General features: G+C 40.8%; 2 protein-coding genes across 3 annotated transcripts; one reads left to right on the top strand and one right to left on the bottom strand.

Annotated features, from left to right (window-relative positions):
- Nucleotides 1-8,252: 8,252 nt before the first annotated feature.
- RPL7 (ribosomal protein L7) lies at nt 8,253-14,991 on the bottom strand. Its single transcript, XM_032182902.1, has 7 exons — nt 14,912-14,991; nt 14,176-14,278; nt 13,422-13,588; nt 12,663-12,800; nt 12,217-12,326; nt 11,122-11,332; nt 8,253-8,318 (listed from the first exon to the last, which is right to left on the bottom strand). The coding sequence occupies exons 1-6, from the start codon at nt 14,923-14,925 to the stop codon at nt 11,124-11,126; spliced, it is 741 nt and encodes a 246-aa protein (XP_032038793.1). The 5' UTR covers nt 14,926-14,991; the 3' UTR covers nt 8,253-8,318; nt 11,122-11,123.
- A 1,500-nt stretch (nt 14,992-16,491) lies between these two features.
- RDH10 (retinol dehydrogenase 10) lies at nt 16,492-42,765 on the top strand. Of its 2 annotated transcripts, none has more exons than XM_032182801.1 (6): nt 16,492-16,807; nt 17,121-17,353; nt 37,420-37,518; nt 38,832-38,977; nt 39,331-39,462; nt 41,363-42,765. In XM_032182801.1, exons 1-6 carry the CDS (start codon nt 16,522-16,524, stop codon nt 41,484-41,486), a joined length of 1,020 nt encoding a protein of 339 aa, XP_032038692.1. In that variant the 5' UTR covers nt 16,492-16,521; the 3' UTR covers nt 41,487-42,765. The 2 variants fall into 2 exon arrangements, with proteins under 2 accessions (XP_032038692.1, XP_032038693.1); XM_032182802.1 differs by having other exon boundaries at nt 17,124-17,353.
- The last annotated feature ends 29,078 nt before the right edge of the window (nt 42,766-71,843 follow it).

Here is a 71,843-nt window from a genome sequence, read left to right on the forward strand (position 1 = left end):
CTATATTATGGAAGTAACTGACAATAGCACATACAAATAATCAAGGGTTATTTTACTGAGTATTACATTTGTACTCAACAATTTCCCTTCTCAAAAACAAGAAGGCTTTCAAGCATTGCTCTGTAATAAACTATCAATAACACCTGTGGCAACAGCACTGCTGGTGTTCTTAAAACTCTGTGTATAACATAGCTGGCAAGTGCTTTCCTAAAACTGTGCAGGTAAATGACTGGCAAACCAGACGTGACACCTTTAACACAGGACCAAAATGCAGTATGTATGACTGGCACTTGTCAATACTGAAAATTCAGAAAATCATTAACGCACAAGATATTTGAGGAGCACTATGAGATTATCATTCTGGTTTTGTATATGCAATGGATGCAAAGGTGCAGACTTAGTCTGAGACGAGGGATTCTATCATGCCACTGGCAGTTAATGTGTAGTAAAGTGCTGTGATATGTAATTGCATTTGTGAAATAAAATTGTTCAGACTATGAGCACTACAACACTCTTGGGTTTAAGGGCTTAAAAAATCAGAAAGAAACCTAAGTGACTTTCAGGTGCTTACAAAGATCATTGTGAAACTAGATGTTTTTTCATAGCTGTAGGTCTTTCAGTAAAAAATCTTATGGTCATTTTTTTGTCTGCAAAACTCACACATTAGATCTGTTTTGGCTCCATCTAGAGATTCGTTTACAAATTGACAGTGGTACAGTCATCTGCCATACCCATGTAGACTTTGTGTAAGACACCAAAAAAGTACAAGAAGCTGAGTACACACACACAACTATTTTTAATGCTTAGATTACAGCTGATTCAACAACACATGCCATCCCTTCAGACTCAACAAAACACAGTCTTAAAAGGTAGATTTTTTTGTCCAAGAGAACTTTTAGAAAGTGACTAAAACTTTCTGCAGAGGTTATAGCTTGACATACTCTGAAACATCCTACTTCATAGGTACTCAGCAGCAGCCTACACTGTAGATTACCAGAACCCTACATCACTTTTGAAGGCTCAGATGGATAATGGGTAGTTTTTGGACTGAGGCTATTCTCTCTTCCCATCCAAAGTCTTCTCTGGATGCAGTTCTACTGTACATCCACAAAACTCATAGTGTTTCTGGGTCTTGGTCAAGACACAATTGTTTAAAACAAAACAGTTTCAACATACTACAGCAGTTGCCTCTTTGTAGCCTTTGGCAATCTGTAGCTTTGTACCATGCTGTTACTGGGAGGAACATTCCCACATCATGTTAGCGCAGAAGGAGGAAATCAGCCAGAACTATCAGTACCATGATCTTTTCCATCTTGATAGGATCCTGAAGGTCTTAAAGACCAAGGAACGACTCATATAGTAGAGCAATACCATAAAAATACACATGGAAATTCAGCACTTCAAGAGAAAACTTTGCAGATGTTTAAGCAACACAAGTCCCTGACTGTCCAAGCTGAACTCTTAACTCAAAAAAATGATCTGTTGAGGTATAAATTCATTATCCTGGTTCCCAGACAGAGAAAAGTCCTGTCTTTCCTTAGGGATAAACAGACTTTTCCTACAGATCTCCCTTAATTTCCCATGTACAGCAACTGTTACCTGAACATATCTAATTGATATTGTTGAAGGCCAAATCATGTAAACAATCAGAAAAAAAAAAAAATAATCTCTAAATCTCTCTAATTTTTTCCCAGAAGTGACAGCTTACCATTGGGAAAAAAAAAAAAAAAAAAAAAAAAAAAAAAAAAAAAATCTATATTCACCTCAAAAGATCAGCTTCTGAGCAGCAGTTTAGAGAAAAGCATTCCCATTGCAAAATTTTAGTTCAGAAACACAGATTAAAAACATGATAAGAAACTAGGTAGTAGAATCAAGATTTACATTCTGAAAAGCATAGTTCTGGCAGAAATAGCCCCTTTTGCTCAAGCATGCATGTTTTGTGGGATCCAGTTTCTAAGAGAAGCAGACTGAATGAAATCAGTAATAATCTAGGCCTTTAACAAAACTGCATTTAAATGTAATTACACATAAAGGTTTTTAATGTAACGTGGTTCACTAAGATTGTATTTTAAAGATCAAAGGCCAATACTCAATTTATAAACCCCATTCATTTTAGTTTGTTTCCTCAGTACAATACTCTTCCAAGAAAGTGTTAGTATCTATGTTACAGCATTCAGAGCGAAAACTGCAAACTTGTCTGAGGTCCTGGCTACTCCCACAAAACTGATTGCTAATCCAGATTATTTGTATAGTGGGGAATCAATGGGCTTGGTGAAGAAAAGAAAAAAATAGCATGTTAATGGGAGGAATAGAAATTATTGCATTCCCTTTCCTTGTTTTCCCTGTTTTTTTCACAGCTTCAGTTTCATGGAACAGAGGAAAAACCTGCAAGAAAATAAGCCAATTTGAATAAAAACGATCAACTAGTGACTTTCAAGAGAGGGTCTTGCTCATTTGAACATATGTAAGAAGAGCAGAGCTAAGACGGAGTGCTCCAAGGACAGTGCTCCTCTGCCATTCCAGTCCAGCCCTCACTGCAACTGAAAATTTTGCTGACTCAGACCTAGTTCTGGATCCAGTCCTTTTTTGAAGGTAGGTGCCTGAACTGGTATTTAATGGGACTCACGTACCTACAAGCTCTGTCCTGTAGAACGGTAGCCAAAACCATCTCCTAAAATTCTCCTACTGTGCTTGTCCTGAATAACAAACATTTTGGCAGGACAAAGAAACTCAATATTTATATAAAGTTTGAATTTACTTAATGGCCACAATAGATGTCTATACACCAGAAGATATTCAAGCCAGTAAATTAACTCAAACCATATGTAACGCTGAGTTCAAAAGAAAGCATAACCATTACTCAGAAATACTCACTTTTCTAAGAAGTCATCTGTGCTGCAAACTGATAAATGTAAAATTGAACCTATCTCTATCACAGAAGATTACATGCATAGGGGCAAACTTTTTCCAGGTAAGTACACAAGACTAATCTGTTTTAAAAAGCACAGTCCTTTCCGGGTTCCTTTGAAAACCTAAGTCAGGCTTTCACGTTCAAGAAGACTAAATCTGGGACAGGGTTTTGGATGGTGAGCCCCAACCCTGCCTGCAAAAACAGTTCAGCTGGGGAGCTGTGGGGTGGGAGAAAGCATTCACAGCTTTATATTTTATAGGTTTTCAGGTACACCACCCCTCATTTGAGATCGTAGCTTCAGAGCCCTCCCTGGTCACTACACCAGCTGGCACAAATCCCTTTTATAGCCACAGCCACCTGCTCCCTGGCATCACACAGAAGCTTAATTCCAGGCTGTAGATTCCCCTCCAGCTCCTTTGGAATGAGTCTTGGCTCAGCTACTAGTCTGACAGGTAAAACTTGGCAAGTTGTTCTTTCTGTGTATGTCTTGCTCTTAGTAGAAAGAAGATGGTTGTCAGTAGTGAAGTACTTCAAAGTCTGATAAGAAAAGTACTGTCACACACAGGCTTTAGCAATGGAAGCTGTGAAGCATAGTTAGAAACACCTACCATTCATTTCAGAAAGCCAGTGACTAATTCAGGAGTAGAAATGAGCACCAAGACAGTAGAAAGCGAGATGTTAGGGCAGACAGGCTAGGAGACAGTTCAGTCAGTCCTTCCAGGTATTGGAAACAAGCTAGCTTGGAAGCACTATTCAAAATACATGCCTCTGGAGTCATTCGCTGAGCCAGATAATTTGTATTATATACGGTAAATAAAATAAATAAAAAGATTGAAGGTTTGTTTTTGGTTTTGTTTTAGAACTTTTCTCTACCAAAACACGTGTGATCAGTAGTTTCAGAGGGGGTCATGAGAAGTAAAATAGCAAAGATCATGCAGAAGTCCCCAAAGCCATGAGGCTGCAATCTAACAAAGCGATCATTAAAACAGAATAATAAGAAAAGTAATGCAATCTCCTGGTTAATATTGTACCTAAGGAAGAGCTAAGACCCCCTCACCTTCAACACTTCGGGTTGTAAATAAATGCAATGTTTACATCCTGACTCATCTAGTCTTCTAGAGTAAAGAATGTTATAGAGCTAGGCACTACCAAATAATTAGGTCAGTTTCTTCTTAACAGCTAACTAACGCTTCCTATGCCTAACTAAAACCAACCAAACTGCCACTCAGTACTTCGTCTGATTTCCAACTTGCTGCCTTCTCCTACAAAGGCTCTATATACTGACAGACTATCTATACAAAAAAAAAAAAAAAAAAAAAAAAAGCCTCACCTAATTTTCCTTTCACTAAAGCATATTCCGGTAGCAGAAGAGAATAGCGAAATAGTAGTAAAATTAAGATTATGATAGATTGAATAGATCGGCACACACACAAGTATAGTGCCAGTATCATGATTTAGCAAGTTAGACTTGTTCTGCAATTCGGTTGTGTTAAATAATACCTGGCAAAAGAAGCAAAAAGAAAAAAGGAAAAAAAAAAAAAAAAAAAAAAGGAGTCCACCTGTTTTTCAAACTAAAATTAGAGATGCTTGGAGCCTTGCTTGAATCCCATTTTCCTGCTTTTCTTGGCTCACTATAATGTATTTGTTTCTAACTTGGAGGCCTTATTATAACGACATGTGATATACAATATTAGTATCAAAATTTGAAACTTGCATTGTGAAGAAGCTATTAGATACTGATGTGGTATTCTATATATTAGATGTTGAGAGTGATCAAGACTTAAAAACTTGAGTTGAATTTTATTGTGAAGTCAAGAAAGAGCACAGTATTTTCGGTAACAGATGCCCTCAGACATGGCAGGGTGGTAATCCCCACATAGCTGCTAACAAAGTGCAGTAGGAGTGGACACACATGCCACAGGTAGAGCTCAGAGCACTGCTGCAGTGGTGTTGGGCACGTGTTTGCCATGAGATGGTGAGTGCCCTAGGCAGACTATGAGGCTGGTTGAGTTTTACCAACAACTCTGCTTGGTACCTCCAGAGCAGCCCAGCATGATGGGAAGCATGTAAAGCACATCGTGTGCTGATTTGTTAAAAGGGATTTACAGCCCCTCTGCACTGCCAAAGCAGTGCTAAGCAAGTAAAGTATAATACTGCTGCTTATACCTCCCTCCATATGCTCCCTTTTCCTCCTGTACCCTAGGTACTACTTGACAAGTAGTTTCTTCCCCATATCCATCACATGGCCCCATGACGGGCAGCACACTCCCTTATTTCTCACTGTTTTCCTCCAAGTTGTTATTTCATAGTGAAAGACACTTCGTGCAACGACCAGTTTATATGAAAACATACCAGATAAAAAACTGCTTTTGTGGAGTTTGTTATCTTTAGAAAAATAATTCAGGGAAAATTGCTTACAACTGTGAACCATGAAAATGTGCTTGCTTGCAACATGACCCAAGGTCACAAGTACTTCTGGTTTTCATGAATAAATGAGACTAGAAATGGCTGGTGTACTCATCTAGGGACAGGCTCAAAAATGATGGAAGCTTTGTGTGGAAAATTGTTTCTGAACATCTTCATTCTTAGCACCTTCAGTTCATGGGTTTAGCACTTGATGTTTCAGGCTCTTCTGTCATTAAAACTCCACCATATAAGAAGAGCCTGCTTCAATCAAAAGCTGTATTTAGGCAGATACTTTGGGGATCCTACATGCCTGTGGTAATCTGGTGTGGTACAGAAGCTTTGAAAAGAAACAAATGAGTGAAGAAGAATGGGAACTACACAAAAGACAACTGGAATGATCAGTTTAAACATCCCTGAAGATAAATTCCCACTGCAATTTGCACCTAATTAAACTAGTTGAGCAGACTATTTTTCCCAGGATTTATGAGACTTGACTGCTTTTAGATTCATATTATCTGTCCACTCTGTAGTTTCCAAATCTAAGCTAAAATCATGATCATCTCCCTGCCATAACTTTTCAATAAAAAGCAACGTGCAGATTTTCTCACCTGCAACTCCGTAGAAAGGAGTCTTGGGGAACGCGGGAGCAGGCAGCAGGAATGGAAATGGGCAGAGGCTGCAAAGCTTGTAAGAGGTACATGAACACCTACCCTCCCTCTCCTGAGCCCTGTCTATTGCTAAGACGTAGATAAGTGACTTCCTGCTGTGTGCTGCGTTGTTCCAAATCCCCTTGTGAAGAATGGAGCGTCCACCGCTGTAGTTGAGTCCCACTGTGGGTGGCCAGACATCTGAAAACAGGGCTCTAGTACCCTTTGAGTACCTAAAGAGCCTGCACTTAGTAACTTCTGCTGAGTAAAGAAGGCTTTGTCACTGCTGTCTACAAATCTCTTGAAAGTACAGCATATGTTTTAAGGGAAGGAAAAAAAAAATAAACTTCAATTTAGAAATGACCACTGACAAAGAACCTGGCACACGACTGGTTAAGTGTTCCAGCGGCTAATTACCTTCCATTAAAATTGCCTGCTTGAAGCCAAAAGTTATCTGGCTTCAATTGCAAGACATTTCATCCTATTATAACTTTGATAAAAGAATTCTTTGATCTAGCAAACTATTTTTCTCCATAAAGGTAATTATAGGTAGATAATCATTTCATAACGATGTCTGTCTTTAAACTGAATAAATTAAGGTCTCTTAGCGTTATAGGGCACGTTCTTGATTCTTGGCACAAGAACTGGATACTACATTTGGCACTAGTGTAAGCACTACTGGAACAAAAGTAATATTATCTCCCCCATACCATGATATTCCCTTTTTAATGCATCCAAGAATTGCATTTGGCCAAGTGGGAGCTTACGTTCAGCTGACCATCCATCACATCTCCCAACTTTCTCTCAAAACACTGATTCCTGGGATGGGCTCCCATTCTGTTTCCAGATGTATGACTTTACACTGGGTGATAGTGAAACAGGCTGCCCGAGCTGGACACCAGCAAAGGAATACCAATTAACTGTAAAGCCTATAAACCCTAGCATGCCTGAAAACTTTATAAGCGAGTTGTTAGCGTTTCATAACTGTCTCCTGTTGCTTCTCCAATAGCTATTAGGTAAAGCTTCTGGCTCCAGTTCTGAGAAAAAAAAAGGAAGATGATTGCCATTCTGAAAGAGGATAAGAGTTCACAGAAGTTTTATTCCAGAACGTGTCAGTCTCTGGCAGTTATGAAGAGTGAAAAAAATAACAGAACATTTGCAAGAACTTGAACTTTATCATAAAATGTTGATAAAGGATTTGCATTATTTATCGTTTAGGGACCAAGTGATTTTCTTCAACAGCTACATTTTTAACTCATATTACTTTGTAAGTGCTCCAAAACATATTATTCATGTGTTGTGTAAGTGGAACGTGCCTCATTTCCAGCGCAAATTGACCTCAACTATCCAATCATGAGCTGTTTCTATAATTGAATGCCATAGGACATGCCTGAAGAGCAAAACTAAAATCCTCAAAGTCACGCCAGTATAAAAGGTGATCAACTCTAACTACAACAAATTAGACTTTTAACATAGCTATGCTTTTAATACTGGTTTCCACACCATGTATTAACATTTTGAAGTTATCTGAAAGTGGGTTTTAGAGGCAGGTTAAGAAAAAGGAGTTGCTCAAGTACCACGAAAACCAAGTCAAGTTCCTCCTCACTCATGTATGTATTCTTTAAACAAAAATTGGGACCTAACGTGCAATGTTATTGGACAGCAGATAGGTCTGACAGGAGTGTAACTTCAGGAGACAATCTTTTATCCTCTGCTTGTACCTTGCATATGAAGTTTGCTGTCCATTTGTTTTGCTTCACTACATGTGTGCAATGCTCTTCTACTAAGAGGCTAGTATAGTAGAATGTGTGTAAGGGGAAAAAAATGAAAATAGTAACAGAAACTGTGTTGGCAGAGTTTTTTTGTTTAAAAAAAAAAATCTTAAGTTGTTCAGAGCTTGAAGTAATTACTATGATGTTAAAATCAGGATCTTAACATCTTAAGAACTGATCTAACCTTGACTCTATGTACAGAAATCTCGCATTAAGTTTCTAGGGCACTATAGTGCACTATATTCTAGTGTACTAGAAGTACAAATCTTATCCCCCACAGCATACAGCTCAGATAGCTGAGCTCTTAATTCACTCTACGTTTAAAGCAACAAAATTACTTGTTGGCACTCAAAAACTAATCCCTTGCCTGCCCAGGACCTTCACCAAATGAAGCTGAAACAGTATTACCTGTATAATGTGAATTCGAAGGCATTTAGAACTTGAAAGAGATTACCCCAAACTTAACTTAACAACTAACACCACTGTGAGAAAGCATCATAAAAACAACTACTGAGATGAGACTTTTGTGCAAGATTTTATTAACAGACCAGATTTTGAAAGACTGCAGCTGGGCATCTGAATCTGAAAGGAAAAAAATATATACATCATTAGACACATGTAGATCTGAAACTACTTTGGCCACCCAAAGAGTTCATACACTTCCATTTATAATGTGGGCTGAAAATATTGACTATTTCACCATATTTAAAACTTCACCAGTCAGCGTACAAGTTACTGTGTGCAAGACATTTCTTTACTCAAAACACTGATCTCCAATGCCAGAACTAACAGAATAAAACAGTTCTATTGTTAATTACTGGTACCTATTTCTCTATTTGTATAAAAGCTTAGCAGGAACGAACTCAGTATCTGAAGACATCTGAGGTACTACACATACTCTAACTCCTTCTGCAGTAACCCTGTTTTCAGCAAGTTTCTTTCAGGGTCTGTTTATATACAAGAACTAAAACAAAAAGCAAACTTGAGACAAGTTCCTTTTAAAGTTTGTTTGAGGGCTAATGGAATTCAGTATCTTGCCAGTTACGAGTTGTCCAAAAAATCAAAATCAAGCAGTATGCCCTGATTTTTTCCCAAGCTAGACGAAGGACTCAATTTATTTGAAATTACTGCTAACAAAGAGACAAATAGCAGGAAGTCATCTACATATTGAGAAAAATGAGTAACTCTCCTTCAGATAAATGGCCCTTCAGACAGACAGTGCCCAGAATACTGCCATTATCTCAGCTGAGTCTACCGTTCCAGTTTTCATAACCTCAGCAGAAGCTATAACATTCTTCTCTTCTCTACATACAGGCTTTTCATGTTTTAAGCACACTCAATTCTGAACAGCAGGAAAATAACTACAGTGGAAGTGCAGGAGACAAGACCAATCAGCACCCTAGCTTTAAACCAGAAGTATGTTTGTTTGCAGTCCAAGCTGAACAAGTGCTTATAAGCCAGAAACAAGAAACTACAAGCTCCAGTCTTAAAAACTGACAGATGTGGTTAGGCCCTGCTATCTGCTACTTACATGGGGTTCTGAGCTAGAAGTACAATGAAAAAAATACAAACAGCCATAAGTATTCCTAACTCTTCTGCCAACATACTACTTGTCATAGGAGTTTATAGCCACTATAATAGTCAACTAGAAACTGACCTCCTATGGAAAGGCTCACAAAAACTGAAGACCACTAGAAAACTTCAGATTCTTATCAATGGAGGGAAAAGGACCCACGCTGTCTGAAGAGCTGCCAAGTTTCAATTAGATACAGTAGCTTTCATCTAGTGCTCAAGAACCACATAGGAACATGCAGTGAAAATAGCTGTGCTCAATCTTTATCAAGACTCTTAAGGGAAGCATCTGCCAGCGCTGAATGTGTAGCAGTTTGTGCCACCAGCAGCAAAATTTCTACAGAATGCTAGCACAAGTAACATAACATCACCCCGGGCATCGAACACTGAGCAGCTTTGCTTCTCAAAATTACCCACTTCTTCCTGTAGACGAGCTATATAGCTTTATGGGAACACTGTCACCAGTAAGCAAAGATTTTCCTCAAGCACCAACTTTCCACGTGCCATGTAATCAGTGCTTTAAACTCCACTGCTTCACCCACAGAAACAAAATGGAATAGGTAAGAAGCTCAGGGGAATGGGAGCATAGCCTGCTTTATATTTCTGCTGCAACAAAACAACTCAGTCAAATGGAAAGTTATTTCATAGGTGGTCCTTGGACAGGGAGTAGACATGACTGAGCTGAACAAAACCATTAAAAAAAGGCTTAAGGAGAAAAAGCAGAGGCTTCCTTCTCTGAAGAAGGGTAAGTTTCTGAAAAAAATCATCCAAACAGCTTCTATTCATATTTTAAGCTCTGAAGTCTCATGACTACCTGTTGCAGCATTAACCAACTCTGGAAGTTACTAATTCTTAAGCAAACTGAACATGTCTGATTTCTGCAGTAAAGCCTTTGGAGGAATCAGTTTGAGAAAAATTGCTTTTGCTCACTGTTTTTTCCAAGCATCCTAAAACAAAGCTTTCTTAAATTCCAGCATATTTGTCATAACAAAAAGACACTTATCCTTGATGGAAAATTGATTCAGGCAACACTGAAGCTAGTTTAGTGCAAGAATGCTGGAAAAAAAAAAAAAAAAAAAATCAATGGGAGGTCTGAGAACTCTGAGGTTAATTAAAAAGTTTTAGTTTTGTCATCAAATGGCACAGAATTCTCAGAACAGGAACAGCAGGAGTGACAATAGAAGACATGACATTGTTTGAAGCAGATACTAACTTCAGGACTCAGTTGTCACTCTCAAATTGCTTTAGGTCAAGTGTCAACTTCACTTTCCCATTTCTAAAGGATAGTTTAGTCAAATGGGCAAATTTGACTTTCAAAATGACAATCTTACTTAACAAAAACTTCAACTGAATTCTTTTGAATAAAGATCAAAAAAGCTGGAACTTCAGACCATTAAAGTGACTTAAGTTGAGAATTTAGTTTATCCCAAACCTTTTTTTTTTTTTTTTTTTTTCAGAAATCAGATGGTCTGGAGGAATATTGTCCTTACAAACATAGACTTCAATTATATGAAGAATTCATAAATGACTTAAAATTGTAGCCAAAAATCTCAAGGCTTACCATCATAAAACATAAATGTTTTGAAACAAGTTATCAGTGGAAATGGAAAATAAACTACCAGGAATGCTTACAGGTCATGAAAGCATCAGCTGTAAACAAGATTTAACTCCTTCACAAGTATCTAGGCTGCTCTAAGTACCACTCAAGCATGAGTGAATATATACTAAACATGAATCATCAACCACTAACAGCTTCAGCTTATATACCAGAGACAGAAGAGGGGATGCTATTAACTAGAAAGTAAGATCTTACCATTAGTTCATTCTCCTTATGAGTCTGTTTATCTGATCTTCTCTGTTACCAGCATCTCCACCCTCCACAAAGTGGATCGTTTTCTTCTTCATTCCACCCCGAGGAGAGGACAACTTGAAGGGCCAAAGGAAGTTGTTCACAACTTTGAAGTTCTTGCCAACAGTGTAAATCTCATGGACCACATCTTCCATGCAGATGATGCCAAGTTTTCCTAAAATTCAGAAAAGTTGTTTTCAGAAGAGCTACGCAGTCACTACCAGTGACTAATAACGATGTTATACCTATTTAGCTTGATTAACTTCAAGTAAGAAAGCATCCACTTTATCTAGATATCCTATGACCAACTTTTCCAATTAAAATTCATCAGCTGCAGCTAACTCAACACTATTTGATATTTGTACCTGAGGCAGCAAGAGGAACAAGAAAATAACTATCTAGTGGACCTCAGGATAATAAAGCTTTTCTTCAAAGAACACAGCAGGTTAAACATACTTAAATACTAACTACATGTAGCTCAGGGAAATTCACTCAACTATTTATGCTGTTCAGTAACATAGTAACGCATTTTCTTAATGCCTTCCTAGATTCTTCATTGACATGTTACAAGCAAACTGTTTGTAAAATACGATACTAGAAAGGTACATCCTTGTACCATAATGCTTGTACCTCTACAGTCTGAAAAAAACAAACATGACAGTCTGATCTGAGATTTAAACAAGAAAGATCTGCTTTTATTCCCAGCATGACTGGCCAAAGAGGAGCCTCCTAGATCAGTCTGTTTCCTGACAAATGACTGCTGTATTTTGCTTTTATGAAGTAAGCTCTTTACTGAAGGATCTACTGTCCTATTAAAGGTCAAGTTCACAGTAAACATTTGGAAGTGTAAAATCCTAGAATTTGATTCTTGACATTTGAGTTTTTATACTTTTTAATGAAAGTTACTTCCAGTGTGCTTTGCATTAAGACCAAGATAGATTTAATTAACTAATCACTACTATTCTCCAGAGACAGATAAGGAGAGACAGCTGTACAACTTAACACTAATCATACAAATGCAACAAAACAGGTTTGGTTTTTAAGCGAAGTTCTACTTACCAAGGCATTTCCGAATCAGGGAATTATCAGTCAGAGCAATGCGCTTCTTGTTGATCTTGCCATAACCACGCTTGTAGATCAGCTCATGCACAGACTTCAGGTTTGGGTAACTGAAACAGTCGAGTAAAAATTAGCAACCCTTAAATTCCACGAACTGCACTCCAAATGAAGTTTTAAACAACAGATAATTTAAGATCATTTCAGCATGTCCCAAGCATAAACATAAAAGCAACACAGGAGCAAACTTTACTCATACTGCACTTCCAAGAGCCTACTGCAAGATCATAGCAAGCACTGCCTCAACCGTGTTTCTGTGTCCTTGTACTTTCCCTGCTTTGCACTGAGAACACTTTGAACACAGAAAAACCTGCACATCTGGGGTAGCAAAACGCAAAAGATACTCAATATTTGTATCCCGACTTGATGGAATTGACTATTTCACTCACCCCCATGCAATATAGGGTTCAACAATCCGCAGCATGTTGATAGAAGCTTTGTTGAGCTTGACGAATGTGCCATTAAAAATCTGACGCAGGCGAAGAAGCTGCAACACCTTACGGACCTTGGGGCTGACACCATTGATGCTAGGGAACGCAGAAAGAGACTCAATTATCAGTACCCCAGAAAACACAGGTATCACCAAAGTAGTAACAGGTAAAAAGAAAACAAATAGTATTGTTGTCCCATCTTAAAGGTATTACTATTTCACCTATTCCACAGAGCAAGATTATTATGTTATTTATTATCTCTATGTATTTCAGTATTAAGGCAGATCTAACACCATGAATCACACTGAAACAAAAAATACACAGCGTAGAACTAAATATCCTTGTGCTCTCCTGCATACAGTTATTAGTTTTAACTCTTTCACCAAAGCACAGTTAAACAAGCACTTCTGACAACATTCAGTACAGAATAGCTGCATTCAAAGTTAAGTGAAACAGAACAGTCTGTGTATATTTGCAGTCTTGCCTTAAAAAAAAAAAGATTCCTAAGGCAGCAGACATGCTCAGAATTAGTGATTTTACATTTAAGCCTATAGTGCATCCAAAATATTACTGTCAGTAACTTTCAAAGCAACCAGCTGAAGGCTTGGATTTATTTATGAAAATTTAAGCCTTCAAAACATGCAAGTGACTACAAAGGGTATTTTCAGTGCTTATGAAAATAAAAACGCATTATTCCACATCTGTATTAATTCTTACCCTCTTATCCTGATCACAAAGGCAAGCTTGGGTTCAGCTGGAACGTAGTAATTGCCGGCTTTTCGGGCCATCCTGGCCATGCGGATCTCCTGCCTATACATGTGCCTGTACTCCTTGTGGTAAGCTTTGGCTCTTTCATAGATGACTTTTCTTTGTGCCTTACGGAACTGTAATTAATCAAGCATCGCTTAAGACTATATAATGCCTTTTAATACATGAAAAACAGATTCAAATAACACAGCCTATTTTCAAACTCCCCAGTTACCACAGATTACAGGATCATCTGCAATATGGACTTTAAAATAACTATCAGTTCTGCCACATCATGATAGTGCTTTATTTTGAACAATATTTATAAGTATTATCACACAGTATTTATCTTTACAAAGACCCTTTTGAGTTCAAGGAGAATTTGAATAATGCTCTGAAACAGTTTGATTCTTGGGTGGTTCTGTGAGGAGCCAGAGCCTGGACTCAATAATTCTGTAGGTCCCTTCCAACTCCGGATACCCAATGGTTCTGAGACAGTTGACTAACCATAGTCTTATGGAGAATCACACACTTTGCCTTTGCTCTGCCCAGATCTGGCGTATTATACATTATCTTGATATGGGGGAGTACTATTTCAGACCTATATATTAAAGTACTAAAACTAAGTAAATACTCTGAAGTTATTCGTTGCTTTAATATTACCAGTGGTAGCGTTCCTCTGACCTGCCTAGACAACAGCCATTTAAGTAATCATGACATTCACCTTTTTTTGAGCCAACACCCTCTTCAGACGTCTGGCTTTTGCAGCTGCATAAGCCTTCCGCCTCTTCAGGAGGCTTTCTGGTACAGAAGGCACCTTCTTTGCTCTAAACGACAAAAGAAAGTACTCTTAAAAGGCAAGTTCCTTTTAAACTACCAAAAAGCAGCACATTACGAATACCAACGCAAAGAGGCAGGATGTACACGCAGGCCCCACAGCCTCCAACCAGTTTGTATGTAACTTAGCTCAATTATTATCAAGCTACAATACAGCCTCCTAAAAGGATCACCTTTTACATTGAAACAAGGAAGCCTAACATTCTTATGTGCTCTCTGAACGCCGATTATGGCTAATTAACATTTCAACAAACACTTTAAGAGTAAAATAAATAAATAAATAAATAAAAATACGGCTCTAACTAAAAGCCTTATTTCGTAGCTTTGTAACTTACCGGAATTTAAAGCTATTAAATGCTTCGAAAGCTGCAATACCAGCATTTACAATACAATAACGACTCCCTCCCTCTCTTCCACCTCACCACAGGCCACCGGGGCAGCCACCGCCGCCAGCAGAAGCGACGGGGCGGGTTGCGGCCGCATCCCCGCCGCTCCCCACCCTCCTACTCCTCCCGCTCGGTGCCGGCAGAGCCCCCGCGGCCGGGCAGCGCCCCCCCGTCAGCCCAAAGGAGACCGCGGCCGCGGATGGCGGCGGATGGCAGCGAGGCGCCGCGGGTACTCACTCCTTGTCCGCCATCTTCAGCGCCGGAAGAGAGAGGGCGGGCGCATGCGCAGGGCCGCCTAAAGCCTCCCGCCTGCGCGGCAGGGCTTTCAGCGCTGGCAGGACCCCGGCTTTGGGGTGGCCGCGGAGCTGCCTGATAGCGGCGCGGAGGGAGGAGTGGCCGGGGAGTGCCTGAGTGGCTCGGCGGGGCACGTCGCTTTTTTTTTTTTTTTTTAAATTTAGAAAGTTGCTTCTTACTACATACGTTGTTAAAATTGCCCTTGGAGGAAATAGTCCTGGCGTACGTATGCAGGAAAAGCGGCAGAACTTGGAGTAGCAGAGAATTGTTCGGTGTGGTAATAAAAGAGCGGGCAGCCGGGCTGAGGGCGTTCGGCATTTGCTGGGGTTATTTGTTGCCTGCATACAGAGGTGCCGGATGATGTTCGTAGAATAGCGTTGTTTTATTCTAACACAGCAGCTCATATCATTTGGTCTCGTTAAAGCTGTAATGAATGGGGTGATTAAAATCTATCAGCTCACAAAGAGATAATAAAAGACTTAAAATATCTCAAGCATAAGGAATTATAGATTCATAGAATGGTTTGGGTTGGAAGGGACGTTAAAGACCACCCAGTTCCAACTCCTGCCATGGGCAGGGACACCTCCCACCAGCCCAGGCTGCCCAAAGCCCCATCCAGCCTGGCCTTGAGCACCTCCAGGGATGGGGCATCCACAGCTTCTCTGGGCAGCCTGTGCCAGGGCCTCACTGCTCTCTGAGTGAAGAATTTCTTCCTAACGCCTCATCTAAACCTCTCCTCTTTTAGTTTGAAACAGTTCCGCCTTGTTCTGTCATTATCTGACTGAGCAAAGAGTCGCCCTTCATCTTTTTTATAAGTCCCCTTTAAGCACCGAAAAGATTTTGCACTCTTTTAAGGAAGAGGTTTCACTTTCTCCATCGAGAAAAAAATAAAAATAAAATAAAATAAAATAAAATAAAATAAAATAAAATAAAATAAAAATAATAAAAAAAAAAAGATCAGGACGCGGGCACCCAGATCTCTCTAGGAGAAACCAGACCCACGCCACCGCACCTCCATCTCCCCGTCAGCTCCCCCAAAACCCCGCACCCCGAATCTCGCCTCAAGATGGCGCTGCGGCGGGCGGCGCGGTGCTCGCCGGGACATGTAGTCCCCGAGGCGGGTGGGAGGGGGACACCGGCACCAGCTCCGCCTCGCAGCCGCCGGCCCCCGAGCGGCGGGGCTGGGCTGGGCTGGGCTGGGCTGGGCGGGGGTGTGGGGGTCCCGGGAAGGCGGAGCGGCCCGGGGGAGGGCCGGGGAGCCGGGGAGGAGGAGCCCTCCCGCCCGCCCGGCCCGCCCTATATAGGGCGCCGAGCGAGCAAGATGCTCACTGCCAGCAGCGGGGCCGCGGGCGGTCGGGGCGGGCGGCCGGAGCCGTGCTGGGGCTCGTTCCCCGGGCTGGCTGTGCGGGGCCGGGGCGGCGGTGCCGGTGCCGGGCTCCGTGCGGGGCGGCTCGTCCCGTCCCGTCCCGTCCAGTCCAGTCCCGGGCTCCTGATCGAAGGCGGGGGCGGCCCCGGGTGTCGGAGCCGCGCGGCGGGGGCTCGGGGCCGGCAGCATGAACATCCTGCTGGAGCTCTTCGTGGTGACCTTCCGGGTGCTCTGGGCTTTCGTGCTGGCCGCCGCCAAGTGGCTGGTGCGGCCCAAGGAGAAGAGCGTGGCCGGGCAGGTGTGCCTCATCACCGGGGCGGGCAGCGGCCTGGGCCGCCTCTTCGCCCTCGAGTTCGCCCGGCGCCGGGCGCTGCTGGTGCTGTGGGACATCAACACGCAGAGCAACGAGGAGACGGCGGGCATGGTGCGGCACATCTACCGCGAGCTCGCCGAGGCCGCCAGCGCACCCAAAGGTAAGCAGGGGGGTCCCCCATGATGTCCCCCGCAGCTCACCTGTGCCCTTTTCCTTCCCCTTCCCTCCCCCTTCCCGCAGCCGCCGTGCCCGAGGGTCCCCCCCGGGCATGGGGCAGCTCCAGGAGGGCACGGAGCGTCCTTCAAACCTGGCAGCGACAGCCAAGCGCTGAGTTCTTCGTTCTTCCCCGTGGCACCGCTGTGCCCAAGTTTATTGAGCCCGGTGGAAGCCGGCTCGCGCTTTCCGCTCAACTCTCAGTTTGCCTCTTGGAACCCAAGTAAGGCTCCTGTTGTTCTCTTGTCTGTGTTCCTTAGTAGATGGAGAAAAAGATGCGCTGCCCCATTGCGGCTTGCAGGTTTACACGTACACCTGCGATGTGGGCAAGAGAGAAAATGTCTACTCGACAGCGGAGAGGGTCCGCAAAGAGGTTGGCGAGGTGTCCGTCCTGGTTAACAACGCCGGCGTGGTCTCCGGGCACCATCTCCTGGAGTGTCCCGATGAGCTTATCGAGAGGACCATGATGGTCAACTGTCACGCACATTTCTGGGTAAATATAAACTTGTTTATGCTGCCCTTTTTGTCACTTAATTTTAGGAAATTAACTGTTGTTGCCTAACTCCTGTCTTCTTGGGTTTTGCACTTGTTCCCTTTAATCTGCAAGCTGGCTACTTTGCAGGTTTCTTATTCTTTAATTTAACTTTCTGTCTAGCAGGAATGGTGGGTATTACAATTATTAATAAATAGCCCTAAATCAACAATGTCCTCCTAGAATCTGGAGTTTAAAATCTCATGCCCTCTTATGTAGTCCTGGGCATGAAGTCTTTTGCAACCGTAACCTCTGAATCTGCTTAAAGGTTGTTACTGTTAATGAATGACTTCACTCCCCTCCTCCTGTAGCTTTATACTAGTATGTCAGTAGCTTTAAAATGCTGTTTTAATAATAGTTACAGTAGTGAACTTAAACACTTCTGCAGAAAAAATACTTATTAAAAAATCTGTTGGAAATCTTGCTTAAATTGCCTTGGAGGCAAACCCTTCCTTTTGAAGGCTGAGAGGAAAGGCAAAAGATCTCTCAAGAAATCAAGCCAAAAACACTCTTTCAGGAATTCTGCGTATTTGTCCTCATAGCTCTGTCCTGGGGCTGCCAGTAGAAGTAAGAAAAACCTTTAAAGTGGATTCTGAGGTGATACTGTCTTTGTAAGTAGCAGTTACTAATTAAGGAGAAGTTATCTGATCTCATTCTTTTCTACCTAAGTCCTGTTTTCCTGTGTGTTTTATTTTGAAGCTCACTGTAGTGTGGAGTTATATAAATTGCTATGTCGAAGGAGGGCACAATGCACACTTGGGTTAGCATTAGCTGTCAGATCGAGCCTATTGTTAGTATTAGAACTGTTCTTTGGTCCTTCAAATATGGTTATGAAATACACTTGCATAACAATCAAAGGATTAGGCAATCTGAAATATACTTCAACTTGAGCTTTCTTGTCTGTTCTTACCTTTTTGATAATAAAATTCTGTATAATTCCTCATCTTCAAAACTTAGAAGGACCTATCAGACCTGGGTTTCTAATGTGGAGGCTTCAAGCTGTTTCATAACCCTAAAGGAGCCCCCTTCAAATCTGTTCTGTGAAACACTTAATGGCAGAGCAGTCTTTTTCCAATGTATTGTAAAGCATTGCTGAGAGAATGCTTAAACTTCAATGCACATGAGATTGTGTTTAGAAACTCCTAAACCTTAAAGTATGTTTTAAGGCAATTTGGAAAGTGATGAAAATGCTCATAGGACTTCCTACAACAGCTAAAAGTTCTGCATGTTCCCCTTTATAAAAGTTAAGCTGATGCTTAAGCAAACAGAGATGTACACTAGATTTAATGACTATTATTGATGTGGTTTAAAAGCAGAATTGACAAAGTTTCCAAGAACTCTAAATTATGACATCACCATGAATTAAAATATGGGAGGATCCTAAATTTTCCAGCTGTTCTTCCTTCAGGCCCAAGTCATACACTTATTTATAACATTGTTTCAGAGACCTTTATAAAGCACCCTGTGTGTTCTGTCTTTTTACAGTAATATAAAACTAAACTTGGTCTAGGATCACTGATTGTTTTTCCATAAGTTTCATTCATCTCTAAATGTTAGTGTAAAGTGACTTTAATTTTTTTTTAAATCCAAAAAGGTATGGTTAGATCTGAACTGTGAAAATTCATGTCTTGGCATAAGTTTCTAAGGAGCAGTCAACACCCTTTATATTTACTTGAGGATCTGTTCATACGTATGCTTCCTGCAGATCCTGTGTCCTGCTTTGCTTTTTCCTTTTATTTATTTTCTTGCTGCTGGCAAAGCTTTTTTCCTAGTCTTCCCCTTCCTGATCCCAGAAAAGGTTGGCTTGACCAACAGTGGGTGGACTTCTATTTAAAAAAATAAAAAATACTTAATTCATAAGGTATCATCTGAATCAGCTGATTTGAAGCCAATTTTTTTTTTTTTGCAAGTCAATGCTGACTTAAATAAAACAATGTGTCTAGATGTGTGAAGTCGTATGCAGCTAGACTTTTCCGTGTCAGCTAAACTGGTGGTCCAAAAGCAAAGTGAATGCTCTGGAGTATTATGTAGACTTTTAAGTATTCTTGGAGGGTGTTTCATCCAAAAAGCTGTAAATGGATTTCATAAAGACAAGGATCTTCCATGTAACATTGCTCTGTATTTCAGTGTCTGTGCTTCCTGGATCTTGTTTTTCTTCTCCTGTATAATACAGGATTTTTTTTTTTTCCTTGATCACTTATCAAGCCTCCATGTGCTTCTATATTAAAAATGGCAAATGGGACTATGGTGTTGTCCTCCCTGAACTCTCAGAAATGAGGCGGGTTGCCTGCTCTCTGTGCAGAGTGCAGGTGAACCAAACTTGCTCTGTGTTACCAGCTACATGTATGATCCAGAGGCTGTCCAACCTCTGCAGCAGACAGCAAGACAAAAGTCCCACTGGCTTGCTGTGGGGACTCTGACTGGGCTGTGTACCGTATCCCAAACTGGCAGTAAGGAGAGCTTTAGCAGCATGCCACAGCCTAAACAGATGCTTTCCATTTTGCTGACATCCATGATTTGTGTAAGCCTTCCTATGTGTGTTCTGTATAAACATGTCGCCACTGCATCATGTAGCAATTTCCACAGCATAAAATCCATTGCAGTATTAAAAACCTGTTATTTCATGCTGTGATAACTCAAATGCTTCTGATATTGAAAACACAGGGACAAAATCCATTCTCAGTTTGAAACAAGCCAGCTCTGGTTTATACTATAATTTGCAGATGCATAAAACTGTAGCTGTAATGTAACAGTATCTTTCCTGCCAGTCTGTTGTGAGAATAATTAGTTACTTGGCTGCACTTGTCAATTACTGGAACTGAACTTCTGCAGACCACAGAGTTCTCTTCCTATATGTCAGAATCCAGATCTAAAAAAAATGTTAAGAGTGTTAAGTTAGTGCAAGATTAAATTGTTGCTTAATGAATTTTAAGCAAAAAAAAAAAATACTTCTGTTTGTTCTTACAGTTTTGCAATAAAGCTTTTAAGTGAAGTACCAACTTACTGTGTTATAGAGCACAGAACAGGAAAGCTATTGTACAAATTACTTCAGAACAGATTGAGATTTTGTACCTATTATTCTTCCTGAACATAAGGTTTTAAAGCTACTGCTGAATAAGTAGATATTAATATTATACATCAGCATAGTTCTTGGGAAATTCTTCTAGAGTCAAATGTTGAATAGGGACTCATAGTGGGGGATTAGGGGCAAGGCAATGCAAGTCAGGCACCACTGAGGTCAGTGATATGAAGGTCCTTCTGTACAGCAGATCTTTAGTATCCAGCTCTGAGAGAACAGTGGTATCACTTCTGTGTTTCCCTGTCATGTGAAGCCTCTAAAATTCTCAATGTGAAGCAATCTTGCTAGATGAGTTCTCTTCAACTTACCAAAAGGGGGAAGCAAAAGCATTTAGCTCTAGCTCTGTCATATTTAAAAAAAAAAAAAAAAGCATAGTGAAAGACTACAGCCCAGACTTGTGTATTGCTGCCTTACTCTGAGTGCTGCTCATTCACTTACAAACTACTCCATTCTTGAAGTTATGCCTATACATTTATCTTTGCAAGGATGTAAAAAGTCTCTTTGGCAGTCTAACGCTGATAACAGGAAGAGATAAATACTGAGTAAAAAGGGGAATATTGCTAAAATAACTTAGATATTTTGGACTATGTAATCCCCGGAATTTAAATGTACCTTGGAAAGAAAAAGTTAATGGAAGTTGAAGGATTAACTAAATCAAATACATATTCATGCAACTACTGTAGTTGTCAGTCTAATTAGACTGAAAGACTTGCTAAAACCTTGGAAAAATAAGTGGCTTATTCCGTAAGTAGTGGTGTTCTAACCTCTCCAAGTTCCCTAGTCTTCAATAAATCTCCCTTATATGTGTAGTTTTTCTTCAGTTTAAATGTGGAAATGTTGCACATTGTGTGCATGCTGTCACTTCTACAGAAGAGACAATTAGATCAAGTTATTATCTGAAACTAAACCAGGACAAATCATTTGTAGACCATTGGCACAGCAGCTTGGTTTGTGTTCATTTTGAGAATTCTAGTGTTTATGATCAAAGGTACACACAGTACTCTACTAACATGCCAGCTAGCTGTACTTAGTATTTTGGTTGAGTTGAATTAGCTGCTTTAATTTGTTTTAATTTCATTGTAACGTATCCAAAGAAGCATAAGTTTACTTACGAAGTTTGAGGTTTTTTTACTTTTTTTATTCTTTAAAAAATGAGTTGGATCAAGTTCAAGCCAAACCATGTGTATGTGATCCAAAAAGTGTCATCAAAACTAACTCTTCCCTTGCAAAATGATTCCAATTACATGCCACCAGTAAATTACCCTAGACAGCACATGTGTTTCATATGATGTGGTAGCATGCTGGGTAACAAATATGAACCAAAAGCAGTCTGTCTTCCCTATGGAAATGGGTATTGGCCATACTTACAACTTGCAACTTCAGCATGGTTCTGTAATTCATACGTTCTTGGGTTTATTTCTCAAGGAAATTTTTTATCAGTTAAGGAAAAATACTGTCTTCCAGATTCATGCTCTAGAAAACTACATTTTCCATTCCTATGTAGCAACATACTTAAGTTTTAGAAAATAAAATGTGTGGAAATAATATTTCTGAAGCTTCAGTTGGCATGAGGCTGGCTTGGAGCTTTCCTCATAGATGTATCTTATGGACATGCTCCTGGTAGACAAGCACAGGTGTTAGCAACTTGAAATCTGCTTTATAATTACTGATTACCTGTATATCACATCTGTAATTCAGCCTTGTAGCCACATTTATATTATAGTGATCATTTTCAAAAAATGAGCCTCCTTTACTGAAGGTCTTGCATTTTTCTGATCCTTTTGGGGAAAACAACAACAACAAAAAAAGCACATCTGATTCAGGCACCTAGATATGTAAGATTTGATGTCGTGGTTTAACCCGACCGGCAGCTAAACACCACGCAGCCGTTCGCTCACCCTCCCCCCTCCCTCTCTGGGACGGGGGAGAGAAATGGAAAGTGAAGCCCGTGAGTTGAGATAAAGACAGTTTAATAAGACAGGAAAAAAAAATAACAAAAATAATAATAACAATAATAATAATGATGATACAATGGTGATAATACGAAAGTAATAATAGTATGTACAAACAAGTGATGCACAATGCAATTGCTCACCACCCGCTGACCGATGCCCAGCCTAACCCCGAGCAGTCCGGCCCCCTCCCCCCGGCTAGCCACCCCTATATATTGTTTAGCATGACGTCAGATGGTATGGAATACCCCTTTGGCTAGTTTGGGTCACCTGTCCTGGGTCTGTCCCCTCCCAGCTCTTACTGCACCCCCCAGCCTGCCCGTTGGCAGGACAGAGCAAAGGCTGAGATGTCCTTGGCTTAGTATAAGCACTGCTCTGCAACAATTAAAGCATCGGGGTGTTATCAGCACTCTTCTCATTCTAAGCCAAAACACAGCATTCCACCAGCTACTAGGAAGAAAATTAATTCTGTGCTAACTGAAACCAGGACAGATTTGGGAAGGATTTTACGTCACTTCAAGAGTAGACACAAGTAAGGATAAAAATGAGTCTTCAGACAGTGTAGTCATCTGCAGAGTCAGCAAGCATAATTAATCACGTTGGGATGGATAGGTAGGTGGGTCTTAAGTCATGCAGTGAAAAAACAACCCGTAGTTTGCCATCTGTGGGAATCGTGTGAACTCAAGCACAGACAATTGAAAATCCAGAGTGCTGTCAGCTGAGCTGTAGCTGTTCCACAAATTACTGAAGTGTACTCCCTGAAGTCTACTGAGCCTTTTCAGACATGGCTTTCCATTGTCTATAGTATCTTGATGGTAAATGAGTAGACACGCGTCAAGGAGTCTGAATGAAACAGCTTATAGAGCTCTTGAATTTTGTTTAATTACCAACACTTCCATCAGGGTAGCGGGAAAAGTGTATCAAAGATTCTTTGAATGTATTACAACATCAGCTTTCCTACGATAACATTCCGTGCTAGGCAATTTTACTTGCATGGTAGAGAACGCAGACAGACCTCTGTTCAAGGAGCAGTTGAATTCATGCATTTCCCTTCTCTGTAATGGTGTAAAGTGAACCACCTGGGACAAAAATCAGACACAAATCTGAAATGACCGTTCAGCAGGTCTTCCTTCAACTGCTTCAATTACACCGAGCTCTTGTGGCTGCGCTCAGTCACACTTTGGAAATGAGTTTGCTGCATCATTTGAAAGGTGCGTGGAACTTGGACTCAAACAACAGGAAATAAAGATTCTCACATTGCAACCTTTGGATTGTTTGTCGCCTGTGGGTGAGTGCCTGTGACAGTAGCGTGCCATGGGGTCAGCCAGTTACTTCCAGGTGCTTAACTTGCTGAAGGTTGCAGAGTTTAGATGAAAGCAGTAATATATTTCACAGAAAAGCAATGGGAAAGTCCAATTAAGTAAGGGGAGACGTGAGAGAACATGCCAAGACTTCTTAAACTATTTGAGATGTATTCAAAGTATTAGTCAATTATTAGTGCTTTTCAATTCTACAGTCTTCTAAAATAAAGATGGAAGTGCAATATAGCTTGCCAGAGGTCAGGCACTTGGGATAATCTCACAACTTGTCTCCTGTGACTTTTTCTGAGGGTTAGAGACTTGTCAGCAAAGTGTATCAGTGCTTTCAGGATTGCTAATCTGCTCTGAAGAAACAGTCCTGGGTGAGCGATCAGTGTGGTGATTAAATTCCTCCTTCTTACGGAATGAGTTAAGTCAGCTGAATAAGCAAAAACCTCTGCGCTGACTTTGATCTGATATTATAGTGTTACACGTGAAGAGTTTGGGGAGGTGGGAAACCTTGAATGGAGCAGTAGTGTTTGCCATGATGATGCCTAACCTTGCTAGAAGTGGAGAGGTACCTCTTCACTGTTCCAAAAAAATACCCGGTATAAAAGATGATGTATGTGTCTTCCTTGTCCTATGCAGAATAGGACAGCAATGGGGTGATCAGGTACAAAAGAGTTTAAAGTTCCAGAGTCCTCTATCTGCAAAGAGCATCTTTAATTTTACAAAAAGCAGCTAATGTTAATGAGATCTTAGTACGTTACTACCTTTCTGTAATAACCGAGTGACTATAGCACACTTCTAGAAGAAAGATGGGTTTGTGTGCTCAAATATAGAGAAAAGCAATCTTAATTATGATGTGCCTAAGTGTCTTGCTAACCTAGTCTTTTCATCATTGCCTCAGCCCTGTCTTAAATGAACTGTGTGGGTTAGCAATCCTTTTTGGTAGTTCCGAGTGTCATCAGTTACCCTGACTAGACAGGTCGAGGAAAGATGAATGTTGTGTTTTCTAGCGCCATCCCTGCCATTTTTAGCACCACGCTTTTAAAATCTTCTCTACTTTTATCTTTATCAGCTGGAAAGTGTTATTGTTTCCCAATGCTTCTCATGCTTTGATTTCACTTCTGTGTTTTTTGTTTTGTTTTGGTGGATTTTTGTTTGTTTGTTTGAGGGGGAGCCTTTGTTATGCATCTGTAATACTAAATCTTTCTACAGCACTCATTTATTTGATAAACCATGCTCCCCAGCCTTCAGGGGTTTCTGGCTATTCACACTAATGGTAAAACTGAGTTATTGAGACCTGTCTGTCTTTTGTGAAAAATGGTACAAGTCTTTCTGCATAGAGAAGCTGGTGAATTGCATACAATGCTATGTGCTCATACCTGTGGTCTTTGTAGCCTGCTCATTAAAGGAAAGAGAAAAAGTCTCTCAAAATAAAGTTACAGTGTCAATGAGTGGGCATAGACTGGTAGAATCTCCATTCCTGAGGGTTTAGTTTGAAAGAAGATATGCCACAAATGGGGAAGAGATTTACATCGGTGCTTAAAACTTCTGAATGAGCACTTTGTTCTTGTAAATAATTGTATTAGGATAATGATTTATATGCCGGTCAAATTAACACTTGACACAAGTGAGTTATCACGATTGGGAGGGGAGGGCGTTATAGGCCAAAGAATGCAGGAACAGCTGTGGAGCAGAGGTGAGTGCCGTGGCGTGAGCCTTTTGAAATTCAAGTTTGTTTGGCTGTTGAATTCTGCACCTAAATGTGCCCTGGTCACTTCTGCCATCTGTTTGAACTTGCGTGACAGCTTCTCAAGCACTCCCCTCACAGCATTAGTTTGTAAAAGCACTTGAGCATATGCTTGTAACTTGTCCAAAATTTGTGTTGATTTATGATGAAACTTCAAGGGAGCTTAGTGGTGGCAAGCTGACACATGGGACCATCCCTTAAACCTTCATCTTACCTTGCACTGGTTTTGGTATTCATCTGATCCTTGGGTGAGCCAGTTCAGCTTGCTAACCTGTCTAGAGGGTGCAGGGGAAAGCTATTTGTTTGCTTGGTTAAACTGATTAGTATTTCTGTTTCAAGACTTGAATCACCTCATTAGGTGTTGGGGAAAGGGTGGGGAGGAACAGAATAAAATTGTGTGGCAGTGGACAGGATCTCTACAGCTGTCTAATGAAACCTCATTCTTAAAGAGATTTTCTAGAACAGATAGGATTTACAGGTTTAAAATATTTAAATAGGCATTAATGTTTCCAAGCTGTAGTAAATCTGTCACCATCATGTCTGAATGTTACACCTTGATTTCTAGAGAGAGAGCACTATTTTAATTACTATGAAAAACCCTTAGATACAGGTAGGTTAGTTTTCTGTTGTGCTAACAGCTCTAGCTCATTGCCTTGCACTGATACTGTCATTGCTGTTGCGTACCGTAGAAAGCAATGATCTCTATGCCTCCTGCACTGTTTGTCTACTCTGGAAATCAGTTGTGCTACTACTGTTTCAGTGTGGGAAAAACAGGCCATAGCTGTGTTTCAGCTTGTGGAAAATGAGCTTAGTTTCCAGGGAAAGGTGAAGAAAGGAAGTAAATCTCTGCTTAGAAAGTGAGTATCTACTCCCTCAGAAAGTGAGTAGTTTGCTGGTGTTTTGTATAATGCCCGCACAAGTGGAATTTTTGAAAGCTGTATTAGCCACTGTTTCCGTCACTGCATTAGCTGCAGTTTTTGTCTTTCTAGCATTTATTGGCTTATGAAGCAAAAATTTACCTGCTAAGACTTTTTTTTTCCCAAACCCTTTTTTTGGGATAGTAGGAAGAAGTGTTTCCACTCTCTATTATCTTAAAAACCTCCTAGCTCTGTATGTTTTAAGTGTTACTCATTCAATGAGTTACTTCACAGTAAGTTGGAGCCTTCTAGTAGGGTCTTACTGGTTCCTAAACACACTTTACAGCTAAATTTTAATTCCATTGTAAATGCTTCTTTATTTTTCTGTTGCCAATAAGTAAGACTATTAAGTGAAAAGGGAAGCTCTCCTTCTAATCTTGTTCCTCTTATGAGATATTGCTATGGCATAATCACTTTCCCTTTCATAAAGTAATTGATTTGAAACAATGACTTAGTTACCACGTTGGGAAGGATGAGTGAAGTGACTCAGCCTTCATGTGCATGCAGATACTGCTTGGCGATAGCAGAACTGTGGAGGTACTGCCTTAAGGTGTCTGTAAAATTCAAGACAATTTTTTTTCTGTTTAGCCACTTCTTGAAACGCCTGTTACATAAATTGTAAAACATGAGTGATGACTTCATATTTTCCATAAGTAGTTCTGACAGTACTGTTCTCTAGTAATTCCTTGGAAACATGCAGACTAAAATACTAAGCTTTACTAAATATTCCAGAAGATGACTAAGCTTATGGCAAGCTAGAGAAAAATGTGTATTTGGAAGTTGGATTGTGTTCTTGTTCACTGAACAGAATATTCTGAGCTCTTATCTAATAGTTGTGCTAAAATGAATTTATGTGGATTTTTCACTGACTCATAGAGGCATGTTTTCATTTTTTTTGTCAAGATTATCAAACAGCTGGCAATAAATAACTTCTCTCCAAATGGTTGGACATTTGCTACAAACTTGTGCTAATGAAGGTGAGGGACTAACGTGTTTGTTACACTAATGTCAACATTGCTCTGAAACACCACAAATCCTTTGACTCGGCCATTTGTCAGTATATAAACAAAGTAGAATTTCTAGTCACTTGACTTCAACGGGACTTAAAACCAACTTCTGCGGGAAGGATTGGCCAACTGTTAACTTTTTATTTCGCTTGACGAGCAAACTCTAAAGTAATTCCAAATTTGACGTTTGAATAAATGCAAATTAGGTCTTCTTTACTTGACAGATCTGCCTGTGGAAGAATACGAGGTTGGAAGGGCTGCCTATTGGGATTGTAACTTAAGTCCCTTAACTTCCAGGAGTGTATTTGGGCTGTCACAGTGGTGTTTGGAGGTCTGCATTAATCTTGAGTATATGGAAAGCTTGAATGCTGACATGATCCAAGTAGAAGGATTTGCTTTCTTTAAACTGCATGTTACTTTGCAGTGGCTGCTGCCAACTCTATAGTACTTGCTTTAAATTGAATAGTAATTGTGGTTTGGTAGCTGTGATAGTCTGAGGGTATAATGAGATGTTTGCAGAGAATAAACATCAGCTCGCCTAATAAGATATCTTTGAGCAGGAGGGAGGAGTTGAGCTTTTGAGCATGATTACTTTGCCTGAAACCTTCTGTTCTCATGCTTGGTTATGCCTTAAATTTGTGCTGGCTAGAGAAGTCTGCTTGTATGCATTTGTTCCTGAGTCCCACTTCAGACTAGGCTTGTATCATGCTTGTTTTGCAACACAAGGCAGACTAAACACATAGCTGAGCCTCCAACAGCCCACTTAGCATGGTATCTAACCTACTACTAATCCTTCTCTGCCTTTAAATTTTAGTTTGACATTTGAAGTACACAACAAACGCCATTGGCAACTTCTGTTTGGTTCTTCTGCACTGCTTAAGCAAATACAGTGTCTTTCCCCCTGCTCATTGCTAGCTTTTGTGAATCTAATATGACTGTACTGTCTGAGCTCTGCACTGCCTCATTGGACTCTCTCTTTCCATCTGAAAGGTCTTAAGAGCTAAGGGGAAAGAGTGGAAGTAGAACAGGCACTATTTCAGACAGAGCAGGATAATTTATTACAGTCAAAAGTCTGCATTGGGCAAATACAGGAGAGAAGTGACATAGGAATCAGCATCCTTTCCAAACATCCAAGCTGAGATTTTTTGTTTATAAACTTGCACTTAACATAGAGATGAAGAATGCAATGTCTCGGATGGCTTATGAACTTCTTCATCTGCAAGAGGCAGAGAAATGGTCTGTTGAACAGGGAGCTGACTTAAGCAGAGAAGGTGCTCCATGTTTTGTAGCCACATGAAATCAAAGATTTACAAAAAGTGGAGGGAAGAGCCCTAAATATATAATCAGTGATTTAAACAATGGTATATACTGATGCATGTATGTGAAGTTATACAAGCTGTTGTCTGCCAAGTGTAGATCTAAGTAGGTAAGTTTATGTGCACGTATGGTAGTATATATAAAATCATGTCCATTAAAGGTAGCTAGACGCTTCCACAAGAATTATTCGTGACATAGACTCATTAGAAGGATCAGACACTTTTTAGGACGGATCTGACATCTGCGGGTGGAAATAATTTTAAAAGCTTGAAAATCTAAATCTACAATCTGTTTCTTAGCAGGAGGGGAGAACACAAAGATTTTAGGAGCAGAAAGGTGGACACTGCTTACCAGTACCTCAAATGCTCAAATTTCCATTTGCTGTTATAGAATTAACAAGGGCAGTTCAGTTTGAATGCCTGAGCTTCTTCATGCCCAGAAAGCGTATAGACCAGTGGCCTCTCTAAACAAAAGTGAAATATTCTTAAGGAGAAATCAGGATTACTTTTAGCTGTGGTACATGTACTTACATCCCTGCCCTAGGTAAAGGTGCACTCAAAATCAGTAACGTTGCTGTGATGGTGAATGAAAAAAAGGCTTTATGTGAGACAACTGGGAGTTTGATAAGCACTAGATCACCATAAGTCTTAGGTAATGATACCTTTTTCATCTTGACTCTCAAGCAGAAAGTTTCTGCAGCAGGAATTGTATTATTTAGGTAGCATGTTTGAGTACTTACCTGCACTTCAGAGGAGGGGAAGAACAAAGCTGTTTGCTGCTCTAGTCCTAGTTGCACAATTTGGGGTAGGATCACAGGAAATGAAGGCCTTAAACGAAAGGGGAGGGGGAGACAATGTGGTGACATGATAAGGCAGTAGTCCCAAAAGTTTCTGTTGCAATGTCCTTTCCTAACCACTTTTCATATTCCGCTCTCTGTAGACACAACCCTTTTTCAGCTAAGCCCCGTTAACAAACTATACAAAAGACAATTTAGCCAGGCTAGGTTCAGTTGCTGTAGGCATGGCGTAATTAGTTCTGGTAGTAAAGAGTGGAAAACAATGATTAATGTTTGGGAGATAACTAGTGGTATTAGTTTCCTGTGCCTTTTTTTTTTCTTTTTTTTTTTTTTTGGAATAGCATTACTTATCTTATCTTTACTGTCTACGCATTGTAAACAGCTTTGTGGCACTAAGTTCTGGTTAAGGAAAAGTACTTAATTCAGTTTCAGCTTTCTTCTGATACACTCAGCATGAGTTTACTCAGTGTAAGAGGAACGACTACAATAACCGAAACATTCCCAGGAAACAATGGTAGCCATTATTACTGAAAATTCAAGAAATTTTATAATTGGACCGTAAATACTACAAATGCTAAGCAATGTAGAAGTGTAAATTTTGTCTGTAACATACTTTTTCTTTAGCAAATGGCATGACAGACGTAACCTACTTATAAACTTCAATAAATAAAGTTTAACCTACTTTTGTACAACTTCAATGCTTCTCAGCTGGCTAAGTACGTCTCTTGAGAAGCAGGGGATTTTGTGTGTATGGATCAGCCATGAGGGAGGAGAGAACAGGAACGTTAATTACTGACATGAATTAATAATGAATTAAAAACCAAACAAGTGATTCAAGTAATAGCTTATGTTTTTACTAAGTGAAGACTCCATGTACTTCAAAGCAGTATTTCACGCAGAGGTGGAGGGAGGAAAAAAGATGCTTTTTTCTCTGTAAATCAAATACAGTTTTAAATTAACTGGTGTTGCCTTTCATTGTGACTTAGTTCTTCGGGGTATTTACTTTATTTTGTTACCTTCACCTCTTAACCTGGATAGATCTTATCTGTAGTTTCAGTCTATCTGCAAATGTAGGGCATACGAAGTATTGGTGTGTGCGCGTGTGTGGCTTTGCTTCCTTGTTACTTGTCATCGTTATAGACTTCTGTTTAAGTCTATCTTGTTCTTTCATGAGCTTCTGGTTGCAAGGCAACTGGAACGTTATTACTCTGTATGTATGTTAAGCATTAACTGCTGTAGCAGTTCAATATTAAAGGAATCCCCATGGCCCCAAAACAGTGGGTTTTTATGTGAAGGACAAGCAAAGCTTTAGTGAGAAATTGAAGGTTGTATTGCCTGCCAGGAGCTATATAACTAAGGGACTCCTTTCAAAATGAAATATTGGAAGCTCTAGCTTTTTGTTTTGAACGCAAGACCTGTTCAAGGCACACTTGAGGGCAATCCTTGAGTAGTTTGTTTTCATGCTTTTAATACAGCTGTCTCTGGAAGCTTGGCTTGCAGAAGTCATATGTACCTCTTGATCCTTTTTACTACAGAAGGATCTGGGTAGACCCATGAACAATCCAGAGAAATGCATGGCTTTCTTTATTTAATTAATTACTTTATGAAAACTGAATAATTCTGGCCTATTTTTCATTACGGCTTCTTGAGAATAGAAACTGAAGATCAAAAATAGTACAGATTTCCACAGCTATTTAAATATTTACCTAGACAGTGATTAATTACCCAGAGGGGACCCAGCCCTTCTTGAAAACAGCCAGCCGAGACATTTTTATGTCAAGGCACAATTTTGGTCCCTTACCTTAGCAAGGTCAGTAGTAGTTGTAGACTTCTGTCTACCTTCTGTATTCAGCATTTTATTGACAGAGCCCTGTCCAGTGTGCTGTGCAGTCTCTCTAGTGACCAACACAGTACTTGGTATTTGAATGTACTCTTTGCACAGTTACTAATCTCACCTTAAACACGTATTTCACAGATGCTTGTATAATGAAATTTAAGAAGGTTCTGCAGATAATACAGAAAAAGTAACTGAGATGATAGTGCAAATGTCCAATTATTATGCTCAGTTCTCACTGGAACCAAATCAAAACTGAAAGGAGAATAAACAGTTAAATCCAGGCTTGTAATGGCATGCTTTGGTGTCTGAGAAGGCATTTTGGATGTTATAACCTCTAGCGTGATTAAATTCTCCTTTGAGAGCTACACAGTTCTAGGGTATACTTTCAAGACCTCTTCTAAAAGTATTTGGCAGTGACTTTTGCTGTAATCCTGTAAACGAAGTTTTACCCAGGGTTTTTAAAATGTATTTAAAGTGGTTATCTTCTGAAATAAGATGAGCTGTGTGACTGTAACTGAAAATAACTTTAGTATATTTACCGATAAGCTTGCCATGTTTTTTTTCTGCCTTTCAGGCACCTCTCTCTTGTTTTTTTAACATGCAGGAGTGCATTAGTGCTATTCTACCCAGTTAGGAGAAACCTACTTTAAGGGTTAGGCTGCACAGCCAGTATGTGGAAGAGTTAGAAGTGTTCTTCTGTCAGACTTTTGTGCCTAACTTCCCAGTCAGAGGCATGGAAAGGGAAGTCAAGGCATATGCAATCTTTGAATTTTGGTACGTGGTGGAGTGAGCGACCGTGCACTGTCCAACGTGGAAGCAGGAGAACCTGCAGTGTCCTGATGTGATCCATGAGGAATGGGAAGAAAGGGAAAGTGAATGTCCATGTGGGGTAGAAAGAGGATGTAACGTGCATTTTAGACAAAAACTGGAACACCATTTTCTTGTCACTGGCTCCATTGTTTCATGATAATACTATCATGGCATTAGCCTACATGCGTGGCATCAGGCCGTTATGATTTCTGGTACCTTAGTTCCAGGTTTAACCAGAGCTTTCTGGATGAGTCCTTGACTAATCACACCAATTTTGCCTCATGAAGATTAAAAAAAAATGCAGTTACCCAAATGTTGTACCCTTTCACATGTTCATGCATCTGGCTGTTCTGGCAGTCAGGAACAGCTTTGGCTTGGGGGGAAATGTCATATCTGGTATAGCAGCGTGCCACTCTTTTGGAATAACAGTGATGTAAAATCTCAGCTCTTTTGATCAGCCCCTGAAAAACAACTGTGCTCCATCCACCCTCCATGAAGGAGCCATATGGAAAACGAGCTATTCTTTTGGCATAAAGGAATTTCTGCTTTAGAGTAAAGCAGCTTGTTTATGCCATCAAAATAGTTTTAAATGGCTGTTGGGCATTGACAGAAGGCAGAAAGTGTGAAAAAAAATTACTATATTGAAAAATAGAAACATAAAGGACCTTACGTGTTGGTACCTGCTTTGTTTGTGTCTTTGATATAAAGACAAGTCTCTAAACATGAGGCAGCATGTACTTTTTCACTTTGGTGTGCTTTCTGCATTCAGAATTCATTGTCTTGAGCTGCATTACATCTAACATTGTTTTCTGTGGATGCTTGCTTTCTACTTGAAGAATAATTACTCCAAAATTTAATTAAAAAAATCACTTTCCCAAACACAGTATTTCTTCATATTCTCATTTGCTGTGTTTAGACTAATTTGTCTTGACATTGCAGCTGTGCTGTTCTTTGTGTTGCACAATCTTTTGAGTTTTGTTTCATTAAGAATGGAACGGAAGAATTTGGGGAAGGGGAGGGAAGAAGTGCTAGACTGTTAGAAGTTAATTTGCCGTAAACCAAAATGTTGAGAACAGATTATGAAAGCTATGAAGTGACATGTAAACGCTTGTTCAGTTTCACACTTATGAGAAATAAGTCATTAAAGCTGTGTGCGTATGAAATACGTTTGGTTACAGCTACTGGGAACTGTTTGTTCTTACTGGTATATTCAGAGGCATGGAGGAAATTGCTTAGAAGGTTTGGAATTGGTCTTTAGGCTCCACAAAACTTAAAGATCAGACCTCAAAAAAATAGCTCTGCTCTCTATTCAGAACTGCTTCATATGTCCTGTCTATCTAACCTACCTGCTTTATCTAACCTGAAACACGGGTTAGAAATGACATATTTGTACCATGCTTATTGTTTTTGTGGGGGGGGGGGGGGGGGGGGGGGGGGGGAGATAAAGAGCTAATTCTGAATAAAGAGGATGCTTAACTTCAATTTCTTGATGTTAAACACTCATATCCTTCCTGATTTTTCACAATTCCTTTCATTTACTATACTCACTGTTTTCTCCTCAGTGTTAAAAAGCGTGTTGTGACGTTTTGTCATTAATAAAAGACCTACGTACTGACTTTAAGTACTTAAATGTTTTAGTTAAATGTCTTCCTCTGCAGCTGTGAAAGGTAAAACCAAAATTAAGGGATCAAACCCGAAGGCAGATAGCTTGATTAAATCACTTGAGTCAATTTGAATTATTCTGGGGCCTGGTTCATGACCTCTAATGCCATGGACAATACCACATTTCTTGCTTGGCATCTTATAATACTTTTTTTCTGTGGAGGATTAGCAGGTCCATGCATCACCTCGGAAGACTAATGTGGGCCGTGCTACCTGTTCAGACAAACGCCAGATGGGAAGGCCACCCAGGAGGCATCTTGCCCCTGAACCAGTCGAACTCTTAACTAGTTTCTGAGCAGCACAGCAAGCACGCAGAAGACTCCAGGTCTGGTAGGCAGATGTAGCTGTAGCCGAAAGAAACTAGAGACAAGAAACTAGGTTGGTCTGGTTTATGTAACAGGCAGAAAAACTGGGGACCAGAGTATGGAGGAAGCTGCTTTGATCAAGGAAGGGGGCTGTGCCAGGAGCTCAGTAAGAACACTGATTTATTTGGGGATGGCTTATACCACGAAAGAGAATAACTTCACTTTGGGATTGTTTTTCCCAGCCGGAGGAGGCTGGGAGGAGCAGTGGGCAAGCCTTTACTCTGAGACTGGAAATGTGTCCCCCGATAGGGTGTGTCTGCCTCTTACAGCGCTTGTTTTTTAAGTACTGGCTCCCAGCTGTAGCAGATGGCTGGAGGATGGCAGCAAAGACTTTCTCTGTCATCCATTTAGCTGAGACGTTCATAGTTGGCTGCTAAGTTTTGTACGTAAGATAGTGCAACTATCTTTATAGGCTGCCTTAGCTTCAGGTTTTAACTGGATTAGCAGGATAATGTCCCATGACAAAGTACAGGGCCCTGCTCTGAATGGGCTGCTTCAGAACAGAGAAGTTTCATGCGAAGATTTCCATGAATTGCTAATTGTCCACAGAGCAGAGTGGCTGCGTTTTTTCCTTTGCAGCTGTAAAGGGCCTCTGAAGAGATGAGTTGCATGAAGTGACCATAGTTCTGCTGCTGGAAGTTATTTGGTTCTGAAGACATCACCCCAAAGGTCCTTAACAGAGTTCATTCGTCATGTGCCAGTTTGCTCTTGACTGAAAACGGGTGACTTTAGTCACAACCTCTGAAAACTCAGGCTCTGTAATCATTATGCTCCCTTGAAGGGGCGTTGCACAGTTAAGAGTATGCTTCCTGAGATTTACTGCTCTGCAGTTGTTTTGATTATTTCCCATGTCTATATCTATGCCTGTGAAAGTTCTGGTCATCTTTAGCCATAGGTAAGTACAGGTATTTATGGGCACAGTTATAGAACAACATATTTTCCTCCCTCCCTCCAAAAAAAAAAAGAGGGGAGAAGGAATAAAGGCAGTGTTATAGTGAAGATGATAGAAAAACAGCCCAAAGAAGCTTCGTGCACTTTCCTGCTGTTTGTTTAATGGAAGAAAACAACGATCTGTGCTTTGGAAGTGGTGGGGAAAAAAACCTGTTACTGCTGCTTTTCCTTCTTTCTCCCCCCCACCTTCTAAAGAGACAAACTCCAAGGCAAGTGGCCCATCCTTTCTGTACTTACTGTTCTTTGCAGCCAGAGCTTCAGCCTGCATTATCAAGCTTTCTGGCAGTGTGGGGTGGCAATCAGTCATTCCAATGCGATGTGGACAGATAACTGAGACGTAAGTGGAAACTGCCGAGGGAGCTGACTAATGCTCTGGAGGGGAGTAAATTGTTAGCAGGACTGAGCTGGGAGCACGGCTCTCTAATGAGGATGGTGCAGAAGATCTGGGCCAACGCAGGCTGGTCAGTGTCGGGGGGTGTAACGCAGGCTGCAGAGGAACGATGTGCTGTAAAAGTTGAGCAAAGCGAAGTTTTGCCTCTTTGCTCTTACCTTTTTCAGACTGTGCTGCCCCGGGATGGCTAAGCTGTGTTGCCACGCAACCCAGGAAGAGAGGCTGAAACTTCGTGTGCCTGGCACAGATTAGTTTAACAAGTGAACTAAATTCTTTTCCAAGGCTCTGTATAAGAGGTTTAATGATCCCTGCCACGAGGAAAGAAACAAATGCAAGGCGGTTTGCTCTCAGATTATTTTTTATAATTAGCTTCATTATGCGGTTATGACAGAATCTAGGAGTTATATGAATCAACAGTAGAAAAGGCAAGGAGTCAGGAGGTCTGTTAATCTTCTATCATCTGCCAGCTGTCCAGTGAAAACAGTCTTTTGTGTGGTGTTAGGAGGTCTGGATTAGTCATTTAACACCTGCAGGCAAAAACGTTGTACAAGAACATGTGAAAATCATTAGAGCAAAACTGTCCTGACGTCTGTGATTGGAAAATGCAGACAGCATAAGAATGGAATTAGATGGATTCAGCTGTAGCTTGCACGTCTTTTTAACAATGCAGCTGACACGATTCAGACCAACAATTAAGCAAGCAGCAAATACTTCAGGGGCATTTGCCTGCTTTGGGTTTGGATCCAAATTAGATGGGAAGGCCTGGTTTCTGGAAGGACGAAGCATTTGTGGTTCCGAGAGAGTTAGAATAATAGCTCTGCCACGAGATTTATGTATTAACTAGACACATTTGTGATTAACAAGCATTGTTTGAAGTTCTTTGGCAGTTTAAAAGTAATCTAGTGTAGTATGCTGATAATCTACAAGCCAAAGTAAATCGTAACTAAACAAATGATTTTACTACTGAATTGTTCTCTAGCATCTATGTTCCTCTATTTGGTTTTTAAAAAGAAAGGATTGAGTCAGCTTCAGAAAACAGATGACAGCTAGGTATTCTAAGAAAGGTGATCTTCTAGCAACTGCCTTCAATTTATCACTTAATTTTTTAAAGGTGTTAGCTCTGATTTGGTTGTTTAAACTAAAACAAACATTGAGATAATCAAAGCATAAAGATTGGTGGTTAAAATCATTCATAATTTCATCTTGACACTTGAATTTGTTTTATCTTTGAAACCCTTTTAAAATATGGAATTAATAATAGAAGTGTCCATCTAGTTTTAGTTAGAGCAATGCTTATGGATACTAACAAAGATGGAAAGCGGTTTAAACTATTACATCTTCAGTGTATTTTATGTGGAAAAGGTAACATTAGCAAAACCTCTGTCTCCAGTACTTCTTTATTGTAAAATGTAACTACTTCTTTATTGTAAAAGTTGGTAAGTGGTTAATACCAAGCATATCTAACTGACAAAATATGCTGTCAATAATTAGAACCGGTAATTGGCACTGATCTTAACATAGATGTAATGGATGGCATAATTAAACAGTTTGCATTCCTTTTTCTGTCTTAAAAAAAAAAAAAAAGTGACTTCCATTTTAGGGGCAAATTATCTCTTTCTGATAACTAGTCTCTTGCAGAAAAATAAACATGTCTGAGCCCAATTGATCCTTCAATCTTAGGATTTCTGAAGATATAATCCTTGCTGCCTTGCTGTTTGAAATCACAAACATGCTGTAGATACTCTTGGTATTTTTGAAAAATTCAGAAGTTCAAAACCTGTACAGTGATCTTCTAAATTCTTGATAACAAACTGAGATAAAGGTTTTGAACACCTGTAGCTAATGTAGTATGTTCATGGTGTTTCTTTGTTTTGTTTTTTATTTCATAGACAACTAAAGCATTCCTTCCCAAGATGCTGGAAATGAATCATGGGCACATCGTGACGGTTGCAAGTTCCTTGGGACTGTTCAGTACTGCTGGAGTGGAGGTTTGTTAGACTATTTATTTATTTATTTGGTGTTAGCAGCATAAAATGAAGTCAGATCTTCCAAAGATATTTGGGAGTTATGGTGCTCATTACCACATCACCAAACAGCTCCATGTGTGTGGGATCTACAGTGCCTAATGAAAGCCTAGGACAGCTAACGACTTCAGAATGCTGAATTATCTTTGAACAACCTGGTGATTTTTAGTAACCTGAAAAGTGTCCATCTACCTATTCCTGCCAAGAACTGTAGTGCTAAGCCTGAAGCCAAAGGCAAGGATTTTCAAAAATAATGTTTCTTGTTTCCTGTTTCTGTGAGGAAACAGCTGCCTGCCTTCCTTCCAGAACATATGGATCACCTGGTTCACTAGGCTCCAAGTTATGTGTTAGGTCATCTAGTTGCTAGCAGCCATTTGAGGACAACAGTTTCTGTAATCTTTGTGGTACATAAAACTAAGTAAGGATTAGAGCATATTAGCTTGCATTTGGGGTCATTAGCACAAATGCAAATGGGAACAAAAAGTATTCAATTAGTGAAAACAAGTTAATGAGTCTAATGGAATGACAGTCATATTACCCCATAAGATAGATGTAGGCTTCTTTGCATATGGCTTAGGCTCAATCCAGGATCTTAACCTGCTGTGTTTCTTAATAGAAATGAATTAAGCTGGTGTAAATAAAAGCTTTTTTAGAGTATTTGTTTTTAGAGTATTTGTTGTCTTGAGAATTCTTGAAAGAATTTCCTAGACTGTGGGTGTGATGACCAGCAGAGGTGGACACATCCAACTGAAAATTAAATGTTACTGCTGTCTCCGCAGTTTTTATTACTTTTATGAGATAAGCAAGCTATAAAATTTTCTGAAAATTAAGCATATACACTCAAATATCCATTATACCTCCTCTTGAAACTAACAAAAAATAAAGCATTTTAGATTTCTACACCTATGCCCTGCCAAATATTCAAGCTTCTTCAAATCTGACCCTAGGTAGCATTTAGTTTCTTAGTCCTTTGTTCCAGCATTTAATATTAAGCAAACTGGTAATCAGAGCAACTTGCCATATGAGCCTGCCTGATTCAAAGACTTGAATCCCAGGTAATCTCCTCCTACGTTCAGCTTTCCTGCTTTCATAGTTCTGTGCTAATTGCCTTAAAAGTGAAGTGATAAATGAGTTTGTTATGCTATATTCAGTGGGTGTCTTTTGTTGTTGCTTTGTAAATCTGTGCAGAATCACATCAAATATGTTTTGGCTTTAAACACGATTCATATCTGTCCTTTTTAAGTTGCCTTTTTTTGCCTCAATCATTGCCAACACAGGATTATTGTGCCAGCAAATTTGGAGCTGTAGGTTTTCACGAGTCTTTGAGCCATGAATTGAAGGCTGCTGAAAAGGACGGAATCAAAACAACTTTAGTCTGCCCTTATCTTGTTGATACAGGAATGTTCAGGGGGTGCAGGATCAGGTGAGCATAAAAATTTTTTTCCTGTGTATGTAGTGTTGCAAAATATACTTGAAGGTAATTTAACTTTGTTACCATAAGAATATTAAAATAAATATTGTCTGTTTTAATATATGTTAATGGAATCTGTAATCCCAACTCCAGAAAAAGACTTCTGAATTCAATGATTTTCTTTTGTCTTGTTGTTCTTAGCACAAGTTTTGCCTTTTGGCAAGTTGTTGTAACTGAATAGTGAACACAAAAATTGAAGCCTTTAACATTGTTGAGGCATTCCAAAAAAAAGTGGCTTAATGGGCTTCTCTAAGGTTGGCAGTCCTTTACATATATTCTTAATCAATCTTAATCAAATATTTCAGAAAAGAAATCGAGCCTTTCCTTCCGCCCTTGAAGCCAGAATACTGTGTGAAGCAGGCTATGAGAGCTATCCTTACAGACCAGCCGATGATTTGCACGCCTCGCCTAATGTATATGGTCACCTTCATGAAAAGGTAAATATCTGAAATGCCAGTTTGTTGGTAATACAAGCAACAGAATGCTGGTGGAATATGTGAGCATGTCCACTTCCTAGATATAAATGCCCTCCTACCCACATAGGGGTGGCCATAGGTGCTCTTTTGTCATAATTCCTGTCTCTTTCTTGGCTTGCACAACTGTAGGGTTTTTAATGGAAAGCTCCATAAAACTGAGATCTTACGTATTATTATTCGTCCTGGCTTTGCCTTTCTGCTATCTTCCATCCTCCTTAGATTCCTTTTCTCCTCAACAGACTTTTCTTCCATTTTGTGGACTCCTCTTTAGGAATGAGGAAGTTTAGAGTAAAGGATCCTGTAGCTCTGCCTGCAGATCTCCTAGGACTTACAGTGATATGGTAGACAAGCTGCAAATCTGCACATTCAGAACCAATTTGCAGAGCTGTAGGAAAGGATAATTAATGGAATTATCTCCTTTGCCTTAAAACAGTACAGGTTTTGGATGGGAACTCCGCTTAATCTTTAACTAGGCTTCCATTTCAATGATTCAGGGTAATACAGGAGTTGGCTCAATTCCACTGTTTCAACATAATTTACTAGTTTAGAGAAAACAGTTTCACAACTGTACAGGTTCTTCTGTTTCTGTTTTGGTGTTTTATTTTTTGTTTGTTTTGTTGTTGTTTTTTTAATCTTTAGTGTGTAGGAGGAACCTTTAAAATATAGTGTTGTCTTACTGGCCTTCTGCAAGGGATGTTTGAAACTGAGTGTCCTGGTGATTTTTATTCTACTTACAAGCAGTTGTTCTCCTCTGCTTTAAGTCCCTCCTGGTGGACATGATCACCAAAGACTAGAGGCCCTGACTGCTCACATCTTTCCTGGAAGAGAGTATGTATGTGTCCCTTCTGTCAGTGAATTGAGATCACTATTACTGTCTTTAAGAGCTAGCTGCTTTAGCCAGATGCTCAGAGGGTGCTTCAGTGCTAGAAGCAGTGCCTTCTGCAGCAGCAGTGACATCAAAGGCCCTTTGGGTTGTCTTGCATTCAACACTTTAGCTTCCAACAGGGAGATCAAAGTTCCTGCATAATCCATGCCCCAGGCAGCAGCATTCAGATCAAAGGCCCTCCAGTGGCTACTGCACAAGCAGTACTACTGCCAGCGAAGACACCTGTACCAGCGACATCTACTTCAGTGATTCTTTCTCCTAATGCCTAGATTCTATGTGTTGCTTTCCACTGAATTGAGTGTCTGTCACTGTTTCCAGGGGCTGAGGAAAGCCCATCTTAGTCCTTCACTAGAGCTCCTGAGTAACACCCTTAAAATAAAAGGAATATTTTGTGGATGGAGGAAAGGGGGAGGGTCCATAGCCAGCTATTCATCATGTACTCTTGGAATTTTATCTGTTGGGGGCAAAAAGGAAATTGCTTTCTTTGCTTCAGACCTCTCTTTGAGGATGGATGACTGAGTTTAGAACACATGTAAAACTTGTTAGACATCTGATAACCTGATAACCAAAGAATTGCATTAACTAATACTAATCCCAAAGTAAAGAGTATCCTAAATGCCTGGTGACTTCTGTTGATGCTGCTTTGAGCAGAAACTTTGGTTTTAGTAGGCTTTCTGTGGTGCAATTGCCCCCATCTCTTTAAAACAAGCCTTTAAAGAAGCAGCAGAACATACAGTCTTAATCTGGAGCCATGTGAATAAATAGCTTCTTCTTCCTTTCTGCCTGCCTGTATGGCTCGGACTCTCTAGAATTTCAGCTTTCTCGGTAAGTATTCCTGGCAAATAAAAATCCTTTAAGACTCTTAGGAAGCCCCCACAATAGCTATTATGGTGCTTTTAAGAAGACCAAGTACATAATACTTGGAGGTTTTGTTTTATACTGTCTTCTAACAATTCTATAACTTCTCTTTTGCAGTATTCTGCCTTTTGAAGCAGTTGTATGCATGTATCGGTTTTTGGGAGCAGACAAGTGTATGTACCCTTTCATTGCTCAAAGGAAACAGGCTACAAACAACAATGAAGCAAAAAATGGAATTTAACACTGGTTTGGATGGACTAAGATTTCTAGGTGAATATGATAATGTTACATAAGTAAATTGTGAAGCACACTTGCATCTATGAGATGCAAATGTCAACATCTTACTGTGGCATTCTCTTGGGTCCTAAACCTGTGTATTGAACTCTAAAAATCTTTTTTTTTTAATATACTGTAAATAAAACTGACTAGAGTACTTGGAAAATGTGATAGGTAAAGTGAATTTACAATGTAGCTGCCACCATTGTCCTTTAGAATATCACTGTATGTACAGTAAACTAGTCATACTACTACTTGTAGGGATGCACTGTGTGATATCTCTTCCTCAGCCTGCCAAGGTTTATAAGAGCTGTCTACAACTAGAAGATGCAATGTTTCAGAAGCTGTTCATTTTTCCCTATGGTATTTGGGAAGGGAGGGAAATCTTGAGATTTAAGCTACTACTTATGACCTTTTAACAAATTCAAGGACGGTTTCTCAGTTTCTGAATGCATCTCTTCCTATATTATCCCAAGCTCTCTAAAGGACACATGGCCAAATTGTGGTGTAATTCTCTTTTGTAGCAATTGTGTGTGTTCTATTTAAACAAAGATAAAAATAAATTTGTAAATCTCTGCCGATTCAAAGGCAAGTGAATGTCTCAGAAATACTCTGAGCAAACCTGTACTGGGCATCTGGCTTTCTAGGAGTTCAGTCAGTGATTTAAACTGACTTTTTTCAAGTTGCTTGATTTGAAATATGCTCTCTTCTGTTTCCCTCTGCATATGTCAGAATCCAACCTGTTGTTATGGATTATACATTTCTTTTCTTCCTACTTCTTCATACTTCTGACAGAGTTTTCCCACCCCCTGAGGAAGCTGTTGTATTAAGTTTCTATAACTGGACTTGTGCCTAAAAGACAAAGCAACTCAGCTGAGATACAAACTGTTTATGTAACTGCTGGTCATATGCCAACTATTAGCAAAGGAAGAATAGAATAACGCCTGATGCAACTTTACATGTGGAGTATAGAAGGGTGTAAAGATTTTTTTGAGTTGTACTCACATTGTAGAACAGCAAATGACATTTTTACAGTATTTTTTGTAAAGCGAACAATTTTGTGCCTTGAATTTGGTAACCTGTATTAGTGAAGCATTGTAAAAGTGAACTTCTACCTCTGTATCTTAATGTATACCATCCACTTGTAAACTACTATTGGACAATTTGTGATTACTTTTTTAGAATGTCTTGTTAAATAGTGACCAATGCGTGTGGTTATTAAAGTGAGCCACCTTTTCCTTAAAGCAGTGATTGGAATGCTTCCTTGAAAGACTACTTCAAACTACTTTTGCCTGCTCCAGCTCTTTAGTATCAACATTGTTCACATATTTATTGCTCAATTCCTGTATCCACTTTGTCAACTACATGGTTTACAGTCTAATCTCATAAGTAGATCAATAAGCACTGTGAAATAAGGCTTTAGGAGCTGACAGTTTTCTATCATTTCTAAACTCATCAACAAAGTAGCTGGTCAAAGAGCTTCTGAAGAGTACCCATTTTGGTTTTCTATAGAGTTTCATTTAGATCTACACAAAATAGTCTGGTGTGGATGCAGCTTTAATGCCTTAAAAAGTAAATGTAGTTTCATTACAACTGCAGTTATTACTGCAAATATATAACATACAAAATAAAAAAAAAAAAATCCAATATCTGTATGGAGAATAGTGTTGTTAACTAAGCCTTGTTTAGAGAATAGTCCAAAGTAGAAGAAACTGTTTACATTAGCCCTTATTCCAAATTCCATGCTCTTTTGAAAAAGACTCTTAATTTGACCCTAGGGAAGTCATTAACTTCATGTTCTTACAGCAAAGTCACTAAGAGTAAGTACAGCAAATTTCATTCCATTACACAGCATCATTTTAATGCACTTTTTTTTTTTTCCCCTCTAGAATGTCTTAATCTATATTGCTGTCTCAGACTAAGAAGCAGCTTTTCTAGTTGACATATTGATACCCAAGACACTTACTAGCCTGATGGAAATGGAGAAATGAAAAGCTGACCAGTAATATCAAGTTTCTGTAAAGTTTCTGTAAAGCAACACGACATTTTATGATGGTAATAGACTGGCTTAAGAAGCAATTTTTAGGGCACGTAAGGTTCTATTTTAATTAGCAAATATGTTTCTGTGAATTCAATACCATTCCTGAACATATGGTTCATCTCTGTTCTTGAACTGTTTGACTGGAGCCCTCTGTGACCATGTTTCTAAAAGGGTTCAGACCCTTAACTTTGAATTTCCTATTCAAAAGTCAATTAGACACATATAGAGAAAGGAGGTAACAGATGCCTTGAATTGATTAAGGAGGTTCTCTGAGATTAATTTTATACCTTGAAGACAGCCATGACTATGAACTTAACAAAATGGATGGTATGTCTTGCAGAATGGTAAGCAGCTTAAATTCAACTCAAGCCTCAAAAGAAACAAATTCAAAATGTTACTTCTTCCTGAAATGGAGAAGCTGATTTAGAAACAGTCCTGGAATTTCTGACAACTCTAGCCACGCCTTAAATAGCAGTAAGAATGATAGTCACCCATCCAAGATGTTCTTGTTGACGTGGTGGCTTTCCAGTTGCATGGGTGCCTTAGCCAGAGCAGGAAGTGAAGGCTTGTGACTGAGTATGGAGTAGGAACTGGGACTTCCCCCACTTAGATTGCCCTAAATTGCTGCAAATACCACATGATGCCGAGAGCTTCCTTTAAAGCTAGGATCAGAAATTACGAGAATTATTGTGTCTCTTCGGGGTTCTGCCTATGCACAACAAATCAACCAATAAAACTATTACTTCAGCACAAAGCCAATGTAATTTAAATAGCTCAGGTAAAGGTTTTAAGTTAATACAAGTTGTCGTGGTTTAACCTGGCCGGCAGCTAAACACCACGCAGCCGTTTGCTGACCCTCCCCCCCTCCCTCTCTGGGATGGGGGAGAGAAATGGAAAGTGAAGCCCGTGAGCTGAGATAAAGACAGTTTAATAAGACAGGAAAATAATAATAATAATACAATGATGATAATAGTACTACTAATAATAATGTGTATAAACAAGTGATGCACAATGCAATTGCTCACCACCCGCTGACCGATGCCCAGCCAGCAGTCCGGCCCCCCTCCCTCAGCTAGCCACCCCTATATATTGTTTAGCATGACGTCAGATGGTATGGAATACCCCTTTGGCTAGTTTGGGTCACCTGTCCTGGCTCTGTCCCCTCCCAGCTCTTGCTGCACCCCCAGCCTGCCCGTTGGCAGGACAGAGCAAGAAGCTGAGATGTCCTTGGCTTGGTATAAGCACTGCTCTGCAACAATTAAAACATCGGGGTGTTATCAGCACTCTTCTCATCCTGAGCCAAAACACAGCATTCCACCAGCTACTAGGAAGAAAATTAACTCTGTTCTAACTGAAACCAGGACATAAGTAACAATAAGTAACAAGCAATGACACAGGAACATTTTCCTTCATTCTGCAGTACAATGCCACAAAAGTTTACTGTTAAGCCTAGAGGAGCAAATATGGCATGTCTCTTAGTATCTTTCTGTCTTTGTCTTGCTGTAACAACCAGGTAGAATATGCAGCTCATTGAAATTTTCACCAAAAGCACCTATGTTAATGATGCCAAGTTTATAGCCTTGTAAACCAGGTATTTGAAGATCATTCTATAGCATTGTGTTTCCTAGTAAGCAGGACAAATCACACCCTTCACTTAGCAGCACAAATACAGTGGCACTGTAGACTTAACAGTCAGTGGAGAGCAATAGGCAGAGAGAAGTAGGCACTACCTGAGTTAGGAACTTGGCTGGGAAGAGAGGGGTTGGCTTGTTTGAGTTGTGCCTACTTGGGGATCAGGCACTTTCACTATGCAGGAGATGGCTACTTCTTTCTCACTATAGAAGATGTCTCTATGACTAGTTCAGATACTATCATCTGGGCTTGGTCAGAGGAATGGTACCTTAAGGGTTTACACGTGTTCTGTTTAAACCAGACCTCAGAAGGTATGAGATAATCCTTTTCCCTCTCTAAGGAGTAAACTTCCTCATGTTTGCCCCATGGTAAGTATATGTGTACAGGCAGTTTCTGCAGTGTAACTGGTATGTAAAAAATGTGTTCATAACCAGGCTTATCTTGTGGTAGCTTACTCCTGGGCTTACACTTTGAGAATTTATCCATGTAGTTCCCATGGAAGTGTCTACACAAATAGTTCCTTCGAGCCAGGCTATGTTCAGTGGTGCCCAGTGTCAGGACAAGAGTCAGTGGGCACAAACAGGAACACGGGAGGCCCGCTCTGAACACCAGGAAGCACTTCTTCACTGTGTGGGTGATGGGGCACTGGCACAGGTTGCCCAGAGAGGTTGTGGAGTCTCCTCCACTGGAGATCTTCAAAAACTACTCGGGCATGGTGTTGGGCAACCAGCTCCATGTATCCCTGCCTGAGCAGGTGGGTTGGACCAGATGACCTCCAGAGGTCCCTTCCAGCCTAAGCCATTCTATGATGCTGTGATTCTTCTAGACAAAAAGGAGCCTTGATTCTGGTTGGTAGACATGCTATGAAAATAAGCTAACATCTCTTAAGGTCTTGGCTATGTAGGAATAAAATTTACAGTAATCTGAATTCACATCTCAATGCATCAACCTCCTATATGGACAGTCCCAATGGACAATAGAACCTGGATTAATCTCGTAAATTTATATAGCTAAATAAGAGCCCATAAATGTCAACTTGTCCTCTGTCCCTGTGACAGAGGTGTCTGGGGGAGCAAGCTTGTCTGTAAAATCTGAGCTGTTCTCAAAGTGAGTCTTCATTCTCTTCTATTCCCTAGTCTTTAAGGGAAATATGGGGTCACCAGGCTTCTAAAACTGGCTGTACCCATTAAGTAATTGGAGTGAGATAAGACAAGTTTAGGCTTTAAATATCTTTGCTTTCAGTGTTAGTAATTTCTCATACCAGGTACATGTTGGTTATTTTATGTATTAATTTAGTTGCAGCTTGGAGCACCAAAGTTGGATGTCTAATGTAGGAAAGATTGTTCTTTCCCCCACACCCTGTTAGGCCTGTTCAGGTGGTGAATTGTTAACACAAAATAAGTGTGTACCTTAGCTTACATCATATAACTTGTGCAGAGGATCTCTCAGTGAGGTAAGCTGATCAGGAACAATATCTTTTCACTTAATGATGAATAAATAATTCAGGAGCAACCATTGTTCTCTGCTTTCAGACACTGCCACGGTCTGTTGTAGCCTTCGTGTGTAAGTGAACTCTGAAATGCCATCTCTTCACAAGGAACGGGAGAAAATTCAGAGGAACCACAGCTGTATAGCTGATGCACATAAATAAAAGGATTACATTGTGGGCCACTATGGTTCTGAAAGCATGCATCTGCACAAGAGTTTAATGCCTATAAAAGCGTTAACGTAACCTCTCAATATGATTCCTAATATTTCTCAGTGTCTCAGAGTAAACAAGTCCTAAGCATTTATTCGACCAAACCAGATGATCATAACATAAATGGTAATCCATTAAGTACTTAGCCTCAGAGTCTGTTTCCGTCCACTGGTGCTTTAAACCTAAGTTTTCTGAGTACAGAAACTTGAGGCTTCACTTACTTTTCCATTGCTGCCAAGTTCATACTCCACAAGCAGGAAATAAAATCTTCTATCACAGAGAGAAACTTTCCTCACAGCCCCCAAAACAGGCAGAAATGGTTGATGAGGGCAGATGATTTAAGGATGACTTTGTCGGGAAGCTCCAAACCCCAAATGCCAGGTGTTCAGTCACACAGCTGCTCCTCTTCCTTGCAAAAAAGCTGGGAAGTCTAGGGACAGCTCCTGACAAAGTTAGAAATGTAGTTACAGGAAACCCCAAAACCTGATACCCTAATTAGCCTGCCATGCTCCAGCCTGGCCATTAAATGCTGACGTAGTAGCAGACAGAATGGCTTTATTGTGCCATCAAAGAAATGAAGAAATTAATACTAACTTTATTTAAACATAGTTTAAGTGGACAAACCAAATATTTAAAATAACTTCAGAAATAACATTCCAGCTTGCATACTTATCTAGCTGCTTATTGCTGGCAATACACAAACAATTCATTTTGTCCACAAGAGAAAAAAAAAAAAAAAAGAAAAAAAAAGCTTTTGAGCTAAGTGATGAATGTGCAGAAGTCACGATCAAGTGTTTGTGTGTGTGTGCATATGTTAGATCAGCAGGATGTTTGTTTTTCTCTCCCTAAACTGGGCGACTGTAGCTTTTAACCAAGGAGATGCAACATTTTTTTCAGAAACAAACTTTTTAAGTACAGCCCTGCCCATACAACCTGACCAAACTGCCTTCAAAACATTAGCCTGTTCTGACTGAAATGTTCTCAGCAAGCAATAGGCCCATCCCAGTATCTGTGGCACTAGGATAACTGGAGCCTTTCTTTCCTAATCCCATTACTGATACAGCTGCTGTGGCACTGAGGCATGGGGAACAGCTCAAGCTGAGCTGTTAGCAAAGCCAGGCACTGTGTCCAGGGCCAGGCTTTTAGTGGGGAGGAGGAATGGGGTGCTAAGGTGGCTCTAGGGATTTCTCTTCAGTACCCTGTGTTAGCAGCTCCTGTTGCAGTGTGTGTGCATGCACAGCATCCTGGCCTTGTGCTGACACCCAGCCCTCTCTTCTGCTGGCATCTGCAGCCAGCCATAGCCCTGAGCTCATGTACAGGGCTCATCCACAAACATCCCAGCTCAGAAGCTATTCTGGAATGACTCCGCCTAAGTGTGTGCTTGTGTGTGTGTGTGTGTGTGTGTGTGTGTGTGTGTACCCTTCTATTTTGCAACCAGCATAAACTGTTCCAGTTTAATTTAAACAAGAACAAGGCTCTGGGGTAAGAAGGTCTGTGCGCTGGGAATTATTCAGGATCATCCAGCGCATGTTGAATGCCTATCATGCTCTCCCCTACATTAACTGTCACATCTAAACAAGCCCTTAGAAGATAATTACAAACTTTCATTGGGACACGGCCACTTAAGTCGTGGATAAGCAGAGTTAGCTTGAACTTGTTCTATTCCTCTACCAGGCAAGAGCATTTAGAGCCACTGTTTAGAAGAAACGTTTCTCTGCACAAGTTAGATCTTTATGTACGTCAGCAGCTAATGGCCAGGCGGACGCGTGCCAGGGTAATTAGGATGTTAGGTTTTCAGAGTGCGTCCCTGCCGCTCTGACAGCCAGGAATATTGAGCTTTCCAGCTTTTTTTTTTTTTTTTTTTTTTTTTTTTTTTTTTGAAACACATGCCTAGTTAAACCTCTGGCATGTAAGGTGAGGAGTGTCATGTCAACAGCAAGATTGGAGGCAAGGGTGGAATTAAGGTCTCAGAAGTATCTCAGATCAGCCTAGTGCCAGTGCTCTTGCTTTTGTGGATGTCTGCACAGAGGTTTCGTCACCAGCTCTTGTTGTGTTGCTCCTCCTCATTCAACCTTGCTTCTGGTAGCAGCAGTGGGAGCCCTAATGCGGACACATCTCCCAGGGACCGGTGTTTCCTCAAGGCCTCAGCTTTCCCAGGGCTGGCCTGTGAACGGCAGTGCTTGAAATGCTGAGGATTGCCAGCTTCTCCTCTAACAAGTGCTTGCAGTTGTGGGAAATAAGCACGAGGCAGATGAAACCGAGGCTTCCAGCGGAGGGATCACAAACTAGAACGGTCCAGAAAAAACACTGATACATGGGTTTTCTCATCTCTCACTTGTATCCACAATCCAAACAACCTGATAAGAAATACCAGCTTTTCTCTGTTTGCAGTGACTCAAAATAAAAATCATTTAAACAAGTGCTCTCTATATTTTATTTCTGAACTTACAGAAGTGACCATTTCTCTGGTTGTTTAACTAACAGTTCTGACATGTAAAAATAACGTGTGGCTCACATAATACATCATCCTCTAGCACGTGCAAAATAAGGCAGTTCGTTACTCCCAGGACTAAACTGGTAATTTCTGAGGAGTACTTGGACGATTATGAAAATTCAGATTGATCAAGTGATAGTTCAGCCTATCTGTTTGGGTACAGTATTCTCTCACATCCTTATTTTATGTAGCAAAGTAAAACAAAGAGAACAGTACTAGATGTGCAAATGTACAAAATGGGGAACAAACTAAGCTCTCTACGGTAATGCCAGGTGTATGAAAAGGTTATAAGCTTTGCAAGTATGTTTTAAAAATAATTTGAAATCTGTTTTAATATGTAATCCTTATGCATAAGCAGAGAATTTACAAGCCATGGCTGTTGGTGAGATGGTGTTTTCTCAAGAAAATAATTTATTTCACCTTCACTGAAAGACAACAGTAGTAACTTTGGTCAAGTCACTGTCCGTCTTGTGTTGGAGCTGGGTCTGGGACAGGGACTGGAGGAAAAGTTCTGCCCAAATTCTCCCTTCCTGGAAATGAGGCAAGATTTTAGCTAAAATGAGCAAGTATAATAGACCTGGAGGTACGTGTTCCCAGAGTCTCCAAGATACAACTTTTAACTTTCCCTGGCTTTTTGGTATTTTAAATATTTGCAGTCCCCTGTGAAGGTTCTTCTCTGAAGACCTAGAGCATCTAATATGAACAGTCAGGTCAGCCAAGGCAGCCCCTTTTTACTGAAGGGGCAGAACTGCACATGAAATTCCATGACCCTTGAGCTTGTGAGACCCAAGTTTCTTGTTTTCTCAAAAACGCATATTTTCATTTTTGTCTTCCTCCTGATGCTTGAATGATCAGATGTGGAGATGCTGTCAGTGTTCCTGGGATTCACCTTGGGAAGCCGAGCCTTTGTTACTAAATATTTGGAATTGGACCTAAAATTATTCCCTCACTGGGGACTCATAACACAATCTGCTGCCTTGAAAATTCTTACACAGAACAGCTTGTGGGACTGGGATGGCTGGGAAGCGGAGAAACTAATACGGCACTCTGGGCCAGAGGGAGCGAGGCAGAGCAAAAGCTAAAGCCCCACAGGGAAATTCATTAACTGCAGCTCCTACAGCTGCTGTAACTTCCTGTTCTGTCACTGTCTGGAGTTTTTCCTCAAGTCCCACTCCCTGAAGATAATCCCAGTGTTGTGGTCAGGACTCTGAGGTTTCTCACCTGCCGAGGTGCCGAAAACTTGCCCCCTCTGCCTGCTGGGGCACTGGGGTCTGACCCAGAGAGGCCAGGAGGTGACCTGCCTAGGCAACCACATCAGTCCTGAGAGGGGAAAACGGAGCTATTTGTTACTGTCACCTTCTTGCTCTCGCTTCTCTCCCTTCATATATTGGGAACTTTCAAGCATCACCCCCCAAAAAATGGAGGGAAGCAGGAAGGGGGTGGATCTAGGTATGTGAACAGGAGTGTACATACATGATTATGCTATTAAGCAACCCAATTTCCAGTATTTAAACTGATTTTCCAGCAGCAGATATATCTATTGTCTTCTTCTGCCCTGAAAGACAAAGGACAGCCGTTTCCCACTTCATTACAAACCTGGAGTGGAGCTGAGACCTTTGGTAGGGCTGGCTGTGCTGCTGTGTGGGCTGAGTCTGCTTTGGCTCCCTCTTTCCTTGCAAGAGCCAAGAAAAATATTCCTGACACACCCAGCACACAATAAACACCCAGGCTGGCATTTTGCACTCGCACGGATGAGTCAGATGGCAGGGGTGGGGTGGGGGCAAGTGCCATGTGTCCTTAATGAGGGATGTGGCGAAAAGCTCCCGAAATCCTTGATGCCTCCCCAGGTGGGAGCAAATCTCACGTGCAGCCTTCTTGAGCTGAAAGCAGCCGCAGGTGGGGGAACCTCACCTTCCTCCACTAAAGGGGACAAGCCTTTATCAGCTGGTGAAGCACCATGATGAGCCCTTGCCAGCCTCACAGGTACCCTGGTCTCTGCATGGCACGCTGTGCCCTTCTCTGCTCTCAGCCATGCTTGCCCTCGAGGAATGGCTCCAGACCAAGTTCATCTGCTCCAGATTGCCACCAGGGCTGAACTGATTGCTTTTCAAGGATTGAGGTTGTTAGGCAAGATCTGTCACACCAAGCCACCGTGGCAGGCTCCCATTAAAATCCATGGAACTCCTTGGGAGGGTGGAGGCTTTCCTTATTGAAACAGCCACCATATGTGTGCCTCCTTTTTTTTTTTTTTTTTTTTTTTAATGTATTTACTCTATAAATAGCCACCTTCCTAGATGGCCTGGCAGCAGTTTGACCTGGACAAATTGCTGGCTTTCCACCCGGTGTCCTGCAGAAGGGTCCTGCTGTTGTGCCTTACAGATTTGTGTGTCCTGTGCCAGCACTTAAATGACTGCCTCAGCATAAGCCAGCCTGGAGCCCAGGCTGCAGCTGCAGCCACCCTGGCCCAGCAGAAGAGCTGAGATACAAAGGGAAGGAAGGCATAAGGGCTTGCAAAAGAGTGTCCACAAACAGTGCTATGAAGCATTACTGTGTCTCCAGTCATTAAATCACAGTCTGAGTGCTTCACTATTGTTCAAGGCTACAAATTCCTAGTAAAAAACATTATTTAGATCTCACATGCCACTTAAAAAAGGTTTGCATGTCATTTTAACCACAGTATCATCTTGCTTCTTCACAAATCCTTGTTGCGTGAGTACCTCTGCCTTCTTCCCGAGATAGTTGTGCTGTGTTAGATCAAACCACAGGTTCTCATTGTGGTCTAGGTCTTTGAGTTTGCAGTTTACCTCACTTGGACACTTCATTTAACTACTAAATCAGCCTCACAGATCATATTTGTGGATGTCTAAGCAGTGAGTGTGTTTACAAAGAGCAGTGATTATTAGCAAGCACACACACAAGGCAGACTGGCATTTGAAAATTAAGTTCAAACACAGAGAAACAAAATTTTATAGCTGTCTACCACACATAAAAAGCAGATCCAGCACACAAAAATAGCCCCCTCATTCTTAAATCTGTATTTTGAACTGACTTTCAACCAGGTGTTTCCACTTTAATTTGATCCCCAGCATTCCTAGAGGTGATGTAAGATCCAGATCCACAAGGTAATAATGAAGTCAAGAGTTGAAAAATTATCAAGGCCTAATCTGGCAATTTAGTCCCTTGTAAATCATTGTGGTTAGTTATTGCAGGGCCATTCTTACCAACCAAGTTCTCTTGAGACTTAGCATTAACTTCGCCACCTGTTTGACTGTCAAAGAGATAAATTTACTTGAAGGGAATCTTCCACTCCTGTCTTTATTTACGACTAGGGGGAAGAGGATGGATCGACTGGGAAACTTCAACTGTAAGGGTCTGCATATGCTGAATCAGGGAGTGATGCAATTCATTTAATCTGTTTGATATTACACATAAATTTCCAAATTTTAGTGTATAGGCTTAAGAAATTCTTCTGGCTTGTTTGCTGCACTGAAAGCTCTAATGAAATGTAGTCAATTCCTGCTTCTTTTTTTTTTTTTTTTTTTTTTTTTTTTCTTTTAACAATAAGCCCCAAAAGTCAAAAGATCACATCAGAGCCATTCTGTAACCTAACACTGCACACCTTTCAGAGCACCTGTGCTCTCAGTGTCCCAGTGGCTTATTCACAAAAAGTATATCAATGAGTTTGGCAAGCTCCTCCACTGGGAGATAAACAAAACAACAACAAAAAAAGGCAGGATAATAAAAATAGTTCATTGGGACAGATCCTTCAGCTAATTGCCAGGGTTATGGAGCCAACCACGTGACAGCCTGTAGGATCTGAGCTGTGTTAGTGAACTGAGAGGCTTGTGTCTTGAATCAAAGATAGAGGAAAACATTTTTCGAGCTCAGGCTTGAGACTTACACAAAGAGTACACTCAAATTGCTGCTCAAGCTTTTTTCTTTCTTTTTGTCAGGAAAGGTCTTTGCAACTGCTGAAACTGGAAAGGACTAGAAGTAAAGAATGAAAAGAGATTTTAGGTTTTAAAACTGTTATTTCCTACACATACCATTTGCTTCTGACAATATTTTACTGAGTTTCTTTACTTTGAAATGATGCAGCTAACAGTGTTTGGTATGTAGAGAAAGGGACTGTGTATGGACATGCACACCACAAAGCTTTCAGCTTCTCTTATTTGGTACCCTGAACCCAAACCATGCATCTTACTCTGGTCAAATCTGTCCACATTGCAAGCAATTCTTTTACTGCTCACATCAGTTTTGCATGTATTTGCCATAAGTGATACCACATTAAACCCAGCCAACTGATGCTGCCTCCGGCAAAAGGCAAGCAAACAGCTTCCCCAGCCTCTCTACCCCACACAAAACAAATGGTGTAAAGAAGCCTCTTATCCAAATTTGTACAAAGTGTCTCATTTGCTAGGCTTTTTAGATGAACTTATGTTTTTATTCTGTAGTCTTGGAGACTGCTGGCTCTGGTGGATGCAAGACTGAGCCTCCATTGGCATGAGGGCAGAAAACTCCCTGTTCCTGTAGACCGATCCACCTGCCAACACAGTGAGAATAACCAACAAGCTGTTTTTTATCATCATTTTTTTTTGAGATTTATGAGAAGGTTTGGGATTGAGGAAGGAGGGGACATCCTTTCAGTCAAGGAGAATATCTTTATTGAGAAATGTAAACTAAGGAGCAGACTGGTGGGAAGGAATTGGCAGAGCTCTGGAGGAAGCTGTGAGCAGAGCTGGGAACGTAAGTCCATCCTAAGGAGCTGGACAAAGTAGGAAAGATGATACAGAGTTGGGGGAATAGTCAGGATATGATCAGGACATGTTTTTTTTTCAGGGTGCGAATCCTGCAAGCTCTTCATGTTCAGCTGTACAGTAGTCAATGTCCAGACTATGGCCTTCAGCACTGATCCCTCAATTCCTCCGTGGGAAATGGGGGAGAGGGACCAGAGCTGATGCCCTAACGCACCTCTTTTGAGGGCACTCAAAAGGTCTCCATGTGGATGGAAGCTGTTGTAGGCACCTGGGAACAAAGGGTCAGTCAAGCTGTCGGTGAGGATATGCTCAATATCCTTTCTAACGCTCGCTGGTATTTCTGGAAAAGACTGACAAGCGTTCAGGTTCAGGATCCCAGCAGTCCACAGCCCAGAAGACCTTGGGCTGTTTAGAAACCATTCACTCGGTTAAATTCATTACATTACTTTTGATTATATTAATGTTACCCTTTTTTTGACCCAAACTTTAGCCAAGCTTGTGGAACTGCAGGTGTTGCATGGGAAACCAAAGATGGAGTCAGCTGTCTCTGTGAGGCAATCCTGTTTGCTTACAACAAAAAAGTCAGAAACTATGCTTTCCCCGGAGGTCTCAGGCTGCAGGTGACAGTCGTGTTGCTCCCTGTTTCACAATGCTGTCAGCCAGTGCTCTGCTCAGGATGCTGCCTCTCCCCAGGCTTTTCTCAGGATCATGTTTCTGAACAAGTTCAGCAATGCAGGAACTGCACAGACAGCATAGGAAGGGGCATGACACTGCAGCCCATTTTGGGGGAGCCTTGGTCATGCATTTTTTAAACTGTATAATCACTGAGTTTAAAAGGAAAAGAGAGAAGAATGCAGCTGCTTTCCAGACAAGCTCCACAACATTTGGCTGCAGAGCCATGGTCCTGTCCATGCCACTTTGCTGGCCCAACAAGAGCCTTCCTCTGTTCTGGCCCAGCTTCAGACCAGAAAGGCTCTGGGAAGCTGCGTGTTGGGAAAAGCCCTCTCTTGTGCTGGGCAGGCATAGCTTCTACCACTGCTTCCTCCTTCAATTGAAGTGGCACAGGCTGCCCAGAGAGGTTGAGGAGTCTCCCTCCTTGGAGATCTTTAAAAGCTGCCTGGACATGGTCCTGGTAAAGCAGCTCTGTAAGGCCTTGCTTGAGGTTGGATCAGATGGACTACAGAGGTCCCTTCCCACCTCAGCCATTCTGTGATACTGTTATTCTGTGAAATGTTTTGGGTTTGTTTCCTAAAAGAAAGACCCAGCCATTGTCCAGGACCCACTTTTCTCTTCAGATGCCTCTTCCACCACCTGATCAGTGTCTCTCTCTCCCCTTCCCCCCCCCCACCCTCCCAGGGCACCACAACACCCTTCCTCTGGAGGAAGCCTGCAGGCAGAGACTAATACATTGCTGCAGAGGTTTGGGCTTTTGCAGAGCATTTGGCCTAGGAGCATTTAAAGCAAGCCTGTGGGGGCTGGCAAGTGCATTTTGATGCCTGTCAGACAAAGTGTCTTGGGAGAGTGGCTTGCACCTCTGATTTCTTTTTTTTTTTTTTTTTAATGTGTGTGTGTGTGTTTTTGTTTGTTTGTTTGTTTTGTTTTGTTTTGTTTTTCTTTTTTTTTTCTTTTTTTTTTTTTTTCCCTAGCTGAAGGCTCACTAGACCTGTACACCTTTTCCTTCATGTGATGAGAGATCTTCCAATTTCTGAACACTGATCAGCTCAGGCAACCAGATGTCCACAGCTCCCTGACAAATGGCTACAGCACATCAGCCATACTCTCTGCACATCTGTGCATGTATAGGGTGCCTTGTATGTCTAGGGTTAGAGGCGTGAGAGGCTATGACAAGTGCTTTGGGGGACTGAGCTTGGCTGGCCAGGGTGACAGGGACACAGGAGGACAGGGAGGACAGAGGGAGCTGATAAGGGCAAGGGACAGACTGAACTGGGATCAACCCAGTAGGAGCCATCTCCCTGTACACATACATAAGAGAAGGGAACAATGTAGTTCAATCAATTAATTTTGTCATTTCTTAAATGTTGAGCCCTTGGATCAGTTTTTCACTGATCCAAGTTTTTCACAATATTTTTCACTGTGTTCATATGAACATATAAAACATACACATGCTTAAGATATATTAAAATGAAAAAAAAATGCCCCAGTGCTTCCAAAATAGCACTAGTCTTATAGAAAACTAATTAAACCTTTCCCAGTCTCTTTTCCTAAGTGTTATCTTTTTTTAAAAATGAGCAAGAAAGGCTGTAAAAGATAAAGCTGAGAAAGGAAGAGCCAATATAACCAGGCTACATAGAATTTTGGGGTTAAGTCCCACTGGCTATTTTTAAAATATAACCCTATAGAGAGAAGAGTTTGTGTGTTCAAAGGTATGAATTAAGGCCATGTGAGACTGAAGTCTGAATTTCCTGGCTTGTGTCAGTCTAAGCCTTTTTAAAAATGTGTGTATAGGGGTGTGGGTAGTTATAATTCTTGCCTTTCAGCTATCTGGGATACACTTCTGTGCTGTTAGTGTAGGAAATTTAACAAAGCATTTTGAAGAACGAAGCCTGAAGAAATAAATCTTCAATTATAATTTGAATACACACTTAATTATAAGAAAAGAGCCAAATCAGCCATTAATTTTCCAAATGTGTGAGTTTAAGATGATTTACTGGCAACTGGGTGTGCACACATGTACATGCACAGTTGCTTGAGTCCAGCTTTACAAGAAATCTCGGAAAATATCCCAGTCTGCTTTACAGGATTACAGTAAAAAGAATGTGACACCCTTTGCCATTATGTTTGCTGCCAGTGATTCAGGCGGGGGTGGTGGGGGAAGGGGAAGGCTTTTGGCAGAACAGCTCAAGGTCCCCCTACACTTGAACTTTGAATAAGCAGTGACTGTATCTTCAGGAGAACTGTGGGTGTTGGAGCAGGGCAGAGAGATAGAGTGAGAGTAAAAATACCTCAGCAGGGGTTTTCCTTTTACTTTATGGAAAATGATGCAAAACTATTCATCAGTTCCTTGTAATGGCAGTGTGAAGGGGCATGGGATTTATTATTTTTTTTTTCAGTTAATACAGACCATGGATTTGTGAGGTCATCAGTCTTAGTCACAGTTATCTCAAAGTGACTGAGCAGCTTTTCTGCCTCCATCTGGCCACATAGCTCATCTAGTGCCATGGCAGGCTCTTCTCCTGAGCAGGTTCAAAAGAGGAGTTTGGACAAGAGGATGTTTTAAGAATGAAGCGCACTTCCTTGTGACTAATCCCTTTCTGATTTCTTTTGGGTGATGCAAAGCTATCTACTGCTGAAAGTGCGACTGACACTACATCTACCAGTCACTCCAGGGACTTGCCAATTCATCTTTGCCCTGGAGGAACAGCTCAAGAAATGTCTGAGAGGGTTGTAGCCTTTCCCATCATCTCTGCACGTGTGGGACTACCGGAAAGTGAGGGTTAAAGGGCTGCGTGACCCTGGCGTGATTCCAGGATCCCGACCCTTGTAACATCTGCAGGGCTGGGAGATGTGAGCCCAGTGTTTTGCTGAGGGCAGAGCCCTGTGCTCACTCAGCCTACCCATCCCCACAGTTGGGGGTTTGGCAGCAGCTGGGCTCCATAAAGGCATTTTGCCCATCCGTGGGGGCTGCAAGCAGTTGAAAAAAGTCCTGTGTTTGCATCGCTCTTGCCCCAAATCATGTCTAGGGCACAGAGAATGGTGAAAACCCCAGAAGTCCCCCAGATGTTCGAAATGAGGATCCCTGGTGTGAAAGAAGAAACATTCACATCCGAAGGCAACTGATACTGTCACCTCTCGAATATCAGGGGGGAAGCTGAGCTGCAATCAGCAGAAGGGGATGTTGCCTACTGAACACCCACCTACGCACACAGACACACACCATTTGCACAACCAGAACCTGATGGGCTCTCTCCCTTCCTGCCTGAACTTAGCTAAAAATATAAACTTATTTTACACATAGATTTTGATAAAGATGTGGGCAATTCCAGTGTATCTCATATATTAAGACCTATGTTAGACTGAACCATATAACGAAGTCTTTCCTCTTACTTCAGTGGTCATTGAATCAGACCTGCAACTAGTATCTAAGAGCTTTCTGACTGCCTGTAATTAAATTGTATTCCTGAAATTATCACTAAATCCTATCAAATTCTTCTCATATTTCCTTACAGAGCAACTCTACGCTTATGAGTTGAGAATTACATACTATGCCTCATGGCAGGTTTTTAAATAACATACCAGAGCTGTGTTTGCCACTTGCTAGCCCTAGTAAATTTGATATTTACACTGTCATCAGCTAAAGTGCATTGGGCTCCTGTTGTGTGGCTTTGGGGATTTGCTGGGTTTTCTATAAAACACAGTCCAGCTGCAACAGTGAAGGCAGTTCAGTTTAATAAGCTAATAAATACTTTTAATGACCCTCATTATGTCTCACAGTGATATCTGGTATTAAAGTCCAAGTGTTAGTCCAAGTAGAATGTAAAATAGAAAGTCCCCTGCTGAAAATGTGCAATCTGTGTATGTGTGTATATGTACATAAATACACATACACGTATGCATATAAACCCACTGGAAATTTCCTACAGAAGAATGTAGTGGCATTTATTTTTCATTAATTCTTGAGAGATTTCATCTGTCTTTACAGCTCAGAAAGACGAAATCATTTTAAGTTTCAAGAAAGCTGCGTAGATGAGTCGTGAGATCGATCTGCCCAAATACAAATGTAAATGGCCACTTGCTGGCTAACAGGCATACTGTACCTATGGCTGTGCCACTGGTGGGTAACAAAAATAATTTCCCAAGGAAATTATTCCCTGTCCTTTCCAGTGGATAGAATCATCTGAACCCCTCCTTCCCCCCTCAGCTTTGAGTTGCAGTAAAACTGTTCACCAAGTCAATGCTGAGTGTATGTACCAAGAGGCTCCCCTCAGGGCTGGTGGGAAAACAGATCAGATGGCTTCATTAGCAAAACTTGGAGATAATGTAGGCTGCAGAGGCACCAAATCCCAGTACCCCTATGGAGCTGTTGGCATTCTGGGCACCCTCCTCAGAGGACACCACTGATAAACCCCCAGGTCAAGGTCCCCCAAGTGAGTCTCCAGTGGGTGTGAGATGATTGTTCTTCTTTGATGCAAGGCAGGGGGCCACACTAAGGAATCCAGAGCTACTGGACATCATTGTATTAGCTTGCTTAGCCAAATGTGTATCTGCAGTGGAAAAAGCCAAGCAGGAGCCATGGTCATGAGGAAAGGCAAAAGCTTGCATGTGCTTGCATATTGTACCCACGCCACGCAAGCCACAGCACAAAGCTCAGAGTGGACACCATTATCCCCAAAGGATATATCCAGGTTAGACTGCTTCAAGTTCTGGACTGGCTTATGTGCAGCATTAGGACACAGAGGTTTGACACTTCAGGCTAAGCTGAGACTAGAAAGTTTTTGAAAATCTCCTACCTGATCAGGTTCATAAGATTGGATGGACAAAATGAAAGAAGATGATGTATTGGAAACAAGCTTGAAGTAACTAAATCAAAATAAAAAGACCAATTCTGAATTTAAAAATAACTCATATTGTTAACTCTACAGCATGTATTTGATGTATCACGATTTTGCCAATCACCAGATCACCTGGACCCAAATGTCAGCCTGTGCTCTAGATATAGACATACCTTTCTCATGTCCAGTCTAGGTGGATTCATGAATTAACTGGGTAGTTTGAATTTGAGCTCTACAGCAAGCATGGGAGAAGCTCTTGAGTGTCTAAGAAAAATGAGATTACCCTAGAATTCCAAATATGTCAAATCTTTATTTTTAGTTATTGTGTTAATCTGCTTAGCAAAATCTCCCACTCTTGTAATACCCCTTTGCTTTCCTGCTTGTGGGATATAAAATGATCTTGATTAGAAAAGAATTCTCTCGGGCTTTGCTTTTGGTCATTTTACTGTAAATACAGAAACTTTTCTAAACTTGCCAGGTCAGGCAAAGTACCACCACCATGATTTTCCGATCCAAGCAGTATTTCTGCCACCTTTGTATGATAAAGTGTATCAGAGGGAGCACGGTGTGCATGCCTACGTGCTGCCTGTGCCTGGGGCTCCTCTCAAAGATTGCAGAAATGCTGGTGGCAGTTCTGTGGTCATTCACTGTCCCCACAAACTCGGTCTCTCCCACTTTTAGGCACCCCAGCTAACTTGCTAGCCCAAGTGGGGAGAGACAGAAATGAGGCCAGGACCTGTAAAACAAGCTGGTCACCCAGGGTGAGAGAGGTTGTCCTCATTGGAGTTCAATAACACTGTTAGTCACCATGAAAATATTGGAAAATATAAACTATGAGTGAACTTCTCATGGGCTAAAAAGTTAAGTTGACTCCCAGAGCATCCCCTCTGAACTAGAGATGGGAACAGTATGCAACCACAGGCTCTGAAGTCAGTGACCCACTTCCAGTGACATGGCCCAAGATCTCATGTCCCCACTCAGAGGCAGGGACTAGAATTAACTATCTCTAACCAGTGTAGCAGTGTTTTCCTTCATCTCACAACAGAATTTAGTGTGGCCGAGTGCTGTGAGTCATATTGGGGATTTGATACTATTTTTCCTAGAAAGACCTGCAGCAGAGAGAAGCTGTGAGAGGCACAGGCCTTGAAGGATCAGAACCTCAGAAGGACACAGAGATCAGCCCATTATAATAACAGTTTAAATCTCATGGTTGTTTTTTGTTTGTTTGTTTGTTTTTGTTTTTTTTTGGTGGTGGTGGTGGTGGTGGTTGGTTGGTTGTTTTTTGTTGTTATTGTTATTTTTTTTTAAGTGTGTTTTTGTGAGCCCTGTTGTAGTAGTAGGCACACTGGCCTCGTTGCTTGTTTTCCTGGTATGTCTTTCTGTAGGTGGGCATGGATATTTGCAAACGATTTATTTGCTTCATTTCCAGATACCAGGTGCATGCCATCAGAGGATGATGATGGCATTTGCGGGGCTGATGCTGAGATGCTGTGACTGCTCTTTGGCAGGATGACAGATGGCTGGTTACGTGCTAAGAGGCTTCCAGAGAAACCTTGGAAGCAAGGGGAGCCAAGAAGTGACAACCTCCACATTAGATTTTTCCTTTCACTTTATCAAGTAATGCTCCAAAACACTTCTGACTGTATAATGGCACTAATAATTCACAACCTTCACAACCAACCACTTTAGAGAGTTGTGCTGAGCTGTGTGTAAACTTGTCCCCAGTGTCACTGTCCAGCATGATACCATTGTGATTCATGCCACAGTTTGTGAGTTCCTTAAACACCCCACCTGCTGCAGCATATAGTTCTGTACTCTTTGTCTCTTTGTTTTTGTTGCATTTTTATTATTTTATTTATTTATTTATTTTCTTTAAAGTGTGTTTTCCTTCCTATTGTATTATTACAAGATAGAGATGGGTGTGGAAGGTAGCTGAAATGTGACCTGGTGATGTTAGCATCAGCAGACCAGCCAGCTCATTGCCTTCTATTGTGGGTATTTCAGATTATTTAAGTAATTCCCAAACCCACATAGCCATACGACTAGTCACAGGAGAACCTGTAATGGCTTTCGAGCCAAGTGTGGCCCCAGGAACCATGTGCTGGCAACAGCTAAAAGCTCACCATCTTTGTTGGACAAGGCAGGACCAATACAGACAAATTCACCATCCCTGGGGGCATTTAAGGAAAGGTTGGATGTGGTGCTTAGGGACATGGTTTAGTGGGTGACATTGGTAGCAAGGGGATGGTTGGATCAGATGATCTTGGGGGTCTTTTCCAGCCTTAATGAGCCGAAGATTCTAAGAATTCCTTCATGTGCTGCAAGAAGTTCAGCTGCATTTTCCTGAGTGGAAATATGTTCCCAGAGAGTCCAGGGGAAATGCTACTTAGGGGAGGCTACATCTAAAGGAAAAGGCTATGTTTAAAGAAAGCTGGAAGATGCTGCATCCCGCAACATCATGACAAAGCTGATGTACCTGTTACAGCCTGAGGAAGAAGCAAATGCACATTGGTGAATTCACCCAAGCTGGCAGCGTGGCCTGGCAGTGCTCTTTAGTAGGAAAGTCATTTTTTATTTTTTTTCCCCACAGAAACTTTGAGGGCCTTCTACAGAAAAAAAAAAAAAAAAAAAAAAAAAAAAAGCAACGAATTGATCCACAGGTTCATAGGAAAGTATAAAACCTTAAAAAAAAAATAAAAATTCTTGTCTCAGACTGCAATGATGACAGTCCAGAAGGATAGACCTCTAAGTGGCTCCCACAATCCCTGCAATCTTTACTCTGGTAACAGCTGCTCAATTACTTTGAGAAAAACAAAACCATCTTGCTGTGCTTGCTGTGGGATTTCCTCATGTTTTGTAAACTAAAGGTGCTTTTCTGAGCACTTTGCAAGAGAGGAGTCCTGAGCATGTCAAGACAACTGGCTGGGCAGGCCACAGAAGCCCAGAAGCCATGAAACAGCCACCCATGAAAAAGTCAGAACTGGTACATTTCCACTTAACATTTATGTTTCAGTTTATATACCTATATTAGGAGAAAGAAAATGCATTTATCTAGAAAACATTTAACTAACTCTGGTGGCAGGGAAGGTGCCACTCTCCAGGCCTCAGCCACAGCTTGGGAATACCAGAAGAAATCTTTCCATTGTCCTCCTAAAGGAGCTCTGTAAATCTTCAGGAGGAGGACACATGGTTCCTCACAGAGTCACCGGATTGCTGCTTCTGGACTTACCATGCATTGCATCATTTGCAGTGGCTTGCTCTGAACAATCTGATCTTTAAAATTAGGTGTCTGGTATTCATGGTGACTAAGAACCAAAGAAGAAATGAGGTTTTTATTACCGCTGCTCACAATGCACTGCCCAGTTTTTATTCATCTTGATAACCTCAGTCATTCTTGCTCCTGGATGAAAAAGAGTTGGGTGAGTGTAATCAGAACATAGCTCTTGTCACTCCTACAATAGGCTGCACCTCATTGTCACGATGACAAGAAGATATAGGCTTGGGACACATCAAGGGCTGGGAGCCCATTCTTTCACATTAAATGCATGAGAGGTATTTGATTTCTTTTTATTCCTTTGAAAATGTGATTGAGACTACACAGACACAAAGCAGACTCTGCCTACACAACTCCAAACGACAAGACCCAGTGTGAGACAGGTGGCAAAACTTTCCTGCTCAGTGAAACCCAAATTATTTGACAGAAGCACCTATAGAAAGAAAATGGAACTTTGTGCAAACAGGAAAATCAGGGTGTGAGATATTTCGGTGTCTGGCCTGCCTCTCTGATGCTCTTACCCCACCTTAATTCTTCCTTGTGTGCTGTCTGTCTTAGACCAGTATACCCAAGGTGTTGAGGGAGAAGATGTCTAACTGAATATTCATTTCCTGAAAGGGTTTCCTGTATGACGTAAGAACGAGAGAGGGAGCAGCAAACAGCTCCTCAGACATTAACTGTATCAGGACGCTTGAGATTGTGCGAAGCAAACAGTACTCAGAGGCTCAAAGGAAAGGCTTTTTCTTTGGTGAATTTAATCATTAGGGGATTTTTTTATTTTTATTTTTTAAAGTTTTCCTTTTCCCCAGCCCTGCTAGGAATCTGAAGGTTAAGAAGGGGCCCATCCAGCTAAGAGGAAATATCCCCTCTCTTCAAGTTTATTATTGAAAGTGGCCAGATGTCATTTGTTTGTGACTAGAAAAGGGAAGTTATATTACAGAATGTGACACTTCAAACCCCATGGTAAAAACAAAAGCAAAAATGGAAAAGCATTCAGCTGCACTCATTTACATTTGTGATCCGCAACCTGGGGCCCTTTGACATGGTGATAAGAAGGGAGTTTTATCACGTTTGGGTACATTCTGGTTGTTGCATGTGCTGTATATTCAATTGGGTGTTGATCAGACAAATTTGAAGTCAGCTGGGATGGTGGGTGGTGGAGTGCTAGTGGAGGAAATGTACTATATGAGCAGGTTGGAAGTAATCTAGTATTAATGTTCTTTTCTTTCCCAGTCCCAGCTGGAATGCCCTCTTATGTTTGCATGCAAAACTGTGAACACGGGCCTTGTATGGGATTTGAGATCTGCTAAGAAAAGCGATATGAAGTTCTCCAGCAATTAATGAATTATTCAGATACTTGATTCTGGGCAATAATTGGAATGGAAGAGGTAGAAACTCCATAGTGTGTAGAAATCCTACTAATTTTAATAAAGAAGAGGCACCAGGCAACACCTCCTCTAGTATTCATGGATTCTTTTTAGAATCAAGAATTTTCTGCCACTTTCAAAGAATGAGATAGTTTGCACTACCCTGTAGTGCTTACGCCAGCAAGACTTCAACATGCCCACTTGAAAACATTTAACCTACTTTATTTTTTCAAGGCATGTGAAAGATACAAATTCACCAATGGACTCACAGGTAACAGCAGAAATTATATAGGCATGACATCAAATTCAGATTTCCTAGATCCAAACAGCTTTTATGAACCTCTCTGGTGTAATAATATCCTGGAATAAAAGACACATTCATCTACAAGTATGATTCACCCTACCTTCTCAATAAGTCTGCCAACACCCAGTGACAATTTCTATGCCATGAATAGCTGAAGAGTATGAAAGGAGGCAAGACCAGCAATTCCTGTCCCATAGGCTTCCAAACATGAGCAGAATGCCATGACTTCCAGCCATATCACCAAGTGTTGGATGTGCCCTGAAAAACAAACAAAAGTCTCTGTGCTGTCACTCAAATTCTCTGCAAATTCTTTCTTACATATGGTCGCTTTCTGTGCATATGCATGAGACCAAGTGCTGTTGACATAAATGCCCACAGAAGTGTTGTCCAGAAGTATTTTTTTTACCAGCCAGGAATTATTGTTCTTGAGTAATTACATATTGAATCTAGGAGTTCTTAGATTGGGAAGGGAGTAAAAAGTGCTCAAGTTTCCTGAATAATATAATGGAAAGAATAAAATGAGACGTGTTCCAGATATGCTGGCTATTTCTATGTTAGTAAAATTAAACAGTACCAAAGAACATTCCCAGGCAGTGAAACACGTTTATGTTGTCAAATGGTTGGAATAGTCCCTGGCACAGTTCTGGCTAACGCCAGCCATCATTCACCTAAAATCTTCCCTGTATATGTCAGGAGATGGCACAGGCCAGGGGCCAGACTCATTAGGTAGAGTGAATATGTCTATCCCTTGCTTTGGTGGGAAAAAAAAAAAAAAAGCTCAGGAGTATGGATGTACTAGATCATGCCTCCAAGTCTCAGGGTTGAACATTATTCCTTGTTTCTTGGCAGAGTTTGATTTACCAGTACTAATATAGCTACTGGTAATAGAAAAAGTGAAATGATTTTAATATTTTTGGCTAATTCCTCTCCCACTTTATTAGTCATTCAACCAGCATGTGTTAGAAGACTTACCAGAGCCATACTGGAAAACTGCCGGACACAAACGGGGGGGAAGGGGGTTGATAAAACAAAATGGGGATGGAGGACAAACAGCTCACCCAAGCTTTCAACAGTGAAAGTAGCCTGCCTGGGATGGGCAGATGAAGCCTGAGGGTTCCAGGTGTGCTTTCTCAGGTGCCACTGCAGTGAAGCTGCTATCTGTGTGCCAAGTCACGCTGAGGCAGAAACATTCAGCTGTTCAGGCTGTATTTGCCCAATCCTTTGAAGAAGCTTAACTAATACTAGTGACACCTGTGCCACAGAATAGGTCTCCTGCTCCTGCTCTGAGGTAACTCTCCATAAAGGGGAGCTACCAGAAAGAGAAAGAAAACTCATAAGTTCACCTAAGGTATAGTTTTCTGGTCATACTGTCATAAAGAAATGGGATCTTATCAGGATGTTGGTGAAATTTTCTTGGGTAACAAGAAGAGGAAGGGAATATGTATCAGAATTCACAAACTGATGAAAATTGTTTGTGTCCTTTGAAAATGAAAGACATTCATTTTCAAGGAGATCGGCCAAGTAGCAGTGAAGAGCTGGGTGCTTGTCTCAGTGTCAGAGTGAACAAGGCTGCCTGGGCTATAGCAATAAGGAGAACTGCTTACTATATCCTTGTGTGATTGTCCAGAAACTGCAACAGGGATGAACAGCCACTCACAGAGCTATACAGACTCTCTACCTGTGTGCCACATGCAACAGAAAAAGGTCTACAGTCAGTGTGGATGCAAACTAAACTGTTTTTCATTACAATAAAACTAGGTTGGGATCACTGGAAGCCCCTGTAACAACACAACACCTGTTAGTTACACTGCGTCCTGTTAATGCCTCTGTGAGATACAACTATTGGCTCTGTCTTGTGTGTGTCAGCATTATCCATCCCAGCTGGTTGAAATATTCTGGATTGCTTCACAGATCTGGTACAGATAGGCTGTCTCTGAGTCAGTGAACTAATAGGTCACAGCAAAAACATGTTTTTCCTCTGTGCTATCTCTTTCTTCACTACTAACAGCCTAATTGCCTTGGAATTTGACTTACACAGGTTATGAGTGATTTTGTACGTTTTAATCTGATCAGTTGCTCACAGTAATTTATCATGTTCCAAAAGTGAAGAAATGAAGGTATTTCAAGATGGAAGTCCAATTCTTAAGACTCCCATTTAGGCTGCACAAAATATAGGAACTAAACACTTGCTTTAAATGTATAAATGCAAATGGTGGACCTGGTCCAAATCAGAGCTTGATCTAATTTGGGCATTTTCAGTCTTTTTCTTTTTTTTTTTTTCTTTTTTTTTTCTTTTTTTTTTTCAGCCTACGGTCACACTGTCCCAACTGTATGTAATACAAACCCCTGCAATATATGAGGGGTAAAATTTTGATAGGTTCATTTGGTTTAGTTTACTATAATGACAATACCAAATGGCCAACATAGGACTGAGAGGGCATCATCCAGCAGCCAATCTGCAGGACCAGGTCTGACTGTGGTGCAGAGTTCAGCCCCCTGCCCTCTCAAGCATGATTTATGCCTCAATGTAGGAAGTCTGACACACTCTGTGGAGCAGTCACGAGTCTTATCTGGCCAGGACAAAACCAAAAGGCAGAGAGAGTGAGAAGAACCACTTCATTTGAAAAGAAGATCTTAAATATGTGTTTTCCTGGCATATTCCAATATTCAGCAGGGCTTCCCAGCATAAATTAGCGATGGACCAATTTATATGTGCTTGGTGGATTTAAGCTTGCAGACCAAGATCAGTCAGAGGATTCCAAGAACATTCCTAGAGGAACAGTATTTGCCCTGGAACTGGACTCTGTCCGTACAGAAATACACCAGATGAAGAAGCAGCTGCTAGAAAGGAGGCAGAAAGCTGGCTGCCATGAACCCTGTACATACTGCTCTGTGTCTAATATCCATGAGGAAAGGGGGATTCTGATCTGGCTCATGGTTTTACTAAACAGCTAGGACAGATGATGAGTTTATGCTGCAAAATAAGGGAGGCTGACAAAATACGGGTGAAACGTCAACCATGTGGAAAAACATCAGTAATACAAAGGAGTTGTATGAGTACAAGGCTGGATGGAGCAAAAAGGTCATCATTACTTTCCTCTAGCACAAGACATGAAAGGAGACCAACCCAAAGGGACAAAGCCTCAAAAAAAAAAATTAAAAAAAAAATTATTAGGTCCATCAGTGTATCAGTAAACAGCACTTGACAGAGATTGAATGACAGAAGATGGGAAAGGCTAGACTGATCCTGGTTAACAAAAGTTATTAAAGTAATTTTACCGACTACGTTAAGATTATGGAACAGAGGGTCCAAACCTGGAGAAGCTGGTAGCACATCTAACAGAGAGTGATGGGGGAGTGTGGACTCATCCCCGCAGTGGTTTCGAAAATGGAACAAAGTGAATATCAGAGTCAGTGCAGTTAGAAATTAGTATTTGTGTAACAGGGCTCTGGGAGAAGGAGCAGCATAAGATGGTTCAGAAGAACTCCTGCAGAGACACTTGGGTGAGTGCACAGAGCCAGCTTGGCTCCCATCCATGGGTGTCAGCCCAGGTTGGAGACCCCTTAAGCTGCCATGTGGGAGTCTCCATGCTGTTATCTCCTTCAGTCTGGGGACATGATGCAGTGACACTTTGCCTAGCCCTCAAGGCAGCCATCTGTGGCTCAGCAGGATGTGTTTTGCTACACAAAAATGATTACCCCATTTCCATGCCCAGGCTGATTGTGGCAACCACATTGGCCTGCTAACATCATTAATCTGTGATTGTCCACCAGTGAAGGAGAAGACCTCAGTGAAGTGGATTTCATTACAGCTGGGTAACTATAGCTAATGGCATCTGAATATGTGTGTATGCCCAAAAAAGTGATTATATGGGAATTAATCTGATTATTATTTGAAGACCACAACCAATGTGCCAGTTGAAAAGCCAGCTGGGATTTAGAGCATGTCTCACTCATATTTAATTTCTTAAGCAGCACAAAGCTATCAGGGTCAACATAGTGAAACATCAACCAAGAATGCATGTATAACAGAGGAAAGTTGTGGTGTGCATGCAATAAGGATGTATTCTGACAAATTCAAATGTGGCTCATATAGCTGCTAATCACAACTGTGTCACAGAGATGCTGACTGCAGGAAGTAGAGGTTCAGACTTGTCACGTTCCCTTTCTGAGATGTAATACAAGCTGCCCCACTGGGTAGTGGATTACTCTTCTGTTATTGCTAAGTCAGGGTATAGAGCTCCATGAGCCTTTATTGTCTTTAGCACATATATTAAATTAAATTTTTGGGACAGTCATCTTTGTGAATAGAGAATTGCTCCTACTATATGAGCTTGTTGTCACAGATTGTCATTGTAAAACTCGGAGGCAGGGACAATTAGGAAGGAAGTTTTACTTCACAATGGTCACAATTGTCTATATATGAAAGGGTACAAAAAGATTTTCCTTAGATGGTTTCTAAATAAACATCCAAATGAGACAAAACCTGGGAAATACAAGCCACAAGCCACGATAGTGATATTTCAGAATTATATATACAAGATACAGTGGAAAATGTTTTGCTCTTCAGCTCAGAAAACTGAGGGGGAATTTAGAGTTTGGTTTGCTTCCTGCTGTATGGGGTGGTATTCCCAATTCCCTGAAGAACTTTGGAAATCCCTACCCCTTCTCTTCAACATCCACAACACCATGTGCATCTGTGGATTTGGACATTTTCTAATAAGACCTTTCTTGCACATAGATTAGCTGAGGAGATTTGGCCATGCTGCTGAGCATGTGCTATCTAGGCTGGTTAAATAAGGTGAGACACTGTTAAATACTGACATGTCAAGCAACACGTTGAATTTTCTTTAGTGGTCTTGAATCTCTGCGATTACATCTTTAACACATCAATAACTTAGCCTCTGGTTAGCAAGGATCACTGAAGCATGACTAATCAGCAGATGAAAGTGTCTTTGTGGGGATTAGCTTTAATGAAAAGAAAAGGGATAGTTATTTTGGTAGTTTGAAATCTTCCATAAATCAAAGCAAATACTGACAAAGCAGGTTCATACGGTAAGAATGAAGCCATTGTGAATAAAATTAAGGGAACAGCTACTTTTATATAAATCACAGGCCAGGACAGCATTTGTAAGAGAGTTCATGGGAACAAGATCATTTAACTTCTTCAGGTGTAAATAAGTGATATTTCGCTAATGTTAAAACATCCCTAAAGAAAAACAGATGGATGAGGGTCCTTATTAGGGAGTTTCTTTTTTGGTTTTCATTTTCTTTTCTGTTTTGCATGCAAAGAATACCCAGATAGTTTATCTTGGTCACTTTGTTCTGTGCAGGGACAAACAGCCAACATATGACTTGTTTTTTACTACTGCCAGATAGGAGGTCATAGCTAGAGAAACTTAAGTCTGGGTCACTGATAGCAGCTGCTTCTAGCTGGTGTAAATTAGAAAGTGTCTTAGGTTTCTATAATGTGGTTTAGAGGAGCTCATGGGGGCCAAGGGGATAGTGGCAAACAGAAAGAAATGCAAACCCTACTCCTTCTGGGGAGTATTCATGTTCAGCTCCTGAACTTTAGACCTCCTATATACTCCTGTGCAGTGGATGTGCTGTATAAACAACCACCCTTTGAGCTCCTCAGGGCAGTGACTCAGAGCACTGATGCTGAAAGCTTAACCCTCTCTGATGACTGTATGGGAAGCCTGAAGTTAGGTTGTACATATCGATGCACCTAATAGCTCTCTCCCCTTTATGTTCTCCATTTGGTTTGTGCTATGTCTTCACCATGGCTTTATTGTAACTTTTAAATTTAATCCTTGTGGATGTGAGAATGAACTCCAAACTCAGATTTATAATATTGGAGTGGGTCTCTCTGCCTCTGACTTAACTGAAAATCCTCTTGGGCAGCCTTAGGCAAATGAAAAAAACACTCAGATCCATGTTTCCTTGTTTCCAACTACACTTTTATCGGCTACTGTTATCATACGTACATTTTGAAAAAAGCTACTTAAACTGTTGAAGTGCATGTTGCAGGGACCGTTGCTAAATGGCAGATTGGAAATCATGAATACATGATCATCATTCTAAAGGTATATGGCATTGAAGTTAAGGGTTTATATACAAATATCAATTTAAGGTACTGCTCAATTACTGTACTAGAGGGTTTTCCCCACTCTGAAAGCTTTCAGGTTTGGTTGTTTTTTTCTTACCTGCTTTCATTTTACTCTGCTCCCACAGAACAAACTTCAATTCAACTCCTGAGTAATTGACAGTGCTCTACTGAAAAATTTGTGAAGTTCTTATTCCTAGACCATAAGTTTTATATAATACAATCTATTTTCACATTTTTAAGATGATTTCCATGTAACTAAGGCCAATGATTAAATACTTAATATGAATCTCTTTTCCAACCAGAGCAAATTTTTCCTTCTTCCTATACAAACATGCTTTTTATTCAAAGTTAGTGTGCATGTGTGTGTGGCTGGATATGATTTAAAAAATCATAGTTTGGTTATTACAAATTTTCTAGGGAAACTAAAGCAAATGGTTGTGTGGTTGCATTATTCCATAGCAACAAGAATAGGATTAAAAAGTCATTATCATGGAAGAATTTATCATACTGCCTGGCATAATTACTCTTCCATTATAAAGCTTATAGGATCATTATGAAAAAATAAAAACCCCAAACCAACAAAAATCTGTTATTCATGATGTTTGCATGATTCATAATTTACAATGTGAAGGAAAAGGAACATTATTTGAAAAAATGCTATGGACATTTTTGCACAACATTCTATTGATACATGAATCACGCTTGTCTTTGGTTAACTCAAGGGAAATAATCCCAGTAATGTATGTAAGGCAGTCATGCCCACATGTCTGGGTTTTTTTATATCCAGATTTCAGTGGAAAGATAGATACTTTTTAAACAGATGGCAAACAAGCTCCTTTCCCCCCAACTACTTATAAAATTTAATAACACAGCTAATTATAGGACTGTGTATATTAATCCATTCATATGCTTGCTCCATATATTTAATGTCACAAGTCAAAGAGATCTATGGAGCTGCTGGGCAATGGCAGCTAAATTACATCCAGACAGTATTCCCTGTTTAAATACCCTTCTGAGACTGAATCTTTTGGGATTTTTGTTGGCAGTTCAGTACAAAAGTTAATGAAAAATGGTGTCATCTGCAAACTTGCTGAGGGTGAACTCGATCTCACTTTCTATTTTGTTGATAAAATAT

The sequence above is a fragment of the Aythya fuligula genome, chromosome 2 (genome assembly GCF_009819795.1).
Source record: "Aythya fuligula isolate bAytFul2 chromosome 2, bAytFul2.pri, whole genome shotgun sequence".
Taxonomy (NCBI): domain Eukaryota; kingdom Metazoa; phylum Chordata; class Aves; order Anseriformes; family Anatidae; genus Aythya; species Aythya fuligula.

What these genes read in the sequence shown, in the direction of transcription:
- RDH10 (XM_032182801.1), top strand. Translation starts at nt 16,522, where the DNA reads ATGAACATCCTGCTGGAGCTCTTCGTGGTGACCTTCCGGGTGCTCTGG. An exon ending in ACTGTCACGCACATTTCTGG is followed by an intron (nt 17,354 to 37,419) that starts GTAAATATAAAC and finishes TTTATTTCATAG; the next exon opens with ACAACTAAAGCATTCCTTCC. An exon ending in TCAGTACTGCTGGAGTGGAG is followed by an intron (nt 37,519 to 38,831) that starts GTTTGTTAGACT and finishes TTGCCAACACAG; the next exon opens with GATTATTGTGCCAGCAAATT.
- RPL7 (XM_032182902.1), bottom strand. An exon ending in TTTGTGATCAGGATAAGAGG is followed by an intron (nt 12,801 to 13,421) that starts GTAAGAATTAAT and finishes TGCGTTCCCTAG; the next exon opens with CATCAATGGTGTCAGCCCCA. An exon ending in GAACCCTATATTGCATGGGG is followed by an intron (nt 12,327 to 12,662) that starts GTGAGTGAAATA and finishes CGACTGTTTCAG; the next exon opens with TTACCCAAACCTGAAGTCTG.